We start from the raw sequence: 72089 nt of genomic DNA, 5'->3' as shown, positions 1-72089 counted from the left end.
AAATGGTCTCTGTCTCATATAGCCTTGTTATTTGTACACGCTGTGACTATACAGATCACAACAGGAAAATAGGAAAATGTTTGCATTATTTTGTCACTTATTGGGATTAGTATGCTACCATTATCCATTTACATCCAGTCTTTGTGCTAAGCTAGGCTAGCGGTGGGTGCGTCAAATAACACTTACAGAACGCACAGAAATGAAAAAGGTATGTATGGACTTATCTAACTCTAGGGGATACTGTGAATAAGCTAAAGTCCCAAAAAGTCGGAGTGTTCCTTTAAAATGACCACGTATAATAGCTACTATAACATATTCCATTAGCTATAAATTGCTATTTTGGAGTTTAACTTTAATAAAACTGTCTTCAGATCTTTATCCAGTCATCACAAATGACTGAAACAAGTCATGAGTTTGTTCTGTCGGGAGGAGTGTACAGATTCCCATGTTCTCTTCTGTTGCTTCCAGTGGTGTTCCCACAAGATCTGCTGGAGAGAGGTTTGGGAGCCAGTAACTTCGCCATGCTGGGACTGGGGGACATCGTCATTCCGGGTAAATATGAGATTCAGACTTCAGGCTCGTGAGATTCAGACGTGTGTCTATGTGAAAGGCTCATCATCTCTGTGATTGCTCCCGTCAGGAATCTTCATCGCTCTGCTCCTGCGCTTTGACGTCAGGTAAAGTCCTCGGCTTGGTTTGGTCTGGTTTCGGCCGCTTGCAGATCTGATTGTCATGCTCTCGTCATCATCTTGTCGTCCTCTCTCAGTTTGAAGAAGAACACCAGAACGTACTTCTACACCAGCTTCCTGGCGTACATCTTCGGCCTGGGCCTCACCATATTCGTCATGCACACCTTTAAACACGCGCAGGTAAAAACGCATCATAGTTGTCCTTCGTCTGAGAAATGACCCCCAGCTGGCACTGAATGTGTGCTGTCCTGCTGTGTTTCCCAGCCTGCTCTGCTGTACCTGGTGCCGGCGTGTGTGGGCTTCCCCGTGCTGGTGGCTCTGCTGAAGGGAGAACTGACCGAGATGTTCAGGTGTGTGTAGAGCAGTGTTGTGCAAGTTACTTCCAAACTGTAATACATTATACATTACTTGTTACTGTTATTTAAAATCAATTATTTACCTTACAATATTACTGTCTCAGAATTGTAATGCGTTACATTACTCCTGTATTACTTTTGAGTTACTTTCACCAAAATAACTTCAGAAGTAGAACAACATTCCCTAAAATGACCAGGGCTGTAACGATATGCGATATGAAACCGAAATTGCGACACTCAGATCCACAAACCTGTGTCGCGGTGTGAGAAGGCAGAATCACGACACCCCTTCCCAGTCCCAGAGTTATCCTTCCCGTCCAGATCCAATGCTACCACATCTTTACATTATTATTAGTACTATTTGAAGTTAACATTATAAAATACGTAGACCTTCACCACAAAACTAGTTGAGAATAAATTCTTCAGAATTGGACAATTCCAGCGTTATGAACGTGAAATTTGCAGGAAAAACTTGAAATATAAATTCTCATAAAATGCATTTAATACCAATATATTGAAACGTCTGTTTATACATCAATACTCCCTTAATAAAGGAGTCCAGACATTCGAAAAATATCAGTCTACATATGCGTTTTATATTTAATATGAGGGAAATAGACATGCATGCATGCGTGACACAAAAAATCTTTAACTTTTAGGTAGCAAAATATTTTTTTGTAATTCTGTGAATTACACTAAGCAAACCAAAAGTAATATACCCACCGGATGAAGAAGGGTCGGCTAATATATTCATTTTATTTTATTTTTCGTGTTTATTTATTGTTCGCATTTATGAGGAAAAAATGTTACGGACGTGAGCGCTCTGAAAGCGGCACTAAAAGACTGCTTTACTTTCACAGAGACCTCAAACAGCCTTACATAAAGCCTTTCTTTAAAGGCACACTGTGAAGGTGTTGTGTTTTTGTCAAACAGCGACCCCTAGAGTCGCTATGGAATACTTGCACTGTCGTGAATACCCCTCCACCCTGATTTATCAAAACAATTCCTTTTACACCTGGTCACATAAATGTGTTTTTACGAAACAGATTTAAATCCGATCTTCAATTCCCGCGCTATATGCAGATTTAATGGAGTGCACGTCACGAAAGCAACAGATATGAGCTGCATTTTATTGATCATCAGCTAAAATTTCAAAATCAAAGACCGCAATAAGAGAGAGCAGTAACAGCCCTGGTAAGATCATTTCGTTTCTTTACTTTTAATGATGATGATGATTGTGTGTTAAGCGTCTGCGACTTACTTTCACTTTGATTTGCGATAGTTTGCACGTTGTCTTGATGAATATGCTCAGCTGCTCATGCGGTGGTGCGTGTTCCAGTAGCGTCGTCATATCTGGCTATAACATATAGCCTATATAACACGCTCTCACACGTTTTTATTTTTAGCATTTTTGAGAGGAGTACAATTTACATGTGGTTTCAACAACCAGATGCATTTACACTTGTCCAGTTTCGTCTGGAATGCGGCACAGACCTCCTCCTGAAGTGGTTTGAGCGGTCGGATTCAAATCCGTCTTGAATGCGTTTCGGAGGGCATTTACACCTGGTCTTTTCACGATCGGATAGCTATCCCATCTGAGAAAACGCATGAAGTGGCCAGGTGTAAACAGCCCCATGACAAAAACATACGCACGAAAGCCGAAAACAAACGCTGGTTGGCCTCTCACGTCCAAATTTGAGGAAGTGGTGGGGGAAGTGACGTATGCCGTAAAGCAGTCGAATTTTGTAGTTCTTTTTGTGCTTGGGTTACTACCCGAACCCCGAAGTTACATAGTGCCAGTAAAAGCGATACAGACCCTGTCAGGCTCTGGCAGACGTGTCATTCAACCTATTGTAAGTCGATGTACCATCACAAGGGTCTTGGAAATATATTATGAAGGTTGAAAAGTTTCACAGTGTGCCTTTAAAGTGAATTTCGTTTTGTATTAATTGTGTCTTAATTTTAATCTGTTTCATCAACCAATTGCCTGGATTTAATAAATAAGAATAATTAGTAATAGTAATAATATAGTAGTATAAATAATAATAATATAGTAGACGAGATAATCAGCACACGGAGGTGCCGGTGCGTGAACTGGAGCTCGTCTCATAAATGAACCGAAACTCAGCGCCTACTTGCCTCACAGACATGTCTACTTTTAAACAGAACAATTCAAAACGAGAGAAAACAGACTGCTCTCTGCTTGTGTAATCTGGATGAAATGTGCATTTCTCTCTGGCGTGTTCACTACTGCGAAGATTGTGAGTCAGCGTCGTCAACTTCATCTTTGCAGCCGACACTGACACAGAAAACACTTGTTTATTAATAAACAATTAAAATGTCTCCTTGCTATATTTGACATATTCATAATCATAACTTTTGCCGGTTCTTTGTGACAGCTTTTAGGTGCTTTATTGGCAGCGTCACCCTTACATGTTACATGAACGCATCGCCACCGCACCAAAAACATGATAGCGTGATGAAAACATGATGAAAAAAAACACCTAAACATAGCCTAACTGCTTAGAAAGAAAACACAGAACAAACAGAGTAATGCGCATACGTCCATCTCGCGAATGTACAGTCTTCTTCTACCATATTCTCATTAGCCGCTTTTCCACTGGCCAGCGCGAGCACAGAGACCGAAATCATGCCTCGCGGCGCTCCTGTAAAACCTGCCCTAAACACGCTTTTACTGGACTATGTCACACAATACAAAGGTACACCAGCAAGAGGGAGATGAATAAAATAAATCGCCATACAAATATATCAGAAGCTGTCATTTAGTCTTTATTTACAAACTTGGACACCACCCGCGGATATTGACTGACACGAACAGGTAATAACTTAGTTGCATTTTTCATTCATTAATGTCTCGCAGTCTTGCTGTTTTTTATCCCCCGTTAATGAACATGTACCGAGTAAAACATTACTGAAAATTGATAAGTAATGCCTCACACTACTGCGTTACAGCAAAAAGTAATATGTTACTGTAATGCATTACTTTTGTATCGCATTACTCCCAACACTGGTGTAGAGTGACCGTCACACACACTCATGCACAGTAGAGTTTGTGTGAGAGATGCGGAGAGTAGATGAAGGCTGGGCCAGTAGATGGCCAGTGTCGTCGTCATCATCATCATCATCATCATCATCATCACCATCATCATCTTCAGGCTGCAGACGTCCTGCTCTCCTGTGAGAGTCTCTGAAGGAAGCAGCCTAGACCGATTGTTTTGTCAGTTTTTGCACTGGACTTCTTCCTGTGATAAGGCCACTTACAGACCTTCTTCTTCCTCCTCTTCTTCTTCTTCTTCTTCTTCTTCCTCCTCTTCTTCTTCCTCTTCTCCTCCTCCTCCTCCTCCTCCTCCCTCTGGTCCGGTCCTCTGGCCCGCAGCTATGAGTCTTCAGAGGAGGTTTTGCCGCACACCCCTCGGCTCACACACTTCCCCACGGTGTCGGGCTCCCCGTCGAGTCTGGCTGAGTCCATGCAGCGGCCCGGCCCGTGCTCCTGCTCCCCCCGCCGGCGCAGACACACACACACACACATGTAGCGCTGCGGTCCTCACGCAGGTATCCGCTCAGTGCCTCTCCTCGCCTGTCCTGTCGGCATCCTCATGCTCACTCACAGCTGCAGAACACACACTTGTGGCCGGTTTACACACACATTACATAAAGCAAAATGGTATATCAAATCATTCTGTTATCTTTTACAACTTCATAATCATCTTTATACAAAGTTTGGTATATAAAATCCTGAAATCTAAAAATTGATTGGTGATTTAAAAAAAAGAATACCATTGGTTTTACTTATTTGTCTTTTTTTTTTTTTTTTGAGTCCCGCTGTCCTCTACAGAGGGCATAGCATATGAATAAAATATTATTTTTCAATGTTTCTTCTAAATTACACGAAAAAAAAAAAAAACTAAATTCACAAAACTTAGTTCACTACTCTCAATGATAACACATTACAGTTCATATCCCAGAAGTCTTCTGTGTTTAACTCATTTTACCTGTAGTTCTGTCTTCAGGGAGCGTTTCAAGCTGTCCTAGGGCTTGTGTTTGTGTGTTTCTAGTCATGTGGGCGCACATCTGTCACTCATGTCCACTACAGCAGATGATCCTTTTTTAATATCAATAATCTCAGGGAATAACAGGGACAGATCAGCCCAGATTTAACAGATTGTTTAACTTTTCTCTCGTGTCTCCTGCAGGTATGAAGAGTCTTCACCAGAGGAGGCGTCATCGAAAGAGGACGTGACAGAATCTGATAAAGACAAATAAAAGTGGAAAACAATCATTTGTTCATCATGGTGACGTGGTCGTTCAGCAAACGCTGGTGTTTTGAGCCGCTCACGGCACTTCTCCACTCTTTTAATGACGTACCGCAGCTTTCAGTGCCTGTGTTTCTCCATCGTCCCTTGTGTCATTGCCTTCAGCGTTCAAATATGAAATTATGCTTTATTTGCTTTCAAAATGTTTTAGTTATTATGCAGTGTTTGAATAGGGTAGATGTTTGACTTCCTGCATGTAATGTCAGATTACTATGCAGATTTATTAAACATCTGAAGTCTGGTACCTGTTCCTGTGTAGCGGCTTTCTGTTTTTTGGCTTTTACTCTGCGATCTCGTTAGGGATTCATTTTGTGAAATTTAAGTGATTGTCCATCTTTTGTTAAATGATGGGACAAAGGCATTCCGGATGAAATATTTTTACTTTATACAAGTGTAAACAAAAGTGGGACCAAATATCTCTCTAGGAAGTGAAAGTATTTTTATGGATGTGATGTGCGGGTGTTGAGTTTAGTTTTCTCTGTCCCAGTTATGTGTGTTTCTACACCTCATGCTTGGCTTGGTCACCATCGTTTTACAGTCTCCTCTTGTGTAATCTTTATTTCCTCAATGTAAAAGTGTCAAAGTTTAAGCTTATGTGAGGAGCATTTCTTCCTCAATATAACTTTTATTTGCATTAAACTGTGGTGTTTACCACTGTAGAAAAGCATATCACCAGTGGTTGTTTCAATACTCTTATTTACTCTATATATATATATATATATATATATATATATATATATATATATATATATATATATATATATATATATATATATATATATATATAAAATATATATATAACTTATATAACATATACATATACATTGGCATACAGTGGGGAGCACAAGTATTTGATACACTGCCGATTTTGCAGGTTTTCCTACTTAAAAAGCATGTAGAAGTCTGGACAAAAATCCAGAAAATCACATTGTATGATTTTTAAATAATTAATTTGCATTTTATTGCATGACATAAGTATTTGATCACCTACCAACCAGTAAGAATTCTGGCTCTCACAGACCTGCTAGTTTTTCTTTAAGAAGCCCTCCTGTTCTCCACTCATTACCTGTATTAACTGCACCTGTTTGAACTCGTTACCTGTATAAAAGACACCTGTCCACACACTCAATCAAACAGACTCCAACCTCTCCACAATGGCCAAGACCAGAGAGCTGTGTAAGGACATCAGGGATAAAACTGTAGACCTGCACAAGGCTGGGATGGGCTACAGGACAATAGGCCAGCAGCTTGGTGAGAAGGCAACAACTGTTGGCGCAATTATTAGAAAATGGAAGAAGTTCAAGATGACGGTCAATCTCCCTCGGTCTGGGGCACCATGCAAGATCTCACCTCGTGGGGCATCAATGATCATGAGGAAGGTGAGGGATCAGCCCAGAACTACACGGCAGGACCTGGTCAATGACCTGAAGAGAGCTGGGACCACAGTCTCAAAGAAAACATTAGTAACACACTACGCCGTCATGGATTAAAATCCTGCAGCGCACTCAAGGTCCCCCTGCTCAAGCCAGCGCATGTCAAGTCAAGTCATCTTCATTTATATAGCGCTTTTAACAATGTAGATTGTTCCAAAGTGGCTTTACAGAGATACAAGGATAGTTTAAAGTAACAGAGATTGTTTTGGCTGTATAGCAGTTCTTGAATAAAGTTATTTTCCAGCTAAAGTTAATTTGATTGATTCACTTCCGTCGCAACGATCATTAGTTATTAACTTAGGGGCCGCTAACACGACACCGTTTTAACAGGAAACTCTACACAGACTTTAAACGCGAAACCTGTGAGAACGCTGATGGCGTGCATTTTTGTGTATTACGTATTACAGTACCTATCACAGGCACTAGATATCACTATTGGTATGCGCGTTTGAATATATGTGCGCAGGTTTGTAATTCCCTACAAACCAAGCCTTAAAAAACTACTTGTCTGGCCTTAACATTTTGATACAGAATTGTATCACTTTGGGGTAGATACGCAAAACGAATCTTCCCGACAACGCTTTATCTGTAGAATGGTAAAGGGATCCTCCATAAGGAGAAACTAGTTGGCACTTCAGCACCCCGCTATGACATTGGGTCCTTCATCAGATCTGGATACGGCCTAGATCCGGCAGGCTGCGGTAACCCTCGGGATAAACAGAGAGACTAATATTAGCGTAGACGCCATCCTTCTCATGATGTAACGAGTACATCAGGATTTATGGAAAGTGTTCCCGGTTCTGGCTGACCTAATCTATGCAGCCTAACATTGAATTATATAAATCTATAATGTATTATGTGAATGCTAGGTCAAAGAGATGTGTCTTTAATCTGGCTTTGAACTGACAGAGTGTGTCTGCTTCCCGGACAATGTTAGGAAGACTGTTCCAGAGTTTTGGTGCTAAATAGGAGAAGGATCTGCCGCCAGCAGTCGACTTTGATATTCTAGGTATTATCAACTGGCCGGAATTTTGAGATCGCAATAGACGTGACGGACTATAATGCGTTAAGAGCTCGCTCAAGCACTGCGGAGCTAAACCATTTAGTGCTTTGTAAGTGATCAGCAATATTTAAAAATGTATATGATGTTTAATAGGGAGCCAGTGCAGTGTTGACAGAACTGGGCTAATATGGTCATACTTCCTGGTTCTGGTAAGAACTCGCGCTGCTGCGTTTTGGACCAGCTGTAGTTTGTTTATTAAGCGTGCAGGGCAACCACCCAGTAGAGCATTACAATAATCTAGCCTTGAGGTCATGAACGCATTAACTAACTGTTCCGCATTTGTCAATGAGAGCATATGGCGTAATTTAGATATATTTTTAAGATGGAAAAATGCGGTTTTACAGATACTAGACGCGTGACTTTCAAATGAAAGATTGGTATCAAAGAGCACACCCAGGTTCCTAACCGACGACGAAGACTCGACAGAGCAGCCATCAAGTGTTAGACAGTATTCTTGATTATTACGTGAGGAAGTTTTTTGTCCAATAATTAGAAACTCTGTTTTTTCAGAATTTAGTAAAAGGAAATTACTAGTCATCCAATTTTTTTTATCAGCTATGCATTCCATTAATTTTGTGAATTGGTAAGTTTCGTTAGGTTTTGAAGAAATATACAGCTGAGTATCGTCAGCATAACAGTGAAAGCTAATGCCATGTTTCCTAATGATATCTCCTAATGGTAGCATGTACAGAGTGAACAGCAGCGGTCCTAGTACTGAGCCTTGTGGTACGCCATACTGAACTTGTGATCGATGAGACATCTCTTCATTTACTGCTACAAACTGATAACGGTCAGATAAGTATGATTTAAACCATGCTAGTGCAATTCCACTAATGCCAACATAATTTTCGAGTCTATTTAAAAGAATGTTGTGGTCAATAGTGTCAAATGCAGCACTAAGATCGAGTAACACTAATAGAGAGACACAACCACGATCGGATGATAAGAGCAAATCATTTGTGACTCTAACGAGAGCTGTCTCGGTACTATGGTACGGTCTAAATCCTGACTGGAAATCCTCCAGATATCATTTCTTTCTAAAGAGGAACATAGTTGTGAAGACACTGCTTTTTCTAATATCTTTGACAGAAAAGGTAGATTCGAGATCGGCCTGTAATTGACTAATTCTGTAGGATCAAGTTGCGTTTTTTTAACAAGCGGTTTAATCATAGCCAGCTTAAAGGTTTTTGGTACGTATCCTAGAGACAAAGATGAATTAATGATATTAAGAAGAGGATCTAGGACCTCTGGAAGCATCTCTTTCAGTAGCTTAGTCGGTATAGGGTCTAACATACATGTTGTAGATTTAGATGATTTAACGAGTTTAGCGAATTCTTCCTCTCTTATAGCAATAAATTAATCAAATTTTTCCTTAGGTAGACTTCAATGCACTGCCTGATGCGATACTGTAATAGACGGTTGCATAGTTATAATTTTGTCCCTGATATTATCAATCTTATAAGTGAAGAAGTTCATAAAGTCATTACTGCTGTGTTGCTTGGAAACTTCGGTGCTTGAAGCTTTCTTTTTCGTTAGTTTAGCCACCGTTTCAAATAAATACCTAGGATTATGTTTATTTTCTTCTAATAGGGTTGAAAAATAAGCAGATCTAGCAGCTTTTAAAGCCTCTCTGTAAGTAATTGAGCTCTCCTTCCATGAAATGCGAAATACCTCTAGTTTAGTTTTCTTCCAGTTGCGCTCCATTTTTCTGGCTGCTCTCTTAAGGGCCCGAGTGTGCTCGTTGTACCACGGCGTTGGACTATTTTCTTTAATCTTCTTTAAGCGCAACGGAGCAACTGTGTCTAAAGTGCTGGAAAAGAGAGAGTTAAAAGTTTCTGTTGCAATATCGAGTTCTTCTAAGCTATCTGGGATGCTGAGATGATGAAACTGATCAGGAAGATTATTAATAAAGCAATCTTTAGTAGCAGAAGTGATAGGTCTCACATATTTGAAACACGGAGTCGGCTTTGCAGCCTTGGCTAAATGCAAATTACACGAGACTAGATAATGATCTGAGATGTCATCGCTCTGCTGCAGAATTTCAACGGCATCCACATCTATTCCGTGTGATAATATTAGATCTAGAGTATGATTACGACAATGAGTAGGTCCTGACACGTGTTGTCTAACTCCAATAGAGTTTACAATGTCTTTAAATGCCAATCCCAATGCATCTTTTTCATTATCGATGTGTATATTAAAATCACCAACAATTAGTACTTTATCTGCAGTCAATATTAATTCTGATAGAAAGTCCGCAAATTCTTTGATAAAGTCTGTATGGTGCCCTGGTGGCCTGTATACAGTAGCCAGCACAAATCTCAAACGTGACTTATCATTTACACTATATATTTTTACATTAAGCACCAACACTTAAAACTTGATTTCTTGGTGATTTTGAAAATATTACTATAAATTACAGCAACTCCTCCCCCTTTGCGTTTCAGACGAGGCTCATGTTTATAACAGTAATCTTGCGGGGTGGACTCATTTAAAGTAATGTAATCGTTTGGTTTTAGCCAGGTTTCTGTCAAACACAGCATATCTAGGTTATAATCTGTAATCATATCATTAACAACGAGTGCTTTTGAAGTAAGCGATCGAATATTCAACAACCCAAGCTTTAGCATTTGCTCATCTGTATTATATCTGTTTTTTATTTGTTGAACATCAATTACATTTTTAACCTTAGATGGGTTTAAACGTTTTTTCGATTTCCAAGTTCGGGGAACAGACACAGTCTCTATATGATGATATCTAGGTGAAAGAGGCTCTATGTGATGGGATTTATCTGACCTTGGTGACGCGAGGCCGCTAGCAGACAGTCGGTTTAGCCAGTCTGTCTGCTTCCTGACCTGAGCCCCAGATTGTCATGTTTGAGCTCTAAGACTATGAGCCATATTACTAGAGAGAAGAGCAGCACCATCCCAGGAGGGATGAATACCATCACCATCACTGATGTCAGGCGCTCTGGCTCCCGGTAAACATGTGACTATGGTGGCTGGTGTCTTTATTTTCACGTTCCGTGTGATTGAATCACCAATTACTAGGGCACATTCAACAGGGTTCTCAGTGGGTATTTCACTGAGAGGGGAGAACCTGTTTAATGTTGTCATCGGAACTCACCATCGTCTCACCATCACCCAGTTGCCCTGCTGCACGGGCTCTACAGCCGGAACCGAACAATGTACAGAGTTCACTAAGCTAGTCGCATCCAAAGCAGTATCTAAAGCCCTTGCACTCTTACAATTAACCTCGATTAAAGTTTGGATTTGTGTCTCTAGTTCTGAAATCTTCCACATCAGCTATACTATCTCCCTGCATTTATCACATGTAAATCCTGTGTTGACAGAGAAGGATATGTTAAACATGTTGCATGAGGTGCAAGTAACAATAAGAGGAGAAGATGACATGACTTACCGTGTTTGTTGTCTGATCCTACTCACATAAGTTGTTTGATGGACTGGTAAAAGGCGCGAGAAAAATAAATAAAGAGCGCGCTGATGGCACGCTAACAGGCTAGCGAATTACTGGCGTGTTGTGCTAGCAATAAGAATTTAGTTTGAAGCTAGCTATGTAAGGTTAATGTGTGATGTTGAGTAAGTTATATTTAGCAGTATAAACATCATTCTTTAGGGATGCTTTTCTGCAAAGGGGACAGGTCGACTGCACCGTACTGAGGGGAGGATGGATGGGGCCATGTATCGCGAGATCTTGGCCAACAACCTCCTTCCCTCAGTAAGAGCATTGAAGATGTGTCGTGGCTGGATCTTCCAGCATGACAACGACCCGAAACACACAGCCAGGGCAACTAAGGAGTGGCTCCGTAAGAAGCATCTCAAGGTCCTGGAGTGGCCTAGCCAGTCTCCAGACCTGAACCCAATAGAACATCTTTGGAGGAGCTGAAAGTCCGTATTGCCCAGCAACAGCCCCGAAACCTGAAGGATCTGGAGAAGGTCTGTGTGGAGGAGTGGGCCAGAACCCCTGCAGTGTGTGCAAACCTGGTCAAGAACTACAGGAAACGGATGATCTCTGTAATTGCAAACAAAGGTTTCTGTACCAAATATTAAGTTCTGCTTTTCTGATGCATCAAATACTTATGTCATGCAATAAAATGCAAATTAATTACTTAAAAATCATACAATGTGATTTTCTGGATTTTTGTTTTAGATTCCATCACTCACAGTTGAAGAGTACCTATGATAAAAATGACAGACTTCTACATGCTCTGTAAGTGGGAAAACCTGCAAAATCGGCAGTGTATCAAATACTTGTTCTCCCCACCGTATGCCTATACAGTTTTGTAAACAATATGAGAACTGGCAGGGTTGGTGTTAAATATTGTGTAATACACAACCTTTTTGCGGTGTTATCATCATCATCATCATCAGTGCTTCTACTGATAAACCATTGCCCAGCTCATCCAAACCCAGCTGATCTTCACCCAATAACAAAACATGTTCTTAATTACTTACGCTGAACACTTCTCTGTGTGACACGATCGAGGGCCTTTAACTAACTTTCATTATTAATGAAATGGAAATGAACGCAACTTCCACACGCATATGATTGACAGATAAACAGCAACGAGTTAAAGAGGGCCAACATCATTATTCAACTGAACTGTGCACGTGCATTTTATATTTGTTCTTGCTTTGTCTAAGAATGAAAATAATCATTATTACACATTAGATGTATTATTTTACTCTCTTCGGTCTGGTTTCATACACAGGTCTTAGATTAAGCCAGGATTAGGCCTTAGTTCAATTAGGACATGTAAGCAACTTTTATAAACATGCCTTAGGGAGTGTGCATCTTGAGACAAAACCAACACAGGCTCATTTGGAAAATGCACCAACATTTTTGCAAAATGCGTACATGATGTGCATATCACTGAAGTGAACACTATAGAGGCAGTAAAACAGCAAGCACTTTTAATCATTTTCACTCGTAGATTAATAGATGTTTTCACGTGGCTCCTTGCACTATATTATGTTATGACCTCAAAACAGTTTTTACCAAAGTGCATGATTTGTAAACGAATACATTTTGTAGTTTGCATCACTACAACCAGCTCCATTAGTTAAGTTTGACTGATGTGTTGAGCTTTAGCTCAGCTGGAACATGACTGTACTTGACTGCGGAGAGCTTATGGTCGAGTTTTGATAAAAGACAAGCTGAAATGACATGGTTATGATTGCAATTTTTGTCACATTTCCTATTGTTAACACTATCTGGGAAGTTTAGGGATTAGTGTAGGTGTACGTTATTAAAAAGTGATGGAGCATTAAGCTTTTAGCGCCACTCACTGCAGTGATATCTGGACTCAAGCCTCGTCTGTGAAACCGGGGGTTCGAAATCTAGAAGCATAATGCAAATCAGCTTCCTTTATGAAAACTGCACGCTTTAGTTCTAGACACATCATGACATGCGTTAGCTTGACATGAGGAGTGCCAACACTAGTGGCCTTGCTCTACTGTTTGAGCTACAGGAAAGCTGTGTGTGTGATTGTGTGTGTGTGTGTGTTTAGATTAGTTGTGTTTGTGATTTAGTTAATAAAACTTGTGCACCAAATGTGTTTGATTCTGATTCTCTGCTTCAAAGTCGGTTGTCTGCATGCTCTGAGTCGTAGTCTACTGTACAGTGAGAAAGACATTCCCCATGCCCCGGAAATGAACATGTCTTAAAATTAATAAACAATTAACACTGATACTGTTTCTCAATTCCAAGAACGCAGAGAACGGACTTGTGTTCTCGTGGAGACCGGTCTTGCCAAGCTTCCTTGGAAGAACGAACTCGGAACCGGCCGCAATGACTTCTGGGACACCAGGCGAGTACTAGCTCAAGTCTGCATTCGATGCATCCTCGGTATCAAGAACACATCCGGGTTCTTCCATGCGTCCTCTGTACTTGCGTTCTTGAGAATTGGGTCTGAACTTCGACGGTTATGATGACGTAAAACGAGAACACAAGAGGCTTGTTTGAGATGCGCCTCGCCTCGCCTGGCCTGAGATGTAGTCGAGAGTAGGCGGCTGCAGTGAGAGGAGGAGTGAAAAAAACGCAGCAAAGACGGACAGTTCTCTCTTCTCGCAGTGGATCTGACACCTGTGAGATCAAAGATGGATATCGCGGGATTCACGGGATTCACGCTCGTGCACAGTGTTGCTCATAGGCGCCGATACCGTGGGTGCTCCGGGGCTCGAGCACCCACGGAAAATACCGAGCACCCACGGAAAATACCGAGCACCCACGTGTGCCAGACTGCCAGTAGACGCTCTGTCTACATTCATTTAAAATTAATCATTGCAGTCGGTGATATGTGAAGCGTCTGTCACACTGTGATTGGTTATGTCGCAGTCAGTCGAGTAGTATCGCCCATAGATATCTATGGTATCGCCTGCTCCATATCCTATCCACCAATCACAGCGTTTCTCGGATGAAAAGCCTCTTTAGTGACCCTGCTCTGTGCGCAGCTGCAGCGCAGTTCTTTTAATTCTGTTCCTTCTGAAGAATTAACCGCAATGGTGAGTTAACAAATCTAATTTTTACTGTGTGGACTTGTGTGACAGAGTCCTGCGCGGGTTCGGGTAGCCTACCCGCAAATTTTGCTTAAACGGGTGCGGGTCGGGTCGGACACGGGGGAAACACGGGTCTAAACATGGGTTTAAAACAATCATGTGCAAACGTACAAATATATGCACATCTTTAGGAACACATCTACAAAAATATGCCCGTATTTCAAGTTAAAAAAATAATAATTTAAAATCCACATCAGTTTATTTGTGCCCACGCCCTCCCAACTTTTAAAAAGTCATCATAACCGCGCGCGCACGCGATCTGCTTGCAGTCGTCGAGATGGATGCTGAGGAGTTGAAGAAAAGAATAGCTAGATGGTAAAGTTGTCGACAAAACTGAAGAAAACAATGTTGTGAAAGGCTTTGCTGCATGCATTTTCGTGTTGGATAGCCGCAAATGCGGAACTTTATCGCGGAGGAAGCACGCAGATAACTGTTACTGTGGTAACAAACCAAGCAGTTCTATCGAACAGTATTTTTCAAATTTAACACTGTCGGCCGCTGTCCATTTCCTAAGGTTCTGAAGTGCAAAAAAAATGATTTTTTTTTTTTTTTTTTTTTAAAGGGCGTACGCCCATGAGCACCCACGGAGGAAAACATAAATCGGCGCCTATGGTGTTGCTAATAAACTGGATAGAATTTAAGTTCTGTTGCTTTTATATGAAAATAAATATAATGAACAAGACACCCAAAGTAGCATACTTATTTAATTCCATTCCAAATACATGTTTTTCAGTCTTTTTTCTTGTTTTTTTTTCTTTTCTTTTTTTTTAAAAAGAAAAGAATAGGCTTGTTTGAGATGCGCCTTGCCTCGCCTGAAATGTAGGCGAGAGTAGGCGGCTGCAGTGAGAGGAGGAGTGAAAAAAACGCAGGCAAGACGGACAGTTCTCTCTTCTCGCAGTGGATCTGACACCTGCGAGATCAAAGATGGATATCGCGGGATTCACCGGATTCACGCTCGTGCACAGTGTTGCTAATAAACTGGATGTAATTTAAGTTCTGTTGCTTTTATATAAAAATACATATAATAAACAAGACACCCAAATTTAATTCCATTCCAAATACATGTTTATCAGTCTCTTTTTTTTCTTTAATACAGACGTATTGTTTTTTATTTTATTTTTTTATAAAAATTACATTGTATAACCCATAGAGATCGCACTGTTAGATAGTTATGGGATATTCACACATAACGTACACATAAAACATGATATCAGAGTTTTAAAATCAAACATTTTAAAAGAGAACAATACATCACGGTTGTTTAAACCAATGAACATTAAGCTGTGTCGTCAGCAAGTCGTTTCCCATCATGCTTTTGATCAGCGCAGTCGGTGGAGAGCAACTGCGCGCGACTGCAGAATCCGACAGGTGTGCCTTGCGCTCGCGAGAGATTTCTGACATACGTCAGCATGACATCAGAGCAAGGCGGACCGCACTCGGACACATTTCTAACCGGCATGCATCTCGCGCTGATCACCGGTGATCGATTCTGCGCAGATTTTGCTCATCTCAAACAAGCCTATTAATTACATTGCATAACCCATAGAGATCGCACTGAGGTTTGGGAATATTACCACATAACGTACACATAAAACATGATATCAGAGTTTTAAAATCAAACATTTTAAATAAGAGCAATACATCACGGTTGTTTAAACCAATGAACATCAAGCTGTGTCGTCAGCAAGTCGTTTCCCATCATGCTTCTGATTAGCGCAGTCGGTGGAGAGCAACTGCGCTCGACTGCAGAATCCGACAGGTGCGCCTTGCGCTCGCGAGAGATTTTTGACATTCGTCAGCATGACATCAGAGCAAGGCGGACCGCACTCGGACACATTTCTAACCGGCATGCATCTCGCGCTGATCACCGGTGATCGATTCTGCGCAGATTTTGCTCATCTCAAACAAGCCTAAGGACGCAAGATCGCTGAAGAACGCATATTGAGAAACACCCTGAGTGTTCACGGGACAAACTGGTTAATTGATTGTAATATAAATTTTACTACATTAAGTTAATTCTATTAACTGATCTAAATATTTTATTATTAATTATAACAAGTTATGATTAATTAATATGTATTTGTATATGTTTTTTTTTTTTTTTTTTTTTTTGCTAATTTGCTACACTTTCAATCAACTGACAGAAATTGCTTCACAAAATGATTCACAGTCTGGAAGCGCTGGTCAATGCTACGAGAACTCAGCCCAAATAAAACACCTTTTACAAACCAACTGCAAATGTTTTATTGAAAGTGTGATATATTAAATGCAATTAACAAATCATCCATTACCATTATGATGAGTCTTTATAATATGTGTTTTTTTATTAAATTGCAGTGTTTTATGCAGAGCTTGGTTAAGAGACAAGCGTGTATGTTTAAAAAAAACGTAATTCAACACTTACTTAAAGTCAGTGCTCGAATTGAGTCAAGTCTTATGGGGGGTCCCCAAGTTTTTTTGGGCGGGGGGTTGGTTAGTCTCGCAATATACACTTTATACAAAATATACAATATATTTGAATATGCATAAATATATACTATGTATTAAAAACGCTTGAATTCATATATATACTGTATATATATATATATATATATATATATATATATATTAGGGTGCATCAAATTTGAATGGGAAATTTTAATTTCAAAATATCAATTTGGCTGGCATTGCATTTTGTTCCAATTAACATAAAAATGACTTTTGCAAAGTTTTGAGGAATTCCATTGAGATTTAGGGGTGCCACCTAACACATGAACTTTGGCGAAATTTCAAAAAATGTGCAATTTTTAGTCTAATTGCCAAAAGGTTGACCTGGAAATGTTGAGTACAGTGAACTTTTATACAGTAACATGTTCTATAGGGTTATCAAAGTAAAAGTTGTTTGTTTGAACCCTTTGGGCAACTTGGGCATTTCTCAGAATTCAACTTTCAAGATTCTCCATTCATTTTTCCTATAGACAAAATGAATGGAGGTCAATGGGACATGTTCAAGTGGCCTTACCCTGTTAATTTACTGTAACAATTACAATGCTACTCTCAATACACATGAGACATCTACAGTGGGGAGAACAAGTATTTGATACACTTCAGATTTTTCAGGTTTTCCCACTTACAAAGCATGTAGAAGTCTGTAATTTTTATCATAGGTACTCTTCAACTGTGAGTGATGGAATCTAAAACAGAAATCCAGAAAATCACATTGTATGATTTTTAAGTAATTAATTTGCATTTTATTGCATGACATAAGTATTTGATACATCAGAAAAGCAGAACTTTGGTACAGAAACCTTTGTTTGCAATTACAGAGATCATACGTTTCCTGTAGTTCTTGACCAGGTTTGCACACACTGCAGGAATTTTGTCCCACTCCTCCACACAGACCTTCTCCAGACCCTTCAGGTATCGGGGCTGTCGTTGGGCAATACAGACTTTCAGCTCCCTCCAAACATTTTGTATTGGGTTCAGGTCTGGAGACTGGCTAGGCCACTCCAGGACCTTGAGATGCTTCCTACGGAGCCACTCCTTAGTTGCCCTGGCTGTGTGTTTCGGCCAATCTTCAATGCTCTTACTGAGGGAAGGAGGTTGTTGACCAAGATATCGCGATACATGGCCCCATCCATCCTCCCCTCAGTACGGTGCAGTCGTCCTGTCCCCTTTGCAGAAAAGCATCCCCAAAGAATGATGTTTCCACCTCCATGCTTCACGGTTGGGATGGTGTTCTTGGGGTTGTACTCATCCTTCTTCTTCCTCCAAACACAGCGAGTGGAGTTTAGACCAAAAAGCTCTATTTCTGTCTCATTAGACCACATGACCTTCTCCCATTCCTCCTCTGGATCATCCAGATGGTCATTGGCAAACTTCAGATGGGCCTGGACATGTGCTGGCTTGAGCAGGGGGACCTTGTGTGCGCTGCAGGATTTTAATCCATGACGGTGTAGTGTGTTACTAATGTTTTCTTTGAGACTGTGGTCTCAGCTCTCTTCAGGTCATTGACCAGGTCCTGCCGTGTAGTTCTGGGCTGATCCCTCACCTTCCTCATGATCATTGATGCCCCACGGGGGGAGATCTTGCATGGTGCCCCAGACCGAGGGAGATTGACCGTCACCTAGAACTTATTCCATTTTCTAATAATTGCGCCCAGCCTAGCATCCCAGCCTTGTGCAGGTCTACAATTTTATCCCTGATGTCCTTACACAGCTCTCTGGTCTTGGCCATTGTGGAGAGGTTGGAGTCTGTTTGATTGAGTGTGTGGATGGGTGTCTTTTATACAGGTTCTGAATTTTTGTTTTAGATTCCTTCTCTCACAGTTGAAGTGTACCTATGATAAAAATTACAGACCTCTACATGCTTTGTAAGTGGGAAAACCTGCATAATCGCCAGTGTATATCAAATACTTGTTCTCCCCACTGTATACTCCGAATATGTCATTGTCCACTCTAGAATACTGTTGATGTTAAGCTTAATAGTTTAGCTAACATAGATAGCAAACTGTGGTTAGCAAACTGTTGCTAGCTAACGTTAGCTAGATGTAGTGAGCACCAAATACCTATAAATATGACTTAACCTGTTAAGCTTCACCAGTGCGTCGGCGCACTGAAGCGTTTTTTTTTTTTATTTAGTTAAAAATTACTATCAGATTGAATGTTATACATTGACAAACTATACATCATTAAAAAGATATAAGACTCAAGTTTCAGTATTTGACCACTATTGTATTCTGAAAAACTTATAGTGACAGTTATGTCTTAATTTGTGTCAGGAGTTATGAAATTAAAAAATGAGTCGATACCTTTGATATGAATTATGCGCGTCAGCCGCTCCCATTCATAAAAAACTCTGTGCTGTCGTCATGACAGCGATACACAAAACAACGTCCTTCCGGGCTTTAGCTCAAAAATGTGCAGATTTGGAGAAATATTGATATATTTTCATAAGTTTTCATCAGATTTCTATAGACAGGAATAATATTTATTGAATTTATGCCCAAATGCGTCGATGTAATCATTATGAGCGCTGGACGCTGTGATGTATTGTGTTTTCAATCCATACCAACAGCCTGAGGGCGCTACATTCACAATAATAGTCCGTTTATGTAACATGAAGAAGAACCATGATCATGTGACAATCCAGGAAGTCTCGAACACACACACAGCTATCAGAGATCGTTGTTACATGCAGAAAAAAGACTTTTTGAAGACAATAAACATGATTGAAATGATATTTGGTTTACCTGTGTTCTTCAAATAATGTCAGGTATTTCCATAATAATAGATTATATTTATAATGTATTGCTAATCGATATAGACTTTATCATTGTGCAGAATAATAAAAAATATATATTTTATGTCTGATTTTTTAATCTGAAGCGAAATTATATCACAGAAGATTATTTAAAACACTCTACTTGCGTTATAAATTAAGTTTGAAGCACAAAAATGGTTTTAATCTCATAAATTGTCGTGTATTGATGGTGTGCTAAGCTAACATGCTAGCTAGCTCTAGGTGCACCTGCCACATATTGCAGTTATCCTTTTATAATTTTTTTCTAAATATGCTTACTAAAATGTTTTATTATTCAAGCAGGACATTTGATCCAGTTTTTAAATGTTAAGTAAGAACTTTGATAAAATAAATTAGGGATTGAAACCCTATGTATAGCCAGTCGTTAGTAACTATAATGCAGACAAAAGAAATGCATATTTCGAGCCATAACCAGTCTGGAGAGGTGTGAATGTGTGCAGGGGGAGACTGAGACTGAATGGGGCTCGTTTGCACCACAAAACAATAGAGACAATATACTGGATAGATGGTTAGAAGATGGCAATAAACATCAGAAGCATCTTTAACGTCAAATCAAAATAAAGTCAACTGACATGGTCTTGAAAAACATGTAACTAAATACAGAGTTTTGGACTTATTATCTTCAGATTTTAAACATAAAATGTTTAGACATGTGGCTTTAGCTGTAGTGCATTTCTAGATTGCTCCAGTGCCAACTTCAATTTTATTTTCATGAGGATGTTTCATAAAAATTAATTTCTAATAACTTTACAAAACTTTGAAGCTATTTATAACAATTTTTTTTCATTATGACAATAATTAATTCTACATTTACAATAAACTGCCAGGTGTCAGCTTTCAAATGAGATCATACTTGTGCTTTTAGTGCAAAGGGTTCATGAACTGTATCTGTTTAAGTTTGGGTATGTCATTTCTGGGGATTTTTCAAAAGTGGCATTGCAGCTTAACAGGTTAAATGACTTATGATAAATAAGTATACAAAGACAAAATTACAGATAATTATGTAATAATACATACCCAACACAGAAAGATCACCTCAAACAGAAAGATAATCTCAGTTTTCTTGAGCTGTAGTATTGTTTACCTCAGATCTCCATTGTGACCATTGAGCACTGTTAAGCACTTTATCCAACGAAACCAGATGTGCGGTGGCACCCCTAAATCATCATGTACTGGAAAAATATTTTGCATGTGTTGTTTCTACATATATTGGAACATTTTTAGCACCCAGCCATATCAAAATTCAAGAATTGTGTTTTTTGATGCACCCTAATATATATATATATATTCTTTTAAATTACTTATATAGAAAAGTGTAATTTATATCTTGTGATCAAAGCTGAATTTTCAGCATCATTACTCCAGTCTTCAGTGTCACATGATCCTTCAGAAATCACTCTAATATGATGGTTTGATGAACAGTTATGATTATTAATGTTGGAAACAGTTCATATTTGTGTGGAAACCATCATACATTTTATTTTTCAGGATTTTTTGATGAATAGAAAGTTCAAAAGAACAGCATTTATTTGAAACATAATCTTCAGTCTTTACTGTCACTTTTGATCAATTTAATGCAACCGTACTGAATAAAAGTATTAATTTCTTTCCCAACATTTTTTTATAAATTATAACCGCAAGCTTTTGAATGGTAGTGTGTAAAATGTTACAAAAGTTTATATTTCAGATAAACTTTCTATTCATCAAACTAATAAATAAATTAAAAAATACTGTAAATAACTGTTTTCAACATTGATATTAATCATAAATGTTTGTTGAGCATCAAGTCATCATATTAGAAGGATTTCTGAAGGATCATGTGATGAACACTGGAGTAACGATGGTGAAAATTCAGCTTTGATCACAGAAATAAATTATATTTTATTGTATTATTATTTTACATTGTAATAATATTTCAATATATTAGTTTTTACTGTATTTTGGATCAAATCAATGCAGGCTTGGTGAACAGAAGAGACTTTTGAATTTTGTACATCCAACAGAATGATTCTAGCTTTATTTACCAATGTAGTATTTACCCTAAAAACAACTGGATGATTGATGTGACACTGTGATAATGTTTGTTCCAAAAGACTTGATTAAATGCATGAAACTTGTTTATTATAAATTGTGACAAAACAGGCTGTCAGCCTGTGTGTTGGTTGGGATTTTTCAACTATTTCAGCACATATGATTTTTAAATAGTTATGTCCAGTAACGTTAGCAGCTAGGCTAGTTGGGGTGGCGGCAAAGCACTGTCATGAGTGAGTGAGTCAGCAGACTATTCAACCATTTCAGTGAAAAAGCCTGCTTTATTCATAAACAAACAATACTATTGCAATCAAAATAAATCATTGCTATTTCAAGAGTGAATCCCGCATAAATGCGTATGTAATTCCCAAAATTTTGCCGTGTTTATACAGCCTTTGGTCCTAGCAGCATGAAAAACAAGTCATATAGCGCTAACAGTTACAAATAAATACAAAGAATGGATATTAGAAAGCATAGAAAGCGCACAACGAGCGCTCCCTTTATAATTACTAAAAAGCTGTTATCTTCATCGAGATCTCTAGCACTCCTATAGAACCAGGACTATTAATTATGAAAAAAAAATTTAACTTGAGCCTAAATGTTTCCAATTTATGCTATATAAAAGCCCCGACATGGAGTGGATAGATATAAAGTAGAAAGATATATAGCGAGAGACAATTACCCCTCAAAAAAGTCAGTAAGAAGCTTTCTCTTCCCGACTGCGAGTGGAGGTTTATTTTTCTCCATATTTTAAAATCTAAAATTAGCTTCCTTCACCGGAGCGGCGCCAAACAAACAGTCCTGTCAGTCGACGATGTCATGCGCGCGCACAGCGCTCTTTAGGCGGGGCGTTTACATTTTAAAGAGACACTACAACTAGCCTATAAACTCACTTAAAATAAATCATTGTAAATAATCAGTTCACGAATCACGATATTTACCGTATCCTTAGCATGCATTTATTTTGATTTGTCATTATTATTTTTACTAAAATAAAAATTTCCGAGGGACCCCCCTAATTCTATTTTCTACTTCTTATGGGGGGTCCCTAATACCTTATGGGGGGTCCCGGATCCCCCCAGCCCCCCCTCAATTCGAGCACTGCTTAAAGTGTTTATTACAAATAAATGACTAAATGCTAAAAATGAATAAATATAGATTCTAGATTGTAAATTTGCGTTGCGTTTGCTTCCTCGCTCGAGATGCGATGGCGCATCTGCTGTTCCTCCTCCGGCCCGCCGGCGGCGCTGCTGGTTTCCGGCGTCGCGTCGCGTGGCGTCTCTCCTCGTCATGAGCTGCGTCACGCCCCTCTCACGGACAAAATGGAAGAACACTGCGTGTTTATTTGTTTGAGTGCAGTTTACATTACTAATCATTCATAAGTTTAGTTCAGACCGAAGTGTGCATGTGAACGCGGACCGTGCGGAGTGAGCCTGCGGTGAAGCGTGAGTTCATCATCTTTCATTGTGTTCTCAGATCAGCGCTGTAATAACAGTGGTGGACTCCAGCGCTGCTCTCCGCTGTCTGACTCTGTTCACATCAGTCGGAAGGGCAATGATGGGCTTTAATTGTCTAAATGAAAGAGAGTTTGAGCCGGTAATTTCCTATTTTGAATGCAGTTCGTGATACTATGTTTTTTTTTATTTTATTATATGAATGTGAAATGCGTCTACCGGTGTCTTGTGAGAGCCAGTGTTAATGTTCCAGCTTGAGACACTTGTGTGTGTCTGATCCGGGCTCGTCCAGGCTGATCCACACCGGGACACTCGGTCCTGAACCTCAGCGGTTACTAGAGCCTCTTCATCTCACACACAGGAGCTTTACAGCATGCTGTCGTGATGAACCCTCGTGTCTCTCTCTGTGTCTCTCTCTGTGTCTCTCTCTCTGTCTCTCTCTCTGTGTCTCTCTCTCTCTCTCTGTATCTCTCTCTGTGTGTCTCCCTCAGATTCAAATGAGCTTTATTGGCATGACTTGTACAGTATTGCCAAAGCATTGGCCATTACATAAGCAATGAACAAAAAAAAAGTAAAAAAAAAAAAAAAAGTCAATAAATCAATCAGTAAACAAATGCATGAATACATTTATGTAAACAAGAAAAAAAAGAAGAAAAAACACCTTGTCTCTCTCTCTCTCTCTCTCTCGGGATTGAAGGCTCATAAACATTAGTGTAACTGAAGTCTGTGTGTAACGACGGCTACAGATGCGATGCTAGGAGGAACGTACACAGTTGAACTCGACTTGCATAGACACATTGTTTTGGCACACTTTGAAATGTTGCCTTGTGAAAGTGAACCGAACTTAGTCTCTTGTACCAAGTCCCCGTTTCAGAGCAGAGCTGCAGCTTTGGTGTTTGGCGTAAGCAGTGATGCCGTGTGTCGGTGCGATGATCAGATGATCCTGATGTGTGTGTGTTCTGCTGTGTGTCAGATGGAGGACGGCTCCAGCGCTGAGGCCAAGACCTGGGGTTTCCGGCGGAGCACCATCGCCCGCCGCGAGTTCCTGGAGGCCGTGGGCTCGTCGGACAGCAGCCCCCCCGCCCCGCGGCCCCGGGGTCGAGCCAGGGGTCGCGGGCGGGTCAGGGGTCGCGGGCGGGGCAAACGCGCGGCGGAGGCCGACGGGAGCGCTCTGGCCTGTAAACGGGGCCGCGGGGGGCGAGGACGAGCGCTCACACACACCGCTGATGAAGAGGAGGATGAGGAAGGGCTGAGGGGCGTCCCGGCGGAGCTGAAGCCGGACGAGGAGAGCGTCAGCGCAGGAGTCTTGTCCGATCGAGCCGAAGACAGCGACGATCTCAATCTGCAGGAGATCCGCAAGCGGGCCGTGGCCCGGAGGATGCAGGGGGATGTGGGAGATGTGTGTGTAGGGGCGCCAGTCCTGATGGGGCAGGAGGACGGGAGCGGGGCAGATGTCCCAGGTGTGTGCTCTCCAGATGGGGATTCAGGAGCGGGACAGGTGTGCTCTCCAGGAGCGGGACAGGTGTGCTCTCCAGGAGCGGGACAGGTGTGCTCTCCAGGAGCGGGACAGGTGTGCTCTCCGGTGTGTTCTCCAGGCCCTGCTGAGAGAGCAGAGGCGGACTCTGAGGAACAGGCTGGAGGAGAGGATCAGATCCCCGAATCCCGCAGCGAGAGCACGGATCAGGACGCTGTGTGTCAGCAGAGACTCGGTGACAGGTGAGCTCTGACTCTTCACTTCTTTCATTTCATTCTGCAACACGACAGTGACTCTAGACGGCACCAGTTGTGTGTTATACGAGTGTGTGGTGTGTGAGAAACAGCTTTAGGTTGCAGTGGTTTTAGTTACCCGGACTGACCAATCAGAGTCCAGTGTTCCGGAGAGCTGTGTAATACATTGTTAGATTAAAAAAATTCAAAGCTATGTTAACATGTTAGGTCAGATGTTCACTGCTCTTTTCCAGAGTTAATATTTTATTTTTAAGATGTGTAATACTTAAAAAAAAAAGAAAAAGATGATTTGAGAGTATTGCTCTAATTTTGTTCTCAAGAAATCATTTGAGAACTTCCGGCGTGCAGGATCTGGATTCATAAAAATCACAATAAAACTGTCGAGAAGGTCAAGGTCATTGTTATTTATACAGCAACATGACCAAGCTGCGTCAATAAACAATAATTATGCACAATCACACAACTATATTGGTTCAACAGAAGTAGATTAAACATCTTTATCCATAAGAAAGATGATCATTTAAATTGAAAATGTAAAACCCACAAAAGCCAAAGAAATTAATTCAAAAAACAAACTCTAAAAAAACGTTATGACAAGGCCTGCGGTGAGTTGCGTTTTCTGAATGCAGGAACTGAAGCAACAGCTTTAGGGCCGACACAGAAAAGGCGCTGTCACCTTTATTAAATACAAAAGTTAAAGTCCCCCTGTAATCAATAATTGTATCCCTTAAAACTCATCTTTGATCACCAAAATGAAATATTCCAACGTTTTTCCTTGAAATAAATCTCTTCCTGCCTTAAAATATCTTGAATGTAACTCGACACCCTTGCCTCGTTTAGTATGCGCGGTTCTATGAATATGCAAATGAGCCCCGCCTCCACTCACTCACTCACTCAGCTCAGAGATCCACTGGTTGACGATCACACGTTGATCTGATTGGTTACAAGGTACATACATAGACACATAACCAACATTAAAAGCTGGATTTTCAACACAGGGGGACATTAAAACCTTATAATCAATTCTAAATCTGACCGTAGCCAATGTAAATGTGCTAAGATAGAGGCGATGTTGTCAAGAAACGAGCGGCAGTGTTCTGAAAGGGGAAACGGGTCGACACCAGCTTACAGGGCGCTACAGTAGTCAAGCCTTATTGAAGGTTCACAAGATAAACTCTTAAGATTTTCAGAAGAACGTTCCAACTGCAGACAAACTCACTGTAACAGTGTACGGTGCAAAGCAGCTCACACACACGCGCGCCACATCTCACAGAGTCGGCATGATGTGTAGTGTACAGCGGCAGGTTCAGCGGAGAGCAGAGACTCGAGGAAGAGCTCGTTCAGCAGATTCGTCTCAATACCAAACCCCTGTTCCTCCGCCAGTCTTCAAGCGAACGCTGCATTATTCCTGGAAGCGTATGAAAGCTTTTTTCCCACAAAACATGTTATCTTGAGAGGTGGATGCAATATCAGCTAATACAAATTCATAATTCATAGGGGTGTAACAATATATCGTGTAAATATATCACAATAATAAAAAGCAACAATATGTATCGGAGGGCTGTCACTTTACGTTCGAAAATCGATTGCACAATCGATTGGACCAACCAACGCAAGTTTCGAAAACGAAAATAGGGAATCGATTTTAACGGCCTTTTCTCGGAGCGCGTCCAGCTCGTCACGATACGCCCGCAGCGAACGCGCCACACACAGCGACTGCAGGCTCTGACACACACACATAACAGCAAATTCAACTTCTGCATAATGCGTCTCTTTTTACTACAAAACTGTGAATTCTGCCGGTATTCAGACTCAGTCTCATGCAAACAGATACAAATTCGGGCTACGGTCTACAGTCGCCTACGTAGGCGAAATTTGTTTGACATTTCTAATCGTAAACTCAGCCATGTTGAAGACTGAGGTAATGTCATTAAAGTTATGGCATCCACTCTGCTTATTGTTTTTCGAGAATGTTGCACTCCTGTTTGTCATTGTGTACGAAACTTCACGCCAATAGATCATCAGAAATATTGCAGACTTGCGCGCGTCTCAAGCGCCCTCTTTACGTTCGTCCTAATGCCTGTTCGTTGTCCGTGGATTTGCCCATATTTTGCGCTTAAAATGGAAACGTCTTAAGACATGTCTCAAAAATCGAACAGGATTTTTTCACAAAAGTGACAGCCCTAATGTATCGTGGTGACAATCTGTATTGTGAGTAGTTCACCCAAAGCAAAACTTACTGTGAGAAGAACAGAGTTTAGTGTCAGGACCACAGGAAGTGACACGCATCAGTATTGAAAAGATCAGACTCCATGTGGTTTGTGCCGTTCACACTGTCATGAGAGATCTGTGTAAAACAGGATTCTGTGCTTCAGCAGAGCAGAAATATCAGTTTTTGTTCTTTTCCTCAAACAGCATCTATTTTATTTTTACCTGTTGTTTTGAATATATGATGCGTTAGCTTTGTTCATAAAGCTGCTTTATGCATGTGTTGAGACTGTGATGCACATTGATATTGCCGTGCCGAACTAACGTCTCTGTGTGTGTGTGTGTGTCAGGTTGCTGCTCTGCTGTGGCTCGTGCCGAGAGTGGCGTCACGTGGACTGTGTGAGCAGCTCAGAGGCTCGTCTCCTGCAGGGCAACAGAGAAGAGTTCACCTGTGCCTTCTGCTCAGACCAACAGGACACACACCACATCAGCTCAAGCCACGCGCCGGTAATCTCTCCTGTGTGTGTGTGTGTGTGTGTGTGTGTGTGTGCGCGCTTCAGTATCTAAACCATTCCAAACCTGTACTCTTCAGTCTTCCTCAGTGTCTCAGTGACATTAACTTTTTGAGGCACTTGTCCTTCGGACAAGTAAATTTATGTTTTACTTGTCCATGCACAAGTCACTTGTCCGGGTAAAGATTTATAATTTTATCATTTTTTTTTTGTGTGTGTTTTGCTAATGCAGAATTTGAACAAACCATTGAAAGCATCCAAACACTATCAATATTAATAAAATTCAGTTGAAACAGTAGAAAGGAACGTGTCCCAAGAACAGAGTTCCCCTTCAACAAGAAATAAGGATCTCCAGACTCCAGACTCCATAATACAAAGTAATACTTTGCACGCTGGTGTGCAGTGTATCACCAGAGGAAGTGGTGACTCTTGTAGGTATCCTCAGTATTTGCAAGCTAGCTAGACAAGCTAGCTAGACTTACTGTATACTATATCTAAAATAATTTTGTAGACATAGAGATGCACCGATTACAATTTTCTGGGCCGATTCCGGTTTTTCATTGAGTTTGACCTGCCGATTCCGTTTTTTTTTTTCTAACCACTTAACAGCACACACAAATATTTATTTTCAATCTTTTCTTTAACCCTTTCACGCGTAAGTTTAAAATATTCTAACTGACACCCCCACCCCCCAGAGTGAGTTTTTTCAAGGCGAACGTTCCCTTTAATGTTTCCATGGCGACGTGTCACGCGATACACCGCAGCCACAATAATACTGTATGACAGATGTGTCGCTTTTATTTCGCTTTTCCTTTTTTATTCAAAATATTCACCAACTTGCTTACCATGTCATCAATCAGCCTATATTCTGATTCTCAAATACGTGTGAGTGAGTGTGTTTGGTTGTTTAAAAACCCTTATAAATAATCTTGATCTATAACATGAGATGGGCGCCACTGTTGTCCTGTCAGTCGGATTTACAGCACGTGACTTCATCAGTTTCTCCCGAAATAAATGCAAGAACGTGGCCGGTGAACTGAGAAGAATAGAGTAAACTTTATAGTTACTTCCACTATGTTTGTCTGATATGAATAACACATGTCGGCAAATTATGTTTGAATAGATTGTTATTGCTGCTTCCACAGACATCAGTGTGTATTTTACAAACTCCAAATGTATTGTTTTACTCGTGCTTATGTGTATTTAAATATCTGAAACCTAAAATAAACATTATGAAGTTGAAAACGCTGCTTAGTTGTGATATATGACAGTGCTGAACGCGTCTGACTCTGGCTCAGCGCCAGGCAACGCGCGAAAGCACAGTTTGAATCTGGCAGTTATGCGACGTCTCAAATCGGTAAAATTAAATCTGTAAAATTATAGACGATAGAGAATAATGAGCGGCACATAACGTGAAGTAACATGGCATTTTATTTAGTTTGAAATTTAACTTGTCCAGTGGGACAACTAATTTTCTCTTTCACTTGTCCTACAAAAAAATCCACTTGTCCCGGACAAGCGGACAAGCCTTAATGTCGAGCCCTGGTATCTTATAACGAAAGTGTGTTTCTGTTCACAGCCAGCTGAAGGGATAGTTCTCTCAAAAATGAACATTTTTAATTTATTTGCAGGCGACAGTGGCAAGAACACAATCTCCATCAGGAGACAGGATAGAGAAAACCCTTGGGAGAAACTAGGCTCAGTCGGAGAACAGTTCTCCTCTGAACAGTGTATGATTGTGATTCAGGCAGCATTATACATCAGATTGTGACATCACTCAGGAGTAGGAGTAGGAGTAGGAGTAGGAGGAGCAGTAGTAGTAGAAGGAGGAGGAGGAGGAGGAGCAGCAGCAGCAGAAGGGGCAGTAGGAGGAGGAGGAGGAGCACTAGTAGTAGGAGGAGGAGGAGGAGGAGTAGTAGTAGAAGGAGTAGGAGGAGGAGGAGTAGCAGGAGCAGTAGTAGTAGAAGTAGTAGTAGTAGGAGGAGGAGGAGGAGTAGTAGTAGCAGTAGTAGTAGCAGTAGCAGGAGGAGTAGCAGGAGGAGTAGCAGGAGGAGGAAGAGTAGTAGTAGGATGAGGAGTAGTAGAAGGATTAAAAGGATGAGTGGGAGGAGTAGTAGCAGGAGGAGTAGGAGGAGGAGTAGTAGTAGGAGGAGGAGGAGTAGTAGTAGGAGGAGGAGTAGGAGTAGTAGTAGTAGGAGGATGAGTAGTAGTAGGAGGAGGAGGAGTAGGAGGAGGAGGAGTAGTAGTAGTAGCAGGAGGAGTAGTAGGAGGAGGAGTAGTAGGAGGAGGAGGAGGAGGAGGAGCAGCAGCAGCAGAAGGGGCAGTAGGAGGAGGAGGAGGAGGAGCACTAGTAGTAGAAGAAGGAGGAGAAGTAGGAGGAGGAGGAGGAGCAGTAGTAGTAGAAGGAGGAGCAGTAGTAGTAGAAGGAGCAGGAGGAGGAGGAGTAGTAGTAGAAGGAGGAGGAGGAGGAGGAGGAGTAGCAGGAGCAGTAGTAGAAGTAGTAGTAGTAGTAGGAGGAGGAGTAGTAGTAGTAGCAGCAGGAGGAGTAGCAGGAGGAGTAGCAGCAGTAGCAGCAGTAGTAGCAGGAAGAGTAGTAGTAGGATGAGGAGTAGTAGAAGGATTAAAAGGATGAGTGGGAGGAGTAGTAGCAGGAGGAGTAGGAGGAGGAGTAGTAGTAGTAGGAGGAGTAGTAGTAGGAGGATGAGTAGTAGTAGTAGTAGTAGTAGTAGTAGTAGTAGTAGTAGTAGGAGGAGGAGGAGGAGGAGGAGGAGGAGGAGTAGTAGTAGTAGCAGGAGGAGGAGGAGGAGGAGGAGGAGTAGGAGGAGGAGGAGGAGGAGGAGTAGTAGGAGGAGGAGGAGGAGGAGGAGGAGGAGTAGTAGGAGTAGTAGGAGTAGTAGGAGTAGTAGGAGGAGGAGGAGGAGGAGGAGGAGGAGTAGTAGTAGCAGGAGGAGTAGTAGTAGGAGGAGTAGGAGTAGTAGTAGTAGGAGGATGAGTAGTAGGAGGAGGAGGAGGAGGAGTAGTAGTAGTAGTAGGAGGAGGAGGAGGAGGAGTAGTAGTAGTAGTAGCAGGAGGAGGAGGAGGAGTAGTAGTAGTAGGAGGAGGAGTAGTAGTAGGAGGAGGAGTAGTAGGAGGAGGAGGAGGAGGAGGAGCAGCAGCAGAAGGGGCAGTAGGAGGAGGAGGAGGAGGAGCACTAGTAGTAGAAGGAGGAGTAGGAGGAGGAGGAGGAGCAGTAGTAGTAGAAGGAGGAGCAGTAGTAGTAGAAGGAGCAGGAGGAGGAGGAGGAGTAGTAGTAGAAGGAGGAGTAGGAGGAGGAGGAGGAGTAGCAGGAGCAGTAGTAGTAGAAGTAGTAGTAGTAGTAGTAGTAGTAGTAGGAGGAGTAGTAGTAGTAGCAGGAGGAGTAGCAGGAGTAGCAGTAGTAGCAGGAAGAGTAGTAGTAGGATGAGGAGTAGTAGAAGGATTAAAAGGATGAGTGGGAGGAGTAGTAGCAGGAGGAGTAGGAGGAGGAGTAGTAGGAGGAGGAGTAGTAGGAGGAGTAGGAGGAGGAGTAGTAGTAGTAGTAGTAGTAGTAGTAGTAGTAGTAGTAGGAGGAGGAGGAGTAGTAGTAGTAGTAGCAGCAGGAGGAGGAGGAGGAGGAGTAGTAGTAGTAGGAGGAGGAGGAGTAGTAGGAGGAGGAGGAGGAGTAGGAGGAGGAGGAGGAGGAGGAGTAGTAGTAGGAGGAGGAGGAGGAGGAGTAGTAGTAGGAGGAGTAGTAGTAGTAGTAGTAGTAGGATGAGGAGTAGTAGTAGGAGGATTAAAAGGATGAGTGGTAGTAGGAGGAGGAGTAGTAGTAGGAGGAGGAGTAGTAGGAGGAGGAGGAGTAGTAGTAGGAGGAGGAGGAGTAGTAGGAGGAGGAGGAGTAGTAGGAGGAGGAGGAGTAGTAGGAGGAGGAGGAGGAGTAGGAGGAGGAAGAGTAGGAGGAGGAAGAGTAGGAGTAGTAGTAGGAGTAGTAGTAGTAGTAGGAGGAGTAGGAGGAGTAGTAGGAGGAGTAGTAGGAGGAGTAGTAGGAGGAGTAGTAGGAGTAGTAGTAGGAGTAGTAGTAGGAGTAGTAGTAGGAGTATTAGGAGTAGTAGTAGGAGGAGTAGTAGGAGGAGTAGTAGGAGGAGTAGTAGTAGTAGTAGTAGGAGGAGAAGTAGTAGTAGTAGTAGGAGGAGGAAGAGTAGGAGGAGAAGTAGTAGTAGTAGGAGGAGGAGGAGGAGGAGTAGTAGTAGTAGTAGTAGTAGTAGTAGTAGTAGTAGTAGTAGGAGGAGGAGGAGGAGGAGGAGGAGGAGGAGTAGTAGTAGTCGGAGGAGGAGTAGTAGGAGTAGGAGGAGGAGGAGGAGGAGTAGTAGTAGTAGTAGTAGGAGGAGTAGTAGTAGTCGGAGGAGGAGTAGTAGGAGTAGGAGGAGGAGGAGTAGTAGTAGTAGTAGTAGTAGTAGTAGGAGGAGTAGTAGTAGTAGTAGTAGTAGGAGGAGTAGTAGAAGGAGGAGGATTAAAAGGAGTAGTAGGAGGAGTAGTAGTAGTAGTAGTAGTAGGAGGAGGAGTAGTAGAAGGAGGAGGATTAAAAGGAGTAGTAGGAGGAGTAGGAGTAGTAGGAGGAGGAGTAGTAGTAGTAGGACGAGTAGGAGGAAGAGTTGGAGTTGGAGGAGTCTGTCCAGCAGAGCTGCTGTTAGGCCAGTAGTGGACGAATGGATCATCAATGATTGGTTACTTGGAAGCTGTAATAGTACAAATGTAAAAGATTTTAACAGCCATACTTAATTTTTAGCACCAGTCCTCTGTTGATCCGACTGGGAATGCAAACATGTGAAAGCTCTTCCTGTAGTTTTAACAAGAGCCCTGTAGCTGTCAAATGTCCCCCGGATCCCGTGAAATGACTTCATCTAATCGGTGTGTTGTGTGTCAGGTGGGGATCGAGCAGCCATTGGAGGAGGTGATGGAGCCGGAGGAGAAGGAGATGAAGGTGCAGGTGCAGGAGGAGTCTGCTTCTCCTAAATGCATGGGCCCAGGCTGCAGTAGCGACGCTCTGCTGGGGTCGGTGTACTGCGGTCATCAGTGTATTGTACGGCATGCAGCGGTGGCCATGAAGTCTCTCTCTGAACCCAAAACGGAGGCCAAACCCGCTGCTCCACCAGCGGAACCGGCTATCAAGGTAATTATTATGTCCTCCATAGCAGAGCCGTCTCTCTGGTCTGTGGTGCAAATCATAATGTCAAGTCAACTTTATTTATATAGCGCTTTTCACAATACAGATTGTATCAAAGCAGCTTCACAGTATTAAATAAAATAGTACATCAGTGTTTGTTTCTAGTGTAAAACATCCACGTTTGGTAATGCTGATCAATAGTATTGTTGATTGATTAATTCAATTAAGTATCCCTGATAATGCCGGTTTTACAGAGGAAATGTGTTTTTCTTGTCCTCAAACGGCCGTAACTCTAAGCTTTGATGACAGCACAGCATTTATGTATATATTCATTTGGCTTTCTGTATCAATGTATTGCACAGCCCTTTGACTGTAATATACCTGATGCAGAGTCTTCAGGAGTTTCTGTGATTACTTTGTCATGAATGAAGAGAAATCTTTTACTCACTCTCATGCCTTTGACATTCTTCTAAATAAGACAAAAAAGTCATTTTGTAAAAAGTTCTGATTGATTGTGCCAAGATCCTGCTGACCAAAAATGTTTAAATGAATTTCCACACTAGGAATATTGGATCTTGGTTTTGTCTGAGACCCGGAATCAGTTAATAAACCCGTATTTTTTCTGGTACCCAAAACCATATAAACTGAAAGTCTTCTGTCCGCCTGAGAAGTTGACAGAGGAAGCTGTCAGTTAGCAGGAAGCAGGAGGCTTTGCCAAACCGACATCATAAACCTCTCTGTGGTTGGTTATCCGGAGCGAGTCTCTTCGAGAGCCTGGGGAAAGTGAATTGGGTTGCCGATATCGTCCACACTGGGCAGGAGTGGGAAGTACAGGGAGACAGAAACATGGATGAGCAGTTTGCAGCACACCTGTTTTGCTTTTTCTTTTGTAGCCAGCTACGCAAAATGAAGACTGTAGTACCAAGCAAAGCATCTGACAAGCCCCTGTTTTAATAGTTCATCACTGAATAATGTGAAATATTTTAGTAAGTAGTGATGCACTGAAATTAAAATTCCGCTGCTGTCCCTTTTTACACAAAGGTATTCACATCAAAACGCAATCCTTTATCAATAATTGTCCCCAGATATTTATAACTTTCCACACATTCCACCTTCTTGCCCTTAATAAATGTGACCTGAGAAGAATGTGTTTGTGTTCTAAAGTCAATAATCATGTCTTTTGTCTTAGATACATTAAGCTGCAAACAGGCATCATCACACCATTTTACAAAGTTATCAACCACTGGACCATGGCACATTTCATTGTTTTCTAGAAGACTCACAATAACGTGTGTCTGTGTCGTCTGCAAATTTAAAAAAAAAAGCCTATTGTTATATTTACTTATACAATCATTTGTATATAAAATATACAACAGCCCTGAGGAGAACCTGTGGATGTTATCAGAGGGGCTGAAAGACTGCCATTTATTCTCACTCTCGGAGTTCATTCAGTTAAAAAATCCAAGACCCAACTCACTAAGTTATGAACAAGACCATTAGTAATGAACTTATCTGCTAAAATTTGGGGTTGTAGGGGGAATTTAAAAGCAAATGAGAAATCAATGAATAAGAGCTTAATGTGTGTTTTACTGCCCTCCAAGTGCTGCACTACCATATTTAGTAGAGTTGCTGTTGCATCTCTGACACCTCGCTTTGTTCTATAAGCAAACTGAAGAGGGTCTAACAGGTTCTTAGTTTTATATAACAATTCCCCTTTTACTAGTTCCTCAAAGCATTTCATTATAATGCTTTTGGCCTAAGGTCATTAAATGTTACAACATTTGTATTTTTCGGCACAGGCACCACAGTGGCTTTCTCCCAAAGTTTAGGAACTCTCTGGAGGGCAAATGATCTTTGAAAGATATTACAGAATACTGGGGCCAATTGCTCTGCACAGACCTTAATTAAACGCCCTCCAATGTTATGTGGTCCAGGGCTTTTTCTCATATTACAACTCTTAAAAACTTTAATTACAGACAATTCATCAAAAAAGTTATAAGCACAACCATAACTCATTTTAGATTTCATAATTTATCACAGGACCAAATTCAGGTGTATCAAATCGTAAATAAAACTAAAATTTAAATCCTCTGCCAGTTGACTACTAGAGTCATACCAAGGTAATTTACCTTTCTTGATTTCACACCCTTTAGATCCAGTTATGAGCGTCATCCCCTTCCAAACAGACCCTAAATTGTTCATACTCAACTCTTTCTCAAGGTGTATTTTGTAATTTGACTTTGCTTTCCTCACTTCTTCATGAAGTGCTCTACATCTTTCGTTCATAAGTGCTTTGAGGCTTATGGCCATGGCTTATTGTTTGGAAATATTTTAACAGTCTAACAGGGGATAAGCATATCTTCACAAAAGGAAATATAACTACTAATGACATCTGTTAGTTCATCTATACTCGAGCAAGAGTCATAAGACATCCCAGTCTGTACACTCCAGACATCCCAGCAAGGATGCAGTAGACTCCTCAGACCACACGCTGATGTTCTTAGTCTGTGGTCGTACTCTTTTTAAAACAGTTTTATATACAGGGACAAGCAGGACATTATCCTGCTCCGTGGTCCGCCGACCCCACTTGAGGCTGAACAACAGACTTATATGCGCCTTTAATTGATCCATAACAGAGGTCAAAAGTCGCATTATGACGTGTGGGGCAAGACACATTGATGATAATTCTGCAAAAATTCTGCCTCATGGAACATTTGTTAAAATTGCCAGGATCAAATTTGGAGCATCTGGAGAAATAGATTGCAGTCTATGCACAACACTCCCAAGGGTCTCTGCTGCATTTGCTTCATTTGCCCTCGGGTGTATATAGACCACTGTGACAAAAAGTTGAGGTAATTCACGGGGCATGTACTGTGGCCTGAGTGATACAGAGAGCAGTTCAAGGTCTTTAGTGCACACTCTTATCAGGGTCGCTACTTTTTAGCCACGTCTCAGTGAAAGCCATAATACTAGCATCCTTATAAGCATGTTGGAAACGTACCGTTGCCTGCAGTTCATCAATCTCGCTCCTAAGGGACTGGACATTGGCCATGATGATTGACGGGAGAAGAATCTGGTTAAGACGTAGCTTTCTCAGACTCACCCATACCCCTCCTTTCTTCCCTGTTTTCCGCATTTTTCGAGAGTTACTCTGAAGAGTTACTGTGGCTGCAAAACAAGCCCAAATCATCACCCCTTAACTTTAAGACTTAGACATAAGTTTTCAAAGTTGTTTTTGGTTTCATGGTTTTGGAGTCCGAGTCAAGTCCTGGAGTTTTTATACTGGAGGCCGAGTCAAGTCTGGAGTTTTTATACTGGAGTCCGAGTCAAGTCCTGGAGTCTTTATACTGGAGTCCGAGTCAAGTCCTGGAGTTTTTATACTGGAGTCCGAGTCAAGTCTGGAGTCTTTATACTGGAGTCCGAGTCAAGTCCTGGAGTTTTTATACTGGAGTCCGAGTCAAGTCTGGAGTCTTTATACTGGAGTCCGAGTCAAGTCCTGGAGTCTTTATACTGGAGTCTGAGTCAAGTCCTGGAGTTTTTATACTGGAGTCCGAGTCAAGTCTGGAGTCTTTATACTGGAGTCCGAGTCAAGTCCTGGAGTCTTTATCACTGGAGTCCGAGTCAAGTCTGGAGTCTTTATACTGGAGTCTGAGTCAAGTCTGGAGTCTTTATACTGGAGTCCGAGTCGAGTCCTGGAGTCTTTATCACTGGAGTCCGAGTCGAGTCTGGAGCCTTTATCACTGGAGTCCGAGTCGAGTCTGGAGTCTTTATACTGGAGTCCGAGTCGAGTCTGGAGTCTTTATACTGGAGTCTGAGTCAAGTCTGGAGTCTTTATACTGGAGTCCGAGTCGAGTCCTGGAGTCTTTATCACTGGAGTCCGAGTCGAGTCTGGAGTCTTTATACTGGAGTCTGAGTCAAGTCTGGAGTCTTTATACTGGAGTCCGAGTCGAGTCCTGGAGTCTTTATCACTGGAGTCCGAGTCGAGTCTGGAGTCTTTATCACTGGAGTCCGAGTCGAGTCTGGAGTCTTTATACTGGAGTCCGAGTCGAGTCTGGAGTCTTTATACTGGAGTCCGAGTCGAGTCCTGGAGTCTTTATACTGGAGTCCGAGTCAAGTCTGGAGTCTTTATACTGGAGTCCGAGTCAAGTCCTGGAGTCTTTATACTGGAGTCCGAGTCGAGTCCTGGAGTCTTTATCACTGGAGTCCGAGTCGAGTCCTGGAGTCTTTATCACTGGAGTCTGAGTCAAGTCTGGAGTCTTTATCACTGGAGTCCGAGTCGAGTCTGGAGTCTTTATCACTGGAGTCCGAGTCGAGTCCTGGAGTCTTTATCACTGGAGTCCGAGTCAAGTCTGGAGTCTTTATCACTGGACTCCCAGTCAAGTCTGGAGTCTTTATCACTGGAGTCCCAGTCAAGTCTGGAGTCTTTATCATGAGTCCGAGTCAATATTTTTATTCTAGTTGTATTATATAGACAAAATATAAAAGGTCCTACGATGTAAGGGATAATGTACATCCAGCTTGTTACTTTATAATCCATTATAATGTACTAAACAACTGTCCTGGCAACAAGACGAGAAGTCATTTTCAATCCAGTCGCTACATAAACGTAATATGGCACCAGTTGCGATTTGTTATAGAGCTGCGTTGTTATTGACAACAGTCATTATCAGAAAATATCAAACCTTGGAATGTCTTCAGCTGTTTTATAAGTCATTTTCTGTTCATGCAAACATATTTCCACTTTAATCAAAAATTATGTGAAACAACAGTGGAAAAAAGCAGTAATGAAAGTGAAACCAGCCTCAAGTCAAGAACAAAGTTTTGCAGGGCTACACATTTTAATGTAAATGCTACACACATGGCAAAATGAACTGCTACACACATGGCAAAATGAACTGCTTTCTACTTAACTAAAGATGGCAGGTTTATCTTGAAGAACGAAAGTCACTGTCTGGCAGGAGAGACGGTTCCTCTTCTGAGACGCTGCTCTGAATAGCCCCTCATCTGTCTCTGCTGGTGCTTTGGGCCGGTGTGTACCTGCAGGATCTGTGTTCATCCTCCACCAGTAGTTTGGGGCACTGTAGCTTCTGGCAGTGAGTAGCTCAGCTAGATCAGGGATTTCCAAGTTTTTTTTTTTAAATAAAAGGCCATATTCAATGCTGTGGATGCACATGGGGGCCAGATACTTCTCATTCCCATCCAAACTTTGTAGGACCAAAACTTTGTTCAAGGTTCCAGTTCACCAATAGTAAAGCACAATTGCTTTTCCTTTTGTTCAATCAAGAGAAGGGAGTTGCTTTGATACCATCGAGTATCAAAAAATGTCTTGTTGTGCGGTACCAAATTTTGATACCTAAGGGGATAATCTCATCATCGTCAGTGAGCCAATAAGCATGCAGCATGATTGGCTGTGGCGAGGCATCAATGAAAAACACTAGTTTACGCCGGTTACGCCCAGAGACGTGGCTCACTACAGGAGACACAACGTGATCAAATTGCAGACATTTGGCACAAAGCGTTGTTACATTTTTGGAGAGGTGCAGGTCATGGTATGCCAAAGGGTACGCGTGCTTCACACAGCTTACGACTTAGCTACTGCGTAAGTTCGACGTAGAAGTATAAATTGTACTTAAGTGGTATAACAAAGTGGAAGCAATTGGGACAGTAACTCAGCCACAAAGTGGTAGGTCGTGTAAAATCACAGAGCGGGGTCAGCACATGCTGAGGCTCACAGTGTGCAGAAGTCGGCAACTTTCTTCAGAGTCAACAGCTACAGACCTCCAAACTTCTGTGGCCTTCAGATTAGCTCAAGAACAGTGCGTAGAGCTTCATGCAATGGGTTTCAATGGTCGAGCAGCTGCATCCAAGCCTTACATCACCAAGTGCAATGCACAGCGTCGGATGCAGTGGTGTAAAGCACATCGCCACTGGACTCTAGAGCAGTGGAGACATGTTCTCAGTGGAGACACTTCTCTGTCTGGCAATCCGATGGACGAGTCTGGGTTTGGTAGTGGCCAGGAGAACTGTACTTGCCTGACTGCAAGTGTAAAGTTTGGTGGAGGGGGGATTATGGTGTGGGGTTGTTTTTCAGGTGTTGGGCTTGGCCCCTTAGTTCCAGTGAAAGCAACTCTTAATGCTTCAGCATACTAAGACATTTTGGACATTTCATGCTCCCAACTTTGTGGGAACAGTTTGGGGATGTTCCTGTTCCAACATGACTGTGCACCAGTGCACAAAGCAAGGTCCCTAAAGACATGGATGAGGAGTTTGGTCTGGAGGAACTGGACTCCTGCACAGAGTCCTGACCTCAACCCCATAGAACAGCTTTGGGAAGAATTGGAGCAGAGACTGCGAGCCAGGCCTTCTCGTCCAACATCAGTGCCTGACCTCACTAATGTGCCTCTAGAAGATTGGTAAAAAAAATCCCATAAACGCACTCATAAACCTTTTGGAAAGTCTTCCCAAATGAGTTGAAGCTGTTATAGTTGCAAAGGGTGGGCCAACTCCAGATTAAACCCTATGGTTGAGGAGATTCCCCCTTCCATGTAAAGCAACAGTGTCAAACAGCTTTTAAGAAGCATTTAATAACCTCTTGTCCAACAAAACACTTAAAAACATTTAATAACATGCTTTTACTCCAAACTCACTTCATAACGACAGTTGAGCTCATCCTTCTGTGAGATGATGTGGCTTCTTACACAGAATAAGTTGTGTGTTTATTAGTCATAAGTTTAATCAAAGCGTTTCAATCTTCTGTTTATTCAGATACAGTGATAGGGATTTCCTGGAATGATGTGAGTTATCTACTTCTGTGGCGGGGCATATTTGATGTGTCTGTTTGAGAGCACCCTCTGGTGTTCAGGTGGAGCAGCGTTTACAACCGAGCAGCGTTTACAACCGATCAGCCGCACTGTCAAGCTGCGAATAAAATAATAGCAGCCTTTGCAAAATCGCGTGCGGTTTCAGTGTGATTAATTGTGCAAAGGCAGATTTCCCAAAACTTTTGGCAATATAGTGTATGTCACTAAAAAGTCTGCATGTTGTGAGTGTCTCTGTGACACTTTGTTTCTCTTTCTTTTTTTTTTTTGCCTTAAATGTATTGCCTTGCCATGATGAAAGTATGCACAATATCAAAAATCTGTTAGTGGTTAATCATTAAAATCTTGACATAGTATTGATAAAGTTTGATGATATGAATCCCTTAGGAGGAGGATTTAAAGGTGACTGCATTCACTTTTCATGAACAACAAAATGGATGACTTCTTGTTGGGGCCGAGCTTATATCTGTGTGAAAGTTGTTTGACTCAATGAGTACGATGTATGTACAGAGTTTCACACAGAGCCTCCCACCCCTGTCATGCCATTTATACAGCTTTTGCCAGGACCCAATGGCCGACGACTCTGCCAGATTTCATGAGCTTTTAATGATGGGGCCCTGAAAGCCTTCGAAACCTTGGGAAAAAATAATATTCCTTTGGAAAACTGTCTGTATAGAAAAAAGTTTTTATTCGTTATTTTTTTATAAGTCATTATTGACCTGGGCTAAAAGACACTGGATAATGTCCACTGTAGTTTCGGACACCACCACTCAATGACAGAAATGGTGCACTATATGGGGCAATTCCAGACACAGTATTGGTGGTGCTTTCTTGCCATTGTTGCTACATTTCACGCATGCACCGGAGGAACAGTCCTTAAAGTCTTCCTGTTGTCAATAATTTTATCCCTTAAAAATCATCTTTGATCACCAAAATTACTTAGTGTTTTTTCCTTAAAAAAATGTCTTCATGGCTTAAAATAGCTTGAATGTAACTCTACACCCGTGCCTCATTTAGTATTCGAGATTCTATGAATATGCAAATAAGCTGTGCCTCCACTCACTCACAGCAACTCAGAGATCCACTTATTGACGATCACACGTTGATCTGATTGGTTACAAGGTAGTTTGTGACGTCAGAAACACCAGCGATTTCAAAGCGTGTTTTTGAGACTGTCTTTGGTTCACTGCAGTTTTAAGGAGAAAATTCTCAGCAATGGTGTCGACTTATGAATTTGCACATGGCTTGTTTTAAAACATATTAAAAACACCACATAGACACATAAATAACATTTAAAAGCTTGATATTCACCACAGGGGGACTTTAAGACACTAACAGTTTACAGGTGGTAGATAAAATCACAGTTTCAGTAACTTAGGACAGTAGAGACCTTTCTACTGACTCTGAAAAACATCAGGAGAAAGATGCCCAGAGTTCCTGATGACCTGGTTAAACCTGCCATAGACCCGCCGCAGGAGGACTGAGGACTGCAGACGTGAACAGAGCAATAAACTGCAGTGTCTGTAATGTCTGAGACAGTCTGAGGCAGTGTTACAGGGAGACAGAAGAACAGCTGTAGGCCAGCATGTGTCCCTCCAGATGTGTCTGAAAACCTGCGAGTGCCTTGGTGTAAGAGTGGAGGAACATCTGTCAGATCCAGCTCAGTCCACGAGGACGAGATGAACTGTGGAGGAATGTCTGGCAGATCCGGATCAGTCCACGAGGACGAGATGAACTGTGGAGGAACGTCTGGCAGATCTGGATCAGTCCCTGAGGACGAGATGAACTGTGGAGGGACGTCTGGCAGATCCGGATCAGTCCCTGAGGATGAGATGAACTGTGGAGGAACGTCTGGCAGATCCGGATCAGTCCCTGAGGACGAGATGAACTGTGGAGGAACGTCTGGCAGATACGGATCAGTCCCTGAGGACGAGATGAACTGGGGAGGAATGTCTGGCAGATCCGGATCAGTTCCTGAGGACGAGATGAACTGTGGAGGAACGTCTGGCAGATCCGGATCAGTCCATGAGGACGAGATGAACTGTGGAGGAACGTCTGGCAGATCCGGATCAGTCCCTGAGGACGAGATGAACTGGGGAGGAATGTCTGGCAGATCCGGATCAGTCCACGAGGACGAGATGAACTGTGGAGGAACGTCTGGCAGATCCGGATCAGTCCACGAGGACGAGATGAACTGTGGAGGAACGTCTGGCAGATCCGGATCAGTCCCTGAGGACGAGATGAACTGTGGAGGAATGTCTGGCAGATCCGGCTCAGTTCCTGAGGACGAGATGAACTGTGGAGGAACGTCTGGCAGATACGGATCAGTCCATGAGGTCGAGATGAACTGTGGAGGAACGTCTGGCAGATCCGGCTCGGTCCCTGAGGACGAGATAAACTGTGGAGGAACGTCTGGCAGATACGGATCAGTCCACGAGGACGAAATTAACTGTGGAGGAACGTCTGGCAGATACGGATCAGTCCATGAGGTCGAGATGAACTGTGGAGGAACGTCTGGCAGATCCGGATCAGTCCCTGAGGACGAGATGAACTGGGGAGGAACGTCTGGCAGATCCGCCTCGGTCCACGAGGACGAAATTAACTGTGGAGGAACGTCTGGCAGATATGGATCAGTCCACGAGGACGAAATTAACTGTGGAGGAACGTCTGGCAGATACGGATCAGTCCATGAGGTCGAGATGAACTGTGGAGGAACGTCTGGCAGATCCGGATCAGTCCCTGAGGACGAGATGAACTGGGGAGGAACGTCTGGCAGATCCGGCTTGGTCCATGAGGACGAGATGAACTGTGGAGGAACGTCTGGCAGATCCGGCTCGGTCCACGAGGACGAGATGAACTGTGGAGGAACGTCTGGCAGATCCGGCTCGGTCCACGAGGACGAGATGAACTGTGGAGGAACGTCTGGCAGATCCGGCTCGGTCCACGAGGACGAGATGAACTGTGGAGGAACGTCTGGCAGATCCGGCTCGGTCCACGAGGACGAGATGAACTGTGGAGGAACGTCTGGCAGATCCGGCTCGGTCCACGAGGACGAGATGAACTGTGGAGGAACGTCTGGCAGATCCGGCTCGGTCCACGAGGACGAGATGAACTGTGGAGGAACGTCTGGCAGATCCGGCTCGGTCCACGAGGACGAGATGAACTGTGGAGGAACGTCTGGCAGATCCGGCTCGGTCCACGAGGACGAGATGAACTGTGGAGGAACGTCTGGCAGATCCGGCTCGGTCCACGAGGACGAGATGAACTGTGGAGGAACGTCTGGCAGATCCGGCTCGGTCCACGAGGACGAGATGAACTGTGGAGGAACGTCTGGCAGATCCGGCTCGGTCCACGAGGACGAGATGAACTGTGGAGGAACGTCTGGCAGATCCGGATCGGTCCCTGAGGACGAGATGAACTGTGGAGGAACGTCTGGCAGATCCGGATCAGTTCCTGAGGACGAGATGAACTGTGGAGGAACGTTTGGCAGATCCGGATCAGTTCCTGAGGACGAGATGAACTGTGGAGGAACGTCTGGCAGATCCGGCTCAGTCCATGAGGACGAGATGAACCGAGGAGGAACGTCTGGCAGATCCGGATCAGTCCCTGAGGACGAGATGAACCGAGGAGGAACGTCTGGCAGATCCGGATCAGTCCCTGAGGACGAGATGAACTGTGGAGGAACGTCTGGCAGATCCGGATCAGTTCCTGAGGACGAGATGAACTGTGGAGGAACGTCTGGCAGATCCGGCTCAGTCCACGAGGACGAGATGAACTGGGGAGGAATGTCTGGCAGATCCGGTTCAGTCCCTGAGGACGAGATGAACTGTGGAGGAACGTCTGGCAGATCCGGATCAGTTCCTGAGGACGAGATGAACTGTGGAGGAACGTCTGGCAGATCCGGATCAGTTCCTGAGGATGAGATGAACTGTGGAGGAACGTCTGGCAGATCCGGATCAGTCCCTGAGGACGAGATGAACTGTGGAGGAATGTCTGGCAGATCCGGCTCGGTCCACGAGGACGAGATGAACTGTGGAGGAACGTCTGGCAGATCCGGATCAGTTCCTGAGGACGAGATGAACTGTGGAGGAACGTCTGGCAGATCCGGATCAGTTCCTGAGGACGAGATGAACTGTGGAGGAACGTCTGGCAGATCCGGCTCAGTCCATGAGGACGAGATGAACTGTGGAGGAACGTTTGGCAGATCCGGATCAGTCCACGAGGACGAGATGAACTGGGGAGGAACGTCTGGCAGATCCGGATCAGTTCCTGAGGACGAGATGAACTGTGGAGGAACGTCTGGCAGATCCGGCTCAGTCCATGAGGACGAGATGAACTGTGGAGGAACGTCTGGCAGATCCGGATCAGTCCACGAGGACGAGATGAACTGGGGAGGAACGTCTGGCAGATCCGGATCAGTTCCTGAGGACGAGATGAACTGTGGAGAAACGTCTGGCAGATCCGGATCAGTTCCTGAGGACGAGATGAACTGTGGAGGAACGTTTGGCAGATCCGGCTCAGTCCCTGAGGACGAGATGAACTGTGGAGGAACGTCTGGCAGATCCGGATCAGTCCACGAGGACGAGATGAACTGGGGAGGAACGTCTGGCAGATCCGGATCAGTTCCTGAGGACGAGATGAACTGTGGAGGAACGTCTGGCAGATCCGGCTCAGTCCCTGAGGACGAGATGAACTGGGGAGGAACGTCTGGCAGATCCGGATCAGTTCCTGAGGACGAGATGAACTGTGGAGGAACGTCTGGCAGATCCGGATCAGTTCCTGATGACGAGATGAACTGTGGAGGAACGTCTGGCAGATCCGGCTCAGTCCATGAGGACGAGATGAACTGTGGAGGAACGTTTGGCAGATCCGGCTCAGTCCCTGAGGACGAGATGAACTGTGGAGGAACGTCTGGCAGATCCGGATCAGTTCCTGAGGACGAGATGAACTGTGGAGGAACGTCTGGCAGATCCGGATCAGTCCACGAGGACGAGATGAACTGTGGAGGAACGTCTGGCAGATCCGGATCAGTTCCTGAGGACGAGATGAACCGTGGAGGAACGTCTGGCAGATCCGGCTCAGTCCATGAGGACGAGATGAACCGAGGAGGAACGTCTGGCAGATCCGGCTCAGTCCATGAGGACGAGATGAACCGAGGAGGAACGTCTGGCAGATCCAGCTCAGTCCACGAGGACGAGATGAACTGTGGAGGAACGTCTGGCAGATCCGGATCAGTCCACGAGGACGAGATGAACCGAGGAGGAACGTCTGGCAGATCCGGATCAGTTCCTGAGGACGAGATGAACTGGGGAGGAATGTCTGGCAGATCCGGTTCAGTCCCTGAGGACGAGATGAACTGTGGAGGAACGTCTGGCAGATCCGGATCAGTTCCTGAGGACGAGATGAACTGTGGAGGAACGTCTGGCAGATCCGGATCAGTTCCTGAGGATGAGATGAACTGTGGAGGAACGTCTGGCAGATCCGGATCAGTCCCTGAGGACGAGATGAACTGTGGAGGAATGTCTGGCAGATCCGGCTCGGTCCACGAGGACGAGATGAACTGTGGAGGAACGTCTGGCAGATCCGGATCAGTTCCTGAGGACGAGATGAACTGTGGAGGAACGTCTGGCAGATCCGGATCAGTTCCTGAGGACGAGATGAACTGTGGAGGAACGTCTGGCAGATCCGGCTCAGTCCATGAGGACGAGATGAACTGTGGAGGAACGTTTGGCAGATCCGGATCAGTCCACGAGGACGAGATGAACTGGGGAGGAACGTCTGGCAGATCCGGATCAGTTCCTGAGGACGAGATGAACTGTGGAGGAACGTCTGGCAGATCCGGCTCAGTCCATGAGGACGAGATGAACTGTGGAGGAACGTCTGGCAGATCCGGATCAGTCCACGAGGACGAGATGAACTGGGGAGGAACGTCTGGCAGATCCGGATCAGTTCCTGAGGACGAGATGAACTGTGGAGGAACGTCTGGCAGATCCGGATCAGTTCCTGAGGACGAGATGAACTGTGGAGGAACGTTTGGCAGATCCGGCTCAGTCCCTGAGGACGAGATGAACTGTGGAGGAACGTCTGGCAGATCCGGATCAGTCCACGAGGACGAGATGAACTGGGGAGGAACGTCTGGCAGATCCGGATCAGTTCCTGAGGACGAGATGAACTGTGGAGGAACGTCTGGCAGATCCGGCTCAGTCCCTGAGGACGAGATGAACTGGGGAGGAACGTCTGGCAGATCCGGATCAGTTCCTGAGGACGAGATGAACTGTGGAGGAACGTCTGGCAGATCCGGATCAGTTCCTGATGACGAGATGAACTGTGGAGGAACGTCTGGCAGATCCGGCTCAGTCCATGAGGACGAGATGAACTGTGGAGGAACGTTTGGCAGATCCGGCTCAGTCCCTGAGGACGAGATGAACTGTGGAGGAACGTCTGGCAGATCCGGATCAGTTCCTGAGGACGAGATGAACTGTGGAGGAACGTCTGGCAGATCCGGATCAGTCCACGAGGACGAGATGAACTGTGGAGGAACGTCTGGCAGATCCGGATCAGTTCCTGAGGACGAGATGAACCGTGGAGGAACGTCTGGCAGATCCGGCTCAGTCCATGAGGACGAGATGAACCGAGGAGGAACGTCTGGCAGATCCGGCTCAGTCCATGAGGACGAGATGAACCGAGGAGGAACGTCTGGCAGATCCGGCTCAGTCCACGAGGACGAGATGAACTGTGGAGGAACGTCTGGCAGATCCGGATCAGTCCACGAGGACGAGATGAACCGAGGAGGAACGTCTGGCAGATCCGGATCAGTTCCTGAGGACGAGATGAACTGTGGAGGAACGTTTGGCAGATCCGGATCAGTTCCTGAGGACGAGATGAACTGTGGAGGAACGTCTGGCAGATCCGGCTCAGTCCACGAGGACGAGATGAACCGAGGAGGAACGTCTGGCAGATCCGGATCAGTTCCTGAGGACGAGATGAACTGTGGAGGAACGTTTGGCAGATCCGGATCAGTTCCTGAGGACGAGATGAACTGTGGAGGAACGTCTGGCAGATCCGGATCAGTCCACGAGGACGAGATGAACTGTGGAGGAACGTCTGGCAGATCCGGATCAGTCCATGAGGACGAGATGAACCGAGGAGGAACGTCTGGCAGATCCGGCTCAGTCCATGAGGACGAGATGAACTGTGGAGGAACGTTTGGCAGATCTGGATCAGTTCCTGAGGACGAGATGAACTGTGGAGGAACGTCTGGCAGATCCGGCTCAGTCCATGAGGTCGAGATGAACTGTGGAGGAACGTTTGGCAGATCCGGCTCAGTCCCTGAGGACGAGATGAACTGTGGAGGAACGTCTGGCAGATCCGGATCAGTCCATGAGGACGAGATGAACCGAGGAGGAACGTCTGGCAGATCCGGATCAGTCCACGAGGACGAGATGAACTGTAGGAGTTAAAGCAGAGACTGACCACTATTTTTCAAATTGATCCTGTGTTCAGGGACTCGTTATTCCAGTTCTGGTTTCCTGTGAAAGAAACTCTCTCAGTTTGTCTCATTTGTATGAACATAAAAAGATTTAACAAATATTTACATGTTAAAACATTTGCTGGAAATGAAAACAGTTAATGGTGAGAGGACGTTCATTTTAGCTGAGTTTAAATATGTATATAACACACACACACACACACACACACACACAAATAAATATATAAAATAAATATATTGTGTATATACTGTATGTGTACGTTTGTTTATTTGTATATATAAAATATATATAGACAGTGTATATATAACACACAAATACGTATGTATGTGTAGTATGTGGTGAAGTAAACTATTGTCACTTTAAAAGAATGTAATACGTTTAAATTAATAAAAAGAAAAGAAAAATACACTTATGTTGTGGAATCACATTTTGAATCACTTTTTGAATTGAGTTTCTCTCTGTAACCAGTGTTAACTATTAACTATGTAAACTATGCTTTCACATTTCAGAGCGAGAAACGGTCATTTCTTGCAAAGCTTTTCAAGGTGAAGATCAGTAAGACGCCTGCACAGGAAGAGCGTGTGAGCAAGCCAGAAGAAGTGAATGAAGAGCCACTGTGTTCAGACCCTGAGCTGCCAACCACATCATCAACTCCTGCTCTAGATTACAAACCCAGTACGTATCATGTGCTCTCTTCACAGACACGAGCAGATGCTCTCTCTCTGAGCGCATTTACACACACATTCATAAGCCGCCAGTGCACATGCTCATGTAAACATGGCAACTCTTGTCCTTTATCTGTGTACAGTCATACATGGCTTTAGCGTAAAACGATCGACGCAGCCAGGGTTTTGCCATTTTCCCCGATTTCGCCCAGCATTTAAACTCCTTAACCTGTGTTTTTAAGTCTTCTTAAAAGTGTGGAAATCATCTGTACTGCAGATTTAAGTGCCTCCAGCCATGTTTCAGTTGGGAGGAGGAAATATATTACTATTCCTTGACTATTTCTTCACCCAAGAGATTATAAAAATGTTTTCTCATCTCGGGACATTTTGCAGTACTTTGTGGGTTTTGATGCATTATTTAACACCACTCACATATTTATCACAAACTCTTGTCACGTACCTTGTCTCGTCAATACTCATATTTTTTAAAGCATTATAAACTCTTTTCTTGTTGCTGGGTTATTGGTTTTGCATATAAATCAATAATGCGCTTTTTTGTTTTCATTAAACTTTTTTTTTGTAGTTATCAGCGTGATGGTGTATGTAAACATGCTCCGTCTCTCACACACTCACGCACGCACACACACACACACACACACACACACACACACACACACACACGCTACTCAGCTAATTTTTTTCATTGGAGAGACATAATTGTTGGGTGATCATATTTCAAGGTCAGTATTTACAGATTCCTCCATTTAATAGTCATTTTTTAATATTCATCAATATTATTGATCTGACTGCACTGACACTATTGGATGAGAACTGAACCGATGATGACATCACTGTTTTCTACATAACTGCTTTATAGATTAAATTAACTCATTTAAGAATTGATGAACTTTACACAGTTAATCAACAGAACTAAATTAACACTGAAGTGACTTAAGCTGATCAGTGACATTGTTTTTTTTAGAGCTGCTTTACAGCAGAAATGAATTCTGTGTGCATTTCTTCATTGGATCATTATTTTCCTGTCATCTCTGTAAAGCTGCTTTGAAACAGTCTGAATTGTATAATGCGCTTTAGAAATAAAGCTTTAAAAAAAATTGGAAGAATGTTGGGGTTTGCTGTTTCCAAGCTGGGCTTGAACTTGAGCAAATCTGCACAGTGTGGCCACATTACAGACTCTTTTATTTGGAGAAATCTTAGGGTGTATTCACACCAGGAAAGTCCGATAGTTCACTTGCTTTGGTCCGGACCAAATAGAATGTTGATTTTTTTTGTTTGGTACGGTTCGCTTTCACACTGCTCTTTTTGCAAGTGAACCAAAATGTGTAAACAAAACCACACGTGTGCTAAGGTCGTCCATTCATTGGACAGGAATTCTCAAGCAGGGAAAAGCAGGAAGTGCACAAACAGGCTCAGCATAGAGATATTTCGTAATGTAATATTTGTTATTTTACTGATTTGGTGTTATTCTCTACAAACGCAATATGAAGAAACTATATGGTATAGATAAAAGCCCGGCCGCACTTACAATTGATTGCTTGGGTCGTTACATGCGCTTCGTGAGGCACACTAGCGCACACACACACACACACACACACACACACACACACACACACACACACACACACACACACACACACACACACACACACAAGGTCTCTCGCTCCCTCTCTCTGCCGTGCGCGCGCTCTAGCTCGCTCGCTTTAGACACCATTATGCCAAAATGTCCGTTTTGTTAAGTATCCTCATAAGAGCAGTCAAATAAAAAGGAGCAGTTTTTTGCAATTGGGTCGGTTCATGTTCACACCGTAAACGAACCGTACCAGAGTTCGTTTGGAACCGTACCGAGACCACCTCTTCAGCTGGGTCTCGGTTCGATTGTTTGGTCCGCACCCGAGTTCGATTGCTGTATTCACACCTGCCCAAAAGGTCCGCACCAAGGGGGGAAACGAACTAGAGTTCGATTCAATCGAACCAAACGAGGCAGGTGTGAATACACCCTTACACAGCCGCTTATGAAACAGGGACATCATTGTCAAAGCACTGTGTTAAATGGACTAACTGGTCAAATGCTAGAATCCACAGCTAAGATCAAGTGCTGCCACAGTGTGTTATATTTCATGCTTTTAAAAGATTCATTTCTTCACCAATAATTTGTCAAAAATCCCCAAAATTGATCATGCATTTATTTCTATTTTAGTGTTTTAATATAACAATAAAATACCTCCTCTGAATGCACTTCTACAGCATGTCATCTCTTTAAAGCACCAGCAGTAATGCATGAATTTAGATCCTGTTTTGTTCCACTTCACATGAAGCACAAACAAGGAAATTTGCACACACTACAAAACACAGCGTCGGTGCCATTTAAACAGGGTGATCTGCCGATGTTTTTATGTTTCTGTGTTGTGTGTAGCTTTCTCATGTATTCAGGTACAAGAGTTTTGATTTGTAGAAAAGCCTTATGTTAGAAAACATGCAAGCTCTCATAAACAGGCCCCTGTCCACACACACATGAGAAGCGCAGAAGAGCAGATGTTTGCCAAGAGATGCCCATTTGTAGATCGCGTTGTAATGAAAACAGTTGTGTTGTAGAAGAAGCTGCATGTTTTTGTCGTGGTCTCGTTGCGTTGACGAAGCTTTCACCGGTGGATTTTGCCAATGTCTGTTGAGGTTGAAACATTTCGTGGAACAGTCAGTTTAGCTGATTTAAAGTGTCTTATTATTTTACTGAAAAGATTTTGTTAAAAGCAGAAGTTTACCTAATATACTACAATAGTTATTTGTGCGACAGTACACATTGAATTGAGGTCAAGCTCATTACATGAGGTCAGTATGTACAGTTGGGTTTTGCAGTGTTGTTTTTGAACACCTAAATGCTGAATGCACAGACTCCGCTTTGATTGGCGAATGATACACACATCTGTTGAGCAGACCGTGGAGATCAAGCCAAAGTCCTAAATCACATCAGCGGACCATTAATGGCGGTGTAGGATTTGGTCAAGTTGTGTGACCGAGTGTGAAAGTGCCCTAAATGTCTGAACATGTAGGAGCAATGAATGCGCTGAAGCACAAATGTGCAACTACTGATTGGTGAGCCCAGTTTTCCAGCAAACAGTGAAGTTTTTAAAGCAACAATATTTTTATAAAAAGATTTAATAATTAGTCCCATAATGGGCTTGCTTCTTAAAAGCGTCCTTACCCAGACTTTTTAAAATACATCAATTGTGTGTGTTCCCAAACGCTTCTTGTGTTTTAAATCTGTATATCCTTCTCTTCTGTTTTCTTCTCTCCAGCCATTAAAGACCCCGCTGAGGTCGAGTGCAGTACCAGCACAGCCCAATCTCCAGACCCGCCCCGGGACCGGCCCTCCCCTGAGGAGACTCCCACAGCCCCGCTCATCAAGAGGTCCACTCCAGCGAGAGCCAAGAAAACCATGCCAGGCTCTCCACGCCTGGAGCTGCTCAAAGGGGCTCTCAGTAGAAGCCCTGTGGCGTCCTCCAAGAAGCCCTCCGAGTGCAGCAAACCTGCGGAGTCTCCGAGCCGCAGACCCTCGGCGGACGACCCGGCGCCGGACAGTCCTCTCCTGATCAGACAGAACATGCGCCGCGAGCTCAGTAGAGTCTTGCTCAGGTTAGAGAAAGACATGTCTTCATTTAAACTAAATGTTAATTAGTGGCACCACCTTCATCAGCTCTTGAAGTCATAGAGTAGTTGTCTTGTACCCTAGAGCATGTCAAACACAAGGCCATGTAGCCCGCAAGATCACTTTCTGAAACGTACCAACATTTCCTTGTGAATACTAACCCTTAACGTGTCTCACGCTCAGTGTGTGATGTGATGAACTAAATTCAAGTCTGCAATCACGCTTTGGAAGCGGGGTCTCATCTGTTCAGTGTTCGGAAGCAGCCTAGCGTGTGCCGTAAGTGCTCCTGTAGGGCTGCTTAAAAATGAAACATATAATCTTTTATCTTTTTGTTTAGGTTTAATCAGAGTGATGATCTGAACATATCTGAAAATGAAATTGAAAAGCTGGCTGTGGACATGGAGAAGGAGATGTTCAATGTGTGCTACACCACAGACGAGGAGTATAAGAATAAATACCAGTGCCTCGTCCTCAGCTTGAAAGATCCCAAAAACAAGGTTTTTTCATACATTTTCTTTGTACACAAAGTTACTTGGTTTAAATGTTGTTTTTATAATGTGTGAAGTTGTATATTTATTCTGTTGATGTTTTCAGGAACTGTGTCATCAGGTTTTGAAGGGAAACATGCCTTCAGTCAGGCTCATTAATTTGAGTCAGCAGGAAATGACATGTGTTGAGGTAAAGAATTGTTTGTCACAAAAGAGTTCATGTAAGTCATTGTAGAGTGTTTCAGTTTTTGACTGTTTTCCACAGGAATCCGCTGCTGTCCCGTCTGTGGAGGAGGACTCGTCCTCACCCGTTTGTTCTGTGGGTGTGGAGAAAGCTCCTCCTGCTGCTCCTCATGAGGAAGAGATGATCGGAGAGAGCACCAACACTACCTCAGTGAGTCGATCGTGTCCACTTCTAGATCCATTCTTGACAAAGTTAGCAAAAGACTTTGACAAACACATTGCAGATCCTCCACTGCAGTTTGGTTACACAATCTCAAGAGTATATTGGAGATTTTCTTCTTCACTGCTAGAGCACAGTGCCATTTCTGTTCCTCTGATCAGTTTAGCATTAAAGCATTCGTGTGTCCTCAGGAAGAGAAGCCGTGTGTGTCTCGACTGAAGCCGACTCCTGCGAGGGACACGAGCGCAGATGCTCCAGCTGTGATCGGCAGCATGTTGAGAGACTCCACAACAGAGCATAAACACCATCTCTTTGACCTAAACTGCAGGATATGTACCGGTAGGACCTTCTCAAACACATATTGAGAAAGAAAAAAAACTTTACATGCACTGCTTTCCTGGAGATTTATGTCTTTAATCAGGAAGGAATGGGAGGCTGTGCGTAGATTTCACAGTGTAATTAAACATAATTTTTTAAAAGCAAATTCATGAAGTAGCATCCATCTGATAAAATCTGGTTCAGTGTTGGCCTGTTTTTCCCAGTACAGGTGTTGCACGTCAGAACTGTTACTATATTTAAAAATGACTTGATATACACAATAAGATATGTATGTTATATCTACTTGACATATATTTTAAAATGACTGGATAGCTGTATTTACCAATCATTATCCAGAACAATAGCAATCTGTAATATAATAATAGTAATAATAATAATAATAATAATACATTTTATTTTTGCATGTAGCATGTACAGAACAAAATAAATCAAACAAGGAGAAAAAAAAAATACATAAAAAAATACACCATAATAAATTATAAATTAAAAGCTTGAATAAAAAGATGTCTTAAAGGGGTCATCGGATGCCCATTTTCCACAAGTTGGTATGTTTCTTTAGGGTCTTCATGTAAAGTTTGTAACATACTTTGGTTAAAACTCTTCAATGGTTGTGTAAAACAACAGCCTTTACCTCCTCAAAAACAGCTCTGTTCACAGCGACCAGTTTCGGTGCATGTCTCTTTAAATGATAATGTGCAACTGCCCATTTTAGATCTCAGACACCTGAACAAGGCCCTCATGGTACGGCCATTCAGGATGCTCACGACTGGTTCTTCTCAGTAGATCTGAAAGATGCTTACTTTCATATCCAAGTAAACCCCTGTCACAGGCCATTCTTGAAATTCGCCTTCGAGGGGCAGACATATCAGTACACAGTCCTACCGTTCGGACTGTCCCTAGCGCCTCGTATGTTCACAAAGTGCATGGATACTGCTCTCTCCCCCATGAGACAGCGGGGAATGCGCATTCTGAATTACCTCGACGACTGGCTCATACTGGCCCAGTCGGAGGCGGAGGCTCTTACTCACAAAGCCTGGCTCCTCGGCCATCTGGAATGCCTTGGGCTCAGAGGGAACCTTTCTAAGAGTATGCTGTCCCCTAGCCAACAATTTACTGGGAACAGTTCTCGACTCCGTTCATATGAGAGCATGGCCCACACTGGACCAGGCTCTCTCTATCCAGCGTCTCGCTGCCTCGTTCAAAGTGTGCTCTCTCACACCGCTCAGAACGTTTCAAAGGGCCCTGAGCCTCATGGCCTCTGCATCGTCAGTACTCCAACTAGGCCTACTGCGTATGCGCCCCCTTCAGCTGTGACTAAAACCACAGGTTCCAGCTCATGCGCTCAAGCCACTTACGCATCAGGGTAAACGAGCGCTGTATCAAAGCCCTGGCCCCCAGGAAAGACACCAACTGGTACCAGCTGGGTGTGAGCATGGGTCTGGTTTCGAAAAGGAAGGCTATTTTGACAGACGCTTCCAACTCCGGTTGGGGAGCCCTGTACGAGGGCAGGCCTGCCTCCGGCCTCTGGTCAAGCTCGGAGAGACGCCAACACATCAACTGTCTCGAATTGAGAGCGGTTTTTCTAGCCCTGAAAACCTTCCTTCCACATCTGGCGGGACACCACGTCTTGGTCCAAATGGACAACATTGCAGTGGTGTCCTGCATAAATTGCCAGGGCGGTCTCAGGTCTCGCAACCTGTACACCATGGCCGAGCAGCTCCTGTTATGGGCTCACGCCAACCTGCGCTCACTCAGGGCGGATCATGTGCCGGGCACGCTGAACCAAGGGGCAGATATGTTATCCCGAGACAACGTTCCCCCAGAGGAATGGTCTCTCCACACCCAGGCGGTTCTTCTATTGTGGGAAGTCGTCGGCAAGGCAGAGGTTGACCTCTTCGCCTCAGAAGACAACTCTCAATGCCCAATCTTCTTCTCGAAGAGTAAGGACTCGCTGGCCCACAAGTGGCCCAGCCGCCCCCTTTATGCATTCCCTCCGGTCTCGATGCTCCCTCAGATCATCAAACGGATCAGGGACACCAAGTGTGCAGTCCTTCTTGTAGCCCCCCTCTTGCGGACCCAGATCTGGTTCCCAGAGCTGATGCAGCTGTCAGTGACAGCTCTGTGGCCTATCCCGCTGAGGAAGGATCTCCTCACGCAGGTGAACAGGACAATCTGGCACCCCTGTCCCAACCTGTGGGCCCTCCCTCAACGGGTACCCCAGGACCTCCCAGAGGGAGTCCTGAACACCATAATGGAGGCGAGAGCACCGTCTACTAGACACCTCTACCATCTTAAATGGTCAGTGTTCTCCAGCTGGTGCTCAGCTCGGAACCTGGACCCACATGACTGTGACGTACCGAGGGTACTCATGTTTCTTCAAGAGCTGCTGGACGCGGACTGTTCCCCCTTCACGCTCAAAGTGTACGTGGCAGCTATAGCAGCTTTCCACTCGCCGGTGGCTGGTTCTTCCCTGGGTAAAAGCGACCTGATTGTTCGTTTCCTAATAGGAGCCAGGAGGCTTAATCCGCCTCGGCCACCTTCGGTGCCGGCTTGGAACCTGTCCATGGTCCTTCAGGGCCTCAAGGGACCTCCCTTCGAGCCACTCCAGTCGGCTGATCTGAAGCCCCTCAGGGGAGTACCTATAGAAGACATTTGTGCGGTGGCCGGCTGGTCTGCACCGTCCTCATTTGCTAAATTCTACAACTTAGTTTCCTGCCCTGCAGGCACAAGTCCTCTCCATTTAGGACCCTGGCCCCTACGGCTCCAGACCTATGTACATCCGAGGCTCCCCCACGGTGGCCCTCTGCACTAATCACTGTATGCAGTATAATACATCTTAGGACCCTACACTTCTGGTCCCCGATGATTCAGACTACTGTTATAAGTCTCGGGCTCCCTGGACAACATTCAGAGTAGTCATCTGCTAATAGCACGGCGTTTCAAAATGGATTCCCATAGCGTTTGCAGCGCAATACGAGTGAACCGTTCTCGAAAGGGAACGTACTCGGTTACTTACGTAAACTCGGTTCCCTGAGAGAGAACGAGTATTGCGTTGCCAGCTGTGCTATTTTGCTCATGTCAGGTGCTTCGCTTCAGTTGATTTAACCTGTCCCTATGGCGAATTCTGTCGAATTTATACCCTTTAGCCACGCCCATATTGGCGTGCTCAAAGCGAGCAAGGCGGCAAGCGCTCTGATTGGATTGCGCGTCCTTGCTGGATTGCCATAGGTTCGTGCAGTTGCCGCAGCACAGCCAATCCGCATGCTTCAACCAGCTATGATGTGCTCGCTGTGCAGCTGCACTGCGTTTTAAAATAAAGGCTTCAATATTCTCGAGAAAATGAGTTTTCCCATAGCGTTTGCATAGCGTTTGCAATGCAATACTCGTTCCCTTATCTCTCAGGGAACCAAGGTTACGTAAGTAACCGAGTACGGTTTTGCATCCGATGACCCCTTCACAGACTCAACAAATAATATCATGTCAAGCAAAAGGCCAGAGAAAATCAAAAATAAAAACAGTTATAAAGTTGCCACAGTATAATTTGTTACTTAAAGATGTCTTACCTGCAGGCCAAGTATCATCTGATAATGATCCTGAAACCAAGAAACCCAAGATGAAGACGATGAAGGATGACACAGAAAAGGATCAGTCTTCATGTGTTGTGGACGTGAACGCTGAAGCGCTGGAGTCTGCCGTCATCGAGTCTCCTGCTTCTCCCAGTGCAGAGGAACTCGACTCCCAGGTGCCAGCTGCAGACTTCTCTCCTGTCCTGATTCCTGCAGTTCCCACTGTGCCCCTCTCACGGAGAGATCCTCGTACAGCACAGTACCGGCAGACCCTGCCCTCGTCTGCGGGCCCAGAGTGTGTGTCCACCCCACAGCAGCACCCGCAGCCAGCCAAGCCTGTGCTGGAGCTGGAGCTGGTTAAAGAGACACACACACCACATGTGTCCATACACCAGCACCCGCAGCCAGCCAGTCCTGTGCTGGAGCCGGTTAAAGAGACACACACACCACATGTATCCGTACACCCGCCCGCTCCGATGCCCAAGTCTATCCTCACCAAGCCTTCGCCAGCTTCACTGGGCGCTTCATACGGCTCAACCACAAGGTCCACGCACACATCTCTTGGACATAACAATAAATAATACAATAATTGCTAAAACAAATGGCACAAATGCATTCTAATCATGTGGTTTTCTTTTTCAAGGCGGGGAGATTGTGATAAAGGAACAAGACAGTTTTTATCTAAACAGAACATTTTATGGAAAGGCTTTCTTAACATGCCAACTGTGGCCAAATTCGTCACAAAGGGATACTTAATTTCTGGCTCTCCTGACTTTCTGAAAGAGGTGGGTCTTTTTAAACATAACTGAATTATTATTGGTATTATTTAAATATACTGCAATTCAAAAGTTTTTGATCTGTAAGATGTTTAATGTTTTTAAAAGAAGTCTCTTCTGCTTACCAAGGCTGCATTTATTTGATTAAAAATACACAAAAGCTTTCTATTTCAGATAAATGCTGTTCTTTTGAACTTTCTATTCATCAAAGAATCCAGAAATCAACATTTAAATAGCTGCTTTCAACTGATAATAATCATAAATGTTTGTTGAGTATCAAATCATCATATTAGAGTGATTTCTGAAGGATCATGTGACACTGAAGACTGGAGTAATGATGCTGAAAATTCAGCTTTGATCACAGGAATAAATTACACTTTACTATATATTCACATAGAGAACAGACATTTTTAAATTGTAATAATATTTCACAATATTACTGTTTTATTGTAAAAAATGCAGCCTTGGTGAGCAGAAGAGACTTCTTTCAAAAACATTAACAATCTTTTTTTGGTACTAATTATTTTCTGGAAGTATGCTGTATATGACAGGTGGTGTAAATGTGGCCAGTGGGTGTTACATGTATGCATTTTCTCTGTATAGGACTTACCAGACACTATACAAGTCGGAGGCAGGATATTGCCTCAAACTGTCTGGGAATATGTTGATTTGATAAAGACATCAGAGGCAAAGGTAAGCCCATGACCTCAAATTTATTATTAATAATATTGATATATTAAATGCACGTTATTTACTGTAGGTAAATGCCCATGATCAAATCTATTTGCACTATTTCTTTGAATACAGGAGCTGTCATTAATCCGGTTTCACCCAGCCTCTGAAGAAGAGGAGGTTGCATATGTGTCCCTGTTCTCATATTTCAATAGTCGTAGGAGATTTGGGGTTGTTTCCAATATTTGTAAACACATTAAAGATCTTTACCTCATTCCGCTCTCTACAAAACAGTCCATCCCAGCGGCACTTCTTCCAATAGAGGGACCAGGTATATCCTGCTCATATTACATACTGATCTGTTTCGACATCAGGTGACAATGATTTTGACCGTTTTATGTTATGACTTCTCTTAGGGCTTGAACAGGATCACCCTAATATCCTAATGGGGTTAGCAGTCTGTCAGAAAATGAAGCGTCTTGAGGGATTGCCACAAGATGTTGGTGAAAAGAAGTCTAGGCCCTTGATTTGTGTGGATAAAAAGGAAACCAGCAAACCCACCCCACTAAATGATCTTGCTCCACGTAACGTTAAGGGTTGTGATGCTGATATCTTCCTCAACTCAAATCCTTGTGGATCTTTACCTTCAGTTGGGTTACCAGACTCATCATGCTCTCTGGGTGCCCTATCGTCTCTCCCGAGTGTGTTTTCTGTGTCGAAACCCACCCCTTCTGTCAATGCGGGCCCATCCAAAGACTCCACCAATACCACCCCACTTCAGACCATCCTTAACACGTTATTTGGTCAAAAGAAACAACCCTCTGATGCCACAGAGTGTAATATAAGCTCGTCGACAGATACGGTTCAGCCTTCTCAACAGATGTGCAAACATGAGGAGGATCCAATGGAGTTGGGTGATGATAGGCCTTACGATCCCGAGGAGTATGATCCGGCTATGTCTAATGGGGCCCTGGTTACTTTTAGTCCCACCCAAGTTGTGGAGCCTAAAGTTTCATCTGCAGCCCTCTGTGACGATGATGATGATGATAGACCGTATGACCCAGAGGAAGAGTACAGTGCAGTTGCTAATATTCATACTGTCAGAAATAATATACCCAAATCGTCAGAGGCTAACAATACGGAAGAATCCTCTATGGTGACCAGTGATGTAGCATATGATCCAGAGGATGAGACTGTGTTCGAGGAGATGCAAAATTACCTCACAAATAACTCTTTACCTCACAAACCCACCATCTCTGAACATAAAGTTCCCCATTACAATGATAAAATCTCAAGTACAACATTATCTGAGCAGCAAAGAATTCTTGAGGAGTTGAATAGGCAGATAGAGGAACAGAAAAGACAGTTAGAAGAACAGACGGAAAGTCTTCGCCTTCAGAAGGAGGCCATTGGTGTTTCCATGGCCCATTTCTCAGTCTCTGATGCTCTGATGTCGCCACCAACAGCGTTCGGTAGGGAGGAAGAGGAAGAAGTAGAGAAAACACCCTATTGTCCAATGATTAATCAGAATAGGGATCCACGCATGTGTCGAAAAGCAAGCCAGGATGTGCAATTTGATGTTGCTGAATGCGAAGCTATAGCAAAAGAGAGTGCACAAAAATTATTAAACCTGGAAGAGAGCAAGAATATAGTGCTAAACAAATCATTAATCACAAAGAAAGAGAAAGTAGCTTCTATTTTGGAAAAGCCAAAAGAAGGGACACCAGAAACTGCACAACTACAGGACACAAAATGCTCACGTTCAGACAGTACAGACAGAAAAGGAGGCAGGAGAAGGTCCACATCGAGCACATGTGGTTCGTCAAGAAGGAGGTCATGGGCCGAACACAAGCCAGACCACAGAGACCGAGCGTCTTCAAGAGCATCGCACACAGCTAGAGCCTCGAAGGACGTCCCGGAGAAACCCCACCGAAGCAGGCCGTCTGCAGAGCGCTCCTCTCGGGGGAGTTACAGCGACCGAAGGAGAGAGGCGTCTTCAAGGACACGTCATCGGCACCACCACCGGGACTCGTCTTCACCCTCGCGGTACCGGAGGAGGAGCCGTCACTCCACGCCCTCGCGCTCCAGCCGGAGGGACCGGTCTGCGCTGGACGACAGCGGCCCGTCCCGAAAGACCGAGCAGCAAGAGCCCGGCCCGCCCTCAGAGCGCAGCGCTCAGTCCTCACTGCAGGAATCTGACCCGGTGCCAGGAATGCAGCACACATCAGGACACAGTGAGAGCACTGGGAAAGACAAACATTTGGCAGGGGTTCAGCAAGCTGGTTCTTTAAATAGAAAGCATGAGGCTGATCAGAGACTTCAGACATTCCAGAATCCAGATTGTTCTCCGCTGCTATTAAAAAAGTCATTTGACAAAAACCAGCCGTTCTCCAGCCGATCTGAAATGAGAGATCGTTTGCCCCCAAGCAGAACTGACTCGTCTTCTAAAGGAGGACCACTACTGCCCGAGACTGACCTGCCTTTACACAGAGTTACACCAGCATCACAGACACACACATTCCAGACTGACGCTTTCCCCCATGAGTCTAACCCGCCGCCACACAACCGAACGGCTCACTTTCCTGAGCCTGGCCAGATTGAGCAAAAGAGAGGCATGCCGTCAGTTCAAAGGTCAAATTATTTACAGAATGAGACCGACAAATTACATTCAGGAGATTACACTCAAAGGGCTTTCCATTCGCAAAACAGACGTTTATCTCAACCTGACTCTGATCAGTTCAACTGCGGAGAACTGCCTCGAAATAAAAGAGGCGGCTTTTTTGTGCACGACGGTCAACCTAGTGCATCTCAAAAAGAGGAGGAGTTCTCCTCATGGGAGCATGAGAAGTTTAAGCACCAAAAACATCCACAACACATGCTCAGGAGATTTCCACACGAAGAGAACGACCAGGTCCTTCAAACTCCGAAACCCAGGCCTGCCCAGTCACATGAAGGCAATTTTCCTGAAGAACCTGAAACTGGTAGATTATCTCACAAAAGGTTTAGATCTTACATGCAGGGGCAAAACTTTCTTAAGGATGAATCTGTCCAGTTTCAGCCAAGAGAGTCAATATTAGGGCCTGTCCCTGTGCACAAGGGCGATTTCAGGCCTCCCGATCGCAGAGAGCGTTTCCACCCGTCCCCGTTTGACGAGTGGGAGCCATCAGGAGAGCACCCGCCTGCGTCCATGAGGAAACCGAGACGGCCTCGCTTGGGCCAGTCCTCGGGCTTTAAAGCAAGTGGACATGCTTCTCCCCAAGATATGTGTGAACCACAAAGCCCTGACTGTCCTCAGACGTTTGCAGAGGAGGCAGAAGGTCCAAGAACTCAGACTTGTTTTCCAAGACGGGCTCCGACACACGCTCAAGACCCGCACAGCCCGTTTGAGGGACAGCGATACCCTGAAATCAAAGGTCCACCAAGAGGGTTTAGAGGACACAGAAGGGGCGTCCGTGGGACGTTTTTTGCAAGGGGTCATCAAATGAATGAACAGATGAGGGGACCTCGCTTTGATTCTCCACAGCAGTTTCTGGGCCAAAGAGAACCATCTCCTGATTTACATGGACCGAGAAGACCTTCACCTCAGAGTTGTGAGCGCTTCGATGAGCATAATGAAGCCCATTCATCTGGTTTTCCCAACCATTCCACTACCACTCATTTTAAAAAAACACTACATCAAAATCCATGCGAGATTCAAAAGTTAGGGCAACCATCTGCACCGTTTGAGCGCCAACCGAGACAGACAAACATACGCCCTTTAAGACGACCCGGTCCTCTACTCCCCACTCCACCTGGAGGTCCGATTAATCCGAGCGCTTCCCAGGTGCACAGGCACAACTCCCACAGCGAGTGTGAACGGGCACAGGGACCGCCTGACGCGAGACAAGGCCACGCTGTGCAGGACAGCACTCGTGAAGAGAAGCCAAGCATGGGCAACAGCTTTACACATCCGCAGCGTGACGACTCCGAAGGTTTACTCCCGGAGGAAGGGTATGAGAGTAGGCCAGCGGACCCGAGTGTTCGGGACAGAAGTTATGGACAAGCATGCCGGAGGCCACGAGGACGGAGCGCCAGATTTAGAGGGGAAAATAGGGCAAATATGTGGAGATAGTCGACACAACAGAAGGAAAACAGTGGAGACATTGATTCAGATTTTCAAAGAGGGAAGGGAAGAGCTCACGGCTGCAGACTGTGCTCCGGTGATGGCAGCGGATCAGCAGGGTTGGGCTGGGCAGGCGAGGTGTACACTGCACATGCTATAGGTGGACCTCAAGGTGCAGATGTTTGCGCAATAAAGGAACAAGACCGGAGGTTCAAGCATAGGCTGATCTTGTTATAAGCCTGTACATTGATAGATCTCAATCAGAAAACATTGTTCTGGAAAGTGCAGCAGTTTTTTGATTCATCTGTTTGGTGTTTCTCGAAAGATTGAAGGTTTGTTCATCCTGCCATATCAACTAACTTTAAGTTGATTGCTGAAAAATAAACTTTGATTTGTTTTGTGGAAGCAGGACATGTTCATGTAAACTACTGACAAAAGTCTGTGAACGTTTTATTTTTATTTTTTTATCTCTTGCCATTATAAAGATGTTCTCATGAGCTATAAACAGCAATGTACATTTATGTTCATAGATTTTTAAGTACTTTTCTAAATGTACATTTGTAAGTAATTCCGTATTTCAAAAAAGGGAACCTTGTCTATTTCCACTGATTTCATTTAGTAAAGAACTGAACCACAATGTCTGACCAGTGCACTTAATGATCTGTAATTGTGTGTGTTTTTCTAAGGGATACGCCACCCAAAAATACAAACTCTGTCATCATTTACTCACCCCGTGTGCTTCTGCAGAACACCACAGAAGATATGTTGAAGAACATTGTGAGCCAATTAACTTCCACTGTATGGACAGAAATAAAAACCCAGAGACATTTCTCAAAATATCTTTTTGTTCCACAGATAAAAGAACGATCATAGATTAATAAATTATGGCAGAATTTACATTTTTGGTTGGAGTGCCTCTTTAAATGTTACTATATTCATATTAAAATGACATCTCAGTTTTGTAATGCATGGATAGTATATCTTCATTGAATCAAGTTGTTTTTGGTTGGACATATTTCAGACAATAAGGACTAGGGGTGTAACGAGACCCTCGTGTCCTGATTCGATACTTATCACGATACTGAACTCACGATACCATATTATTGCGACACTCCAAGACATATGATAAAACGTTATCATTTTTTACTGTTGATTAAAATGGTAAATTTGGTTTTAAATGGTACGTATAAATTAATAGGTTTGGACTTGGTGCTGAAACCCAATGCACAGGACAGTAGAGACACCAGAATAACAATATTCATGATTCTGAAGATGAAAATACTGAATTATTGTAGATGAATATGCTTTACTCTGTCACTGACTGGATATATTTAAAATAATGTAGGACACTTTTACTGGGAACATCAGGCATTTGGCTTTATCAGGACACACTGATATTCCCCCATTTGCATTATTATACATCATATTCAACATTATATATTGTAGTTTAATGTAGTAGTGACACCAAAACTCTGAAAACTTGATTTTTTTATATATAGTAATTTATATAGTATAATTATATAGTATTTTGGGTGAACTATACAGAATATCACTATCCACGATACATATTTTTGCATTTTTGTATTGCGATATATTGTGACGCTATATATTGTTACATCCCTACTATAAAAGTTCAATTGCAAATACGTGTCATAGGCTTTTAAAAGTAAAAAAGAAATAAAAAAAAGCTAATGAAGAACTGTTGAAAGAAAGAATGAATCAAATGAGCAAAGTTTACTTTTGCCTACAATTAACAAAACAAACTTAAATACAGAAACAATGGATGCCAGCATTAAAAAAAGAAAATGGAAGACAATAAAACAAATTGTAGGGAAATATATAAATACAGTAATACACAATTCACTGTACAGAGTAGATTACGCTACATTCAACAGTTCATACAATTTCGCAGTTTTGACACTTTTTTTATTGTTAATATTTTTTAGTGTCATAATTAAGTAGTTAGTCACAAATAGAAATCCTTTCATTTGGGTGTTGTTAAAGAAAATTTACATTTATAAAAATATGTTAATCCTCGTGACTTGGTCATTGTGTGATTTGCGTATATAAAATATGCTATCTTTGCCTAAAAGATGATGAACATATTGCTGTTCATGGGTCTTTCCAGGTTTAATATATACGTTATTTCAAGCAAATCGCGTGATTGAGTCAAAATAAATAAATGTATTTTATTTAAATCGACGGACCGCGGGTGAGTGACGTCACTAGCGGGGCAAACCGCTGCCCGTCTTCAGCGTCCGCCGCCGCCCAGTGTCAGGTAAGCCCTCCTCAGGCGCTCGTAACCCGGGTTCACCGGGGTGTTCACACTCTCCACATTTGACTCACGAATCGGAGGCATTATGTGCTTAATTAATTCTGTTATTAATGGTCGTGATAGATTTAGTCAGCTGTTAAATCCGGGATGTGAGGGCGGGAAAACTCGAGAAGTTGAGGCCTTCGGCAAGACTGTCTTTTGGTTAAATATACTATCTTAATTTCCTTGATAACTGTTTAAATTGTAAGTGAATGGGTCTTTTGTCTCAATAAAGTACTCCAAAACCATCATAGTAACCATAGTTGGCAAGTTATTGTTACTAGCGTTACTGTAAAAGCAGGAGAAGTTTACATGAAATGGCATCCACAACCCATTTACCGATTTAAATTAATGTTACATACTTTTGAACTAAACAGAATATTCAGTGAGACAAAAAAAAAAAAATACAAATTCAGATACTTTAATCCATTGAGAACTGTTTTGATTGTGTAAATTGTCATAGGCCTACCTAATGGAGCCAGACTTGTATGTGAGTGTCTAGAACACATAACATGCATTAAAGTAAATGAGTCGGTCTGATCTGTCTATAGTGATTTATCTATAGTAAATGAGTCGGTCTGATCTGTCTATAGTGATCTATCTATAGTGATCTATCTATAGTAAATGAGTCGGTCTGATCTGTCTATAGTGATTTATCTATAGTAAATGAGTCGGTCTGATCTGTCTATAGTGATCTATCTATAGTAAATGAGTCGGTCTGATCTGTCTATAGTGATTTATCTATAGTAAATGAGTCGGTCTGATCTGTCTATAGTGATCTATCTATAGTAAATGAGTCGGTCTGATCTGTCTATAGTGATCTATCTATAGTAAATGAGTCGGTCTGATCTGTCTATAGTGATTTATCTATAGTAAATGAGTCGGTCTGATCTGTCTATAGTGATTTATCTATAGTAAATGAGTCGGTCTGATCTGTCTATAGTGATTTATCTATAGTAAATGAGTCGGTCTGATCTGTCTATAGTGATTTATCTATAGTAAATGAGTCGGTCTGATCTGTCTATAGTGATTTATCTATAGTAAATGAGTCGGTCTGATCTGTCTATAGTGATTTATCTATAGTAAATGAGTCGGTCTGATCTGTCTATAGTGATCTATCTATAGTAAATGAGTCGGTCTGATCTGTCTATAGTGATCTATCTATAGTAAATGAGTCGGTCTGATCTGTATATAGTGATTTATCTATAGTAAATGAGTCGGTCTGATCTGTCTATAGTGATCTGTCTATAGTAAATGAGTCGGTCTGATCTGTCTATAGTGATCTATCTATAGTAAATGAGTCGGTCTGATCTGTCTATAGTGATCTATCTATAGTAAATGAGTCGGTCTGATCTGTCTATAGTGATTTATCTATAGTAAATGAGTCGGTCTGATCTGTCTATAGTGATCTATCTATAGTAAATTAGTCGGTCTGATCTGTCTATAGTGATCTATCTATAGTAAATGAGTCGGTCTGATCTGTCTATAGTGATCTATCTATAGTAAATGAGTCGGTCTGATCTGTCTATAGTGATCTGTCTATAGTAAATGAGTCGGTCTGATCTGTCTATAGTGATCTATCTATAGTGATTTATCTATAGTAAATGAGTCGGTCTGATCTGTCTATAGTGATCTATCTATAGTAAATGAGTCGGTCTGATCTGTCTATAGTGATCTATCTATAGTGATCTATCTATAGTAAATGAGTCGGTCTGATCTGTCTATAGTGATCTATCTATAGTAAATGAGTCGGTCTGATCTGTCTATAGTGATTTATCTATAGTAAATGAGTCGGTCTGATCTGTCTATAGTGATCTATCTATAGTAAATGAGTCGGTCTGATCTGTCTATAGTGATCTATCTATAGTAAATGAGTCGGTCTGATCTGTCTATAGTGATCTATCTATAGTAAATGAGTCGGTCTGATCTGTCTATAGTGATCTATCTATAGTAAATGAGTCGGTCTGATCTGTCTATAGTGATCTATCTATAGTAAATGAGTCGGTCTGATCTGTCTATAGTGATCTATCTATAGTAAATGAGTCGGTCTGATCTGTCTATAGTGATCTATCTATAGTAAATGAGTCGGTCTGATCTGTCTATAGTGATCTATCTATAGTAAATGAGTCGGTCTGATCCAGTGGCGGCTGCTGGTCTTTCAAAGAGGGGAAGCTCATTTTCGGCCTACATCATAAAAATTGTCCATTTATTTATACGTAAATTCTGCCCAACGTTCCTTTTCAAGAAAATGCTCTGTGACCCTATATCGTTCCAACTAGGTGTCTTTTCCAGTGACTTGACCAGTGTCCTCTCAATGGCCAGCAGAGTTAGGTATAATTGTATAAATGTAATAATATAATAAAGGTATAAATAACAATATAATAAAGTATAATAATACTACTACTAATAATATATAGGCTATTTTTAATTATTTTAATATTTATTGTTTTAATTATTACAAATAATATTATAAAAAATATAATAGGATAAGTAATAATATAATAAAGGTATGAATGTATAATTGTGTGAAATGTATTATGAAAAATGGCTAGCAATTTCGACAAGCAAATACCAAGAAAGAGGTAGCAGCAGTTTGTCTTTTGACTATCACTTGAAAAATCCGCGATGGGACTGAGCTCGAACAGCTTCAGCGGCAGCGACTTTTTATTGTATGAAATCGCTGTCAATCAAAAGGAGATGCAGCCCCTCCAATCATCACGCGGAAGCCCGGAGTCCGGGCCAGCCCACTCCTCATTCACCCCCAGAGACGCTGAGCGTCCGTAGGCGGGACATAATCGCAGCATTTATCCAATGACCGTCTAGTTTCGAAGCGCTGAAAAAAACTGTTCAGAGCAGCTCCATAGAAGTCAACGGACGCTGGGCTTCAACAGGGAAATGCGCTGTCTGTGACGCTACGGGAATATATGAGAAGGAGATCGAGTCAGCCGACCTGCTGTATGTAGCTGATTCTGAACGAACTCGTCTTTGAGATGAACGTTTTCTAACGCATTTTTAGTCAATAAAATGTTAACACAATAGTACATATTTGACCATTAATTTTTTTGACATTATAGGGGAAGCCGAGCTTCCCTTGCAGTCTTAAAGAAATCGCCACTGGTCTGATCTGTCTATAGTGATTTATCTATAGTAAATGAGTCGGTCTGATCTGTCTATAGTGATCTATCTATAGTAAATGAGTCGGTCTGATCTGTCTATAGTGATCTATCTATAGTAAATGAGTCAGTCTGATCTGTTGGTATGTGAGTTCATGAGCCTGTGGATGTGTTTCAGGATGAGCACATCAGTGGCCTGCGCCGCGTCCGAGGACCATCACGTGTGTGAGGCGGGGTCCGTGGCAGAGGGTCCGAGCTGCCAGTTCAGCCTGATGGAGATGAGCGAGGTGGAGTACCTCCAGCACATGATCCAGAGCCACATGACGGAGACGGGCAGCTCGGGCAGCTCGGGCTTCTCCCAGCTGGAGGAGAGCCTGTCCGGTGAGCCGGAGCCCTGCACCGCCGCGGCCCTGCAGGAGATCCGGATGCTGCTGGTGGACCAGCCTGGAGGAGGAGCAGCTGGTCTGGGGTCCGAGGCGACTCCTGGCGGAGGAGGTCTGGGGTCCGAGGCGACTCCTGGCGGAGGAGGTCTGGGGTCCGAGGCGACTCCTGGCGGAGGAGGTCTGGGGTCCGAGGCGACTCCTGGCGGAGGAGGTCTGGGGTCCGAGGCGACTCCTGGCGGAGGAGGTCTGGGGTCCGAGGCGACTCCTGGCGGAGGAGGTCTGGGGTCCGAGGCGACTCCTGGCGGAGGAGGTCTGGGGTCCGAGGCGACTCCTGGCGGAGGAGGTCTGGGGTCCGAGGCGACTCCTGGCGGAGGAGGTCTGGGGTCCGAGGCGACTCCTGGCGGAGGAGGTCTGGGGTCCGAGGCGACTCCTGGCGGAGGAGGTCTGGGGTCCGAGGCGACTCCTGGCGGAGGAGGTCTGGGGTCCGAGGCGACTCCTGGCGGAGGAGGTCTGGGGTCCGAGGCGACTCCTGGCGGAGGAGGTCTGGGGTGCGAGGCAACTCCTGGCGGAGGAGGTCTGGATGAGACCCCCGGCGGAGGAGGTCTGGGGTGCGAGGCGACCCCCGGCGGGGGTGTGGAGGTGCCCGGCTCTGTGCTGGACAGAGCTCAGTGTGCCGGAGGAGACGGGCCGCACCGGAGAGGGCCACGGCCGCTGGAGAGCCGACCCAGTCCACCTGCTCGAGTCTGCCTGGAGAAAAGGTTTCCACGCAGCCTGTGTGACACAGCTCTCTTACATCACTACATAAATTATCTTTAAAAAAGGGTCATGAAATGTGCTTTCATTCTATTCTCTTGTAATCTATGTTTTTTTTCCCCACAAATAACAATATATAAAAAACGGCGTAACTCTCGTGCAAAGTTTGCAAATTGCCAGTGTGATATCCAAGGGCTCTAGCCTGGTTAAAACCAGACCATTCTCAGTAGTAACTGAGTTATGGTCTGGCAAAGCTTCATTAATAACTCATTTCCAAAGGGGCGTCACCAACGGACGTCGCTCAAATGCCTCTGGGTGCAATTGGATAGACCTAAAACCAATCAGAGCGATCGTCATCGTGTAAAGCCCGCCCCAACGTTTCTGATTGGTGCTGCGATTTCGCCGGATTAGAAATGGGCTTGAATGGGCTCTTTGCCAGACTTCTTGCAGAGCAAATCTAAATTTGCCGGAAGTTGTCTGGGTTTTCCCAGGCTACAGGGACTCTCCTTTTGGGCGAAATGTTTCAATGCAATGTGACATTTTTCTACCTGCGTGAAGTTGGCCCCCCACCCAACGCAAAACGTCGTCAAACTATGCTCAATCGTTTGTGCTCCGTTTGTGCTGGTTTGTGCTGTAAAATTTTTCGTTTGTGCTGTTTCGGTTTTTTAGATATTAAAAAAATATTTTTAGGTCATTCTGAGGTCACTCAGCCCCCCCACATGCTCCAAATTCACCCAAAATAGTCTCGTTCGTTTGTGCTTCGTTTGTGCTGGTTTGTGCCGGTACAATTTTCGTTTGTGCTGCATCGGCCTTTAAAATATTAGACACTGAATGAAAGCGAATTATAGACGGTGACTTCACCAGCCCCCCACCTGCTCCAAATTCACCCCAAACATGCTCAATGTGCTGCAAAACGTATATATATATATATATATATTATATATAATTTTTTTTTTTTTTACAGTAGCTAGTTGAAGTAACAAGGTAAGACCGAAACGGATTAAATTAATCAAAAGTGAAAAATTTATCAAAAAAAATAATTTTCCACAAAAAATATTAAACATAAAAAAACACAAATAAAACACGCAATATTTATTAAAATAATACAAAATACAATACAAAATAAGAGCCTTTCTTAACTGAGCAGTGAGCACCAATAATAATTGAGCACAAAATCAACATCTTATGATTTCTAAAGATGACTTTGAAAACTGGAGTAATGATGCAGAAAATTCAGCTTTGACATTACAGGAATAAATTACATTTGAATTATATTAAAACATTAAAATATTAATTATATGAAAATATCTATTTATAGGCTAATCATTTTTCACAATATCAGCAGCACTCCCAAACTGTAATACATTACAGATTACTTTATTACTTTTATTTAAAGGTAATTATTTACCTTACAATAAAGGCTGTCTCAGAATTGTAATGCATTAGCTACTCCAGTTACTTTCACCAAAATAACTACAGAAGTAGAACTTAACATTTCTAAAACGAAGGGCTGTAACAATATGCAATATGAAACCGAAATCCCGACGCTCCATCCACGAACCTGTGTTGCGGTGTGAGAAGGCAGAATCGCGACACACCCCTTCCAACTCCAGAGTCCAGATCCAATGCTACTACATCTTCATATCACTATTATTTGAAGTTAACATTATAAAATACATAGACTTACACCACAAAAATAGTTGAGGATAAATTATTTAAAATTGGTCAATTCCAGCGTTATGGACGTGACATTTGCGCATAAATTATCAGAAAATGCACTTAATACCAATATATTGAAACGTACTGTTATATATCCATATGCTTCTCCCTTAATAAAGGAGTCCAGACATTAGAAAAATATCAGTCTACTCATGCGTTTTATATTTATGAGGGAAATAGCATGTGCGTTACATTTTTTTTTGTAATTCTATGAATTACACTGCGCAAACCAAAAGTAATACTAGCCTACCTACCGGATGAAGAAGCGTTGTCTCTCCGCAGAATATAAATTATTCATTTTATTTAATTTTTCGTGTTTGCATTTATGAGGAAAAAACAATGTAACGGACGGAGAACTTCGTTACGGACTGACCGCTCTAAAAACGGCACTAAAAGACTGCTTTAAAACTTTCACAGAGACCTCAAACAGAAAGCACAAAGCCTTTCTTTAAGGTGAAATTCGTTTTGTATTAATTGTATCTTAATTTTAATCATTGTTTTATCTACCAAATGCCAGGATTTAATAGGCAAAATAAGAAGTAAATAGGCCTATATCAGACAATAGATAATCAGGACATAGAGGCGCCGGCGCCTGAACTGCAGTTGGTCTCATAAATGAACCGAAACTCAGCGCCTAGACCTACTTGCATCACAGACATGTCTACTTTTAAACAGAACAATTCAAAACGAAAGAAAACAGACTGCTCTCTGCGTATGTATGAAATGTGCATTTCTCTGTGGTGCGTTCACGAAGATGCAGGCTGGTTGAAGTCACCGTCATTTAATGGGCTGGTGAAGTCACCGTCTATAATTCGCTTTTCATTCAGTGTCTAATATTTTAAAGGCCGATGCAGCACAAACGAAAATTGTACCGGCACAAAACAGCACAAACGAAGCACAAACGAATGAGACTATTTTGGGTGAATTTGGAGCATGTGGGGGGGCTGGTGACGTCATCGTCTATAATTCAATTTCTGATATTTTAAAACCCAACGCAGCACAAACGAAAATTTTACCGGCACAAACCAGCACAAAGGAAGCACAAACGAATGAGACTATTTCGGGTGAATTTGGAGCATGTGGGGGGGCTGAGTGACCTCAGAATGACCTAAAAATATTATTTTAATATCTAAAAAACCGAAGCAGCACAAACGAAACTTTTTACAGCACAAACCAGCACAAACGAAGCACAAACGATTGAGCATAGTTTGGGTGAATTTGAAGCATGTGGGGGGGGCTGGTGATGTCATCAACAATAATTGAATGTATAATATTTTAAAACCCAACGCAGCACAAACAAAAATTTTACCGGCACAAACCAGCACAAACGAAGCACAAACGAACGAGACTATTTTGGGTGAATTTGGAGCATGTGGGGGGCTGAGTGACCTCATAATGACCACATAATATTATTTTAATATCTAAAAAACCGAAGCAGCACAAACGAAACTTTTTACAGCACAAACCAGCACAAACGGAGCACAAACGATTGAGCATAGTTTGGGTGAATTTGAAGCATGTGGGGGGGGCTGGTGATGTCATCAACAATAATTGAATGTATAATATTTTAAAACCCAACGCAGCACAAACAAAAATTTTACCGGCACAAACCAGCACAAACGGAGCACAAACGAACGAGACTATTTTGGGTGAATTTGGAGCATGTGGGGGGGCTGGTGACGTCATCGTCAATAATTCAATTTCTGATATTTTAAAACCCAACGCAGCACAAACGAAAATTTCACCGGCACAAACCAGCACAAACGAAGCACAAACGAACGAGACTATTTTGGGTGAATTTGGAGCATGTGGGGGGGCTGAGTGACCTCAGAATGACCTAAAAATATTTTTTTAATATCTAAAAAACCGGAGCAGCACAAACGAAAATTTTTACAGCACAAACCAGCACAAACGGAGCACAAACGATTGAGCATAGTTTGACGACGTTTTGCGTTGGGTGGGGGGCCAACTTCACG

General features: G+C 43.3%; 2 protein-coding genes across 5 annotated transcripts in view; both read left to right on the top strand.

Annotated features, from left to right (window-relative positions):
* The window catches only part of hm13 (histocompatibility (minor) 13), a 44361-nt gene extending 38317 nt beyond the window's left edge, over positions 1–6044 (top strand). For 2 of the 3 annotated variants that reach the window (XM_081387320.1, XM_081387319.1), the window contains 5 exons: positions 469–552; positions 641–677; positions 767–869; positions 954–1039; positions 5260–6044. In XM_081387320.1, the coding sequence (XP_081243446.1) occupies positions 469–552; positions 641–677; positions 767–869; positions 954–1039; positions 5260–5329 (380 nt within the window). In that variant the 3' untranslated portion in view covers positions 5330–6044. Of the gene's footprint in view, positions 1–468; positions 553–640; positions 678–766; positions 870–953; positions 1040–4442; positions 4708–5259 lie in introns of those variants that run through there. The other variant, XM_081387321.1, reaches the window with a different exon arrangement.
* Positions 6045–23072: 17028 nt separating this feature from the next.
* Positions 23073–62799, top strand: LOC308703350 (uncharacterized protein). Of its 2 annotated transcripts, none has more exons than XM_081386770.1 (15): positions 23073–23230; positions 24213–24955; positions 27526–27682; positions 32609–32854; positions 47666–47831; positions 51136–51472; positions 51823–51982; positions 52080–52163; positions 52239–52367; positions 52568–52715; positions 56285–56825; positions 56925–57066; positions 57661–57750; positions 57865–58060; positions 58146–62799. In XM_081386770.1, exons 2-15 carry the CDS (start codon positions 24213–24215, stop codon positions 61838–61840), a joined length of 6834 nt encoding a protein of 2277 aa, XP_081242896.1. In that variant the 5' UTR covers positions 23073–23230; the 3' UTR covers positions 61841–62799. The 2 variants fall into 2 exon arrangements, with proteins under 2 accessions (XP_081242896.1, XP_081242895.1); XM_081386769.1 differs by having other exon boundaries at positions 23090–23381.
* Positions 62800–72089: the final 9290 nt, after the last annotated feature.

The sequence above is a fragment of the Scardinius erythrophthalmus genome (assembly GCF_964197995.2).
Source record: "Scardinius erythrophthalmus genome assembly, chromosome: 15".
Classification (NCBI taxonomy): Eukaryota; Metazoa; Chordata; class Actinopteri; order Cypriniformes; family Leuciscidae; genus Scardinius; species Scardinius erythrophthalmus.
The sequence above is the reverse complement of the archived record's forward strand: the minus strand, read 5'-3'. Positions and strand labels throughout refer to the sequence as shown.

Excerpts from the sequence above, each read along its gene's own strand:
- LOC308703350 (XM_081386769.1), top strand. The coding sequence starts at position 23,340 with ATGATGGGCTTTAATTGTCTAAATGAAAGAGAGTTTGAGCCG. Across the intron at positions 51,983-52,079 it reads TGAAAGATCCCAAAAACAAG|GAACTGTGTCATCAGGTTTT; the intron begins GTTTTTTCATAC and ends TGATGTTTTCAG. Across the intron at positions 52,716-56,284 it reads AAACTGCAGGATATGTACCG|GCCAAGTATCATCTGATAAT; the intron begins GTAGGACCTTCT and ends TCTTACCTGCAG.